The sequence below is a fragment of the Triticum urartu genome, chromosome 4A (assembly GCF_056163025.1).
Source record: "Triticum urartu cultivar PI428250 chromosome 4A, HENAU_Tu73, whole genome shotgun sequence".
Lineage (NCBI taxonomy): Eukaryota > Viridiplantae > Streptophyta > Magnoliopsida > Poales > Poaceae > Triticum > Triticum urartu.
The window spans coordinates 373,358,132-373,430,220 of NC_141876.1; positions in this window are offsets into that span (position 1 = coordinate 373,358,132).

A 72,089-nucleotide genomic window follows, 5' to 3' on the forward strand; every position below is an offset into this window, starting at 1 on the left:
TGACATGTTTAGCGATTTTGCCGAGGATGTTTTTATTGATCCGTGCATGCTATGTTGTTGTTCTTGCCATGTCTAGCTTCTATGCCATGTCTTCTTCATGGGTGTATGCTTAGTTTGTCATTCCATGCTCTGTAGTGAGTGCATCGAGCTCGTAAACATGCCTACTTGTTAATCTGTTTTGCATGCTCCAGTTTTTCACAGTCTGAATCTGTTTGTGTTTTTGTTATGTTCACATGCTTGCAATTGTATTTTATGATCCCTTTTGGCTCAATGTAACTAAGGGACTTTTGTTATATGCTTAGAGTAGCTTCATGCCATGCCTTTCTTTGCCATGATATGTTCCTGTAGCAGGTAGTTTTCATGCTCTAAAGATTGCTTCCTGATGATAAATTCCTGATTTGTTGTTATTTCACTAAGTCTGAAACCTGTCATCATTTGCACTTTTGCCATGCTTGTTTGAACCTGTTATTGAGTGAATTAGCCGTAGCTCAGTGTTCATCTTTTGTCAAGCATCATGAGTGGATCCATGCCATGTATTTTGTTGCTATGTTTGAGTGCTGTAGCATATTTATCTTGATGCATTTAGTTGGTCACTTGTTGTTTATCGCAGACCGGTGCCATATTTGTTTTGCTTACCATTTCCAAACCGTGCATCCGATTCTGGTGATCTTTATATTGATTTCAACCGAAATCAACTCACCTTTCCAGTGGCACTCTTGGATTTCCATGTTGAGGCCAGGTTTAATCATTCCATTGCAAATCTTGCATATGCATCACATATCACATCCCGCATATCATACCATGATTACATCATGTAGTTTGAGCATTGCACGTGGTTGATTGTGTTCCTTTTTTGCTTGTTGTTCTTGCTTTGGTAGAGCCAGGAGACGAGTTCGTGAACGAGGAGCCCGTAGAGTTCACCTACGAGGATCAAGGCAACTCTAAGAATTTTGCAGGCAAGATGACCATACCCTCGAAATCACTTCTATCTTTGATTGCTAAATGCTCGCTCTTTTGCTATGCCTATGCTACGATACCTACCACTTGCTTATCATGCCTCCCACATTGCTATGTCAAACCTCTAACCCACCATGTCCTAGCAAACCGTTGTTTGGCTATGTTACCGCTTTGCTCAGCCCCTCTTATAGTGTTGCTAGTTGCAGGTGAAGATTGGAGATCGTTCCTTGTTGGAACATTGTTTATTGTTGGGATATCACAATATTATATTGTTTATCTTAATGCACCTATATACTTGGTAAAGGGTGGAAGGCTTGGCCTTATGCCTAGTGTTTTGTTCCACTCTTGCCGCCCTAGTTTCCGTCATATCGGTGTTATGTTCCCGGATTTTGCGTTCCTTACACGGTTGGGTTGTAATGCCCAACCTTGGTTTTACCATTTGCCACCTAGCCTATTTTCCCTTGTGTTTCCGGAGCCCAAGGGTCATCTTTATTAAACCCCCCCGGGCCAGTGCTCCTCTGAGTGTTGGTCCAAACTAGAGCCCCTTGCAGCGCAACCTCGGGGAAACTCGAGGGCTGGTTTTAGTTGTACGGATTGCTTATCTGAGTGTACCTTGAGAACGAGATATGTACAGCTCCTATCAGGATTTTTCGGCACATTCGGGCGGTGTTGCTGGACTTGTTTTACCATTGTCGAGGATGTCTTGTAACCGGGATGCCGAGTCTGATCGGATTGTCTTGGGAGAAGGAATATCCTTCGTTGACCGTGAGAGCTTGTGATGGGCTAAGTTGGGACTCCCCTGCAGGGATTTGAACTTTCGAAAGCCGTGCCCGCGGTTATGGGTAGATGGGAATTTGTTAATGTCCGGTTGTAGATAACCTGAAACTTAACTTAATTAAAATGCACCAACCGCGTGTGTAACCGTGATGGTCTCTTCTTGGCGGAGTCTGGGAAGCGAACACGGTGTTGGAGTAATGCTTGACGTAGGTTGTTCTAGGATCACTTCTGGATCATAGTTGTTCGACCGTGCTTTTGCCTTGCGAATATGTTAGCCACCATATATGCTAGTCGCTTGCTGTAGGTCCACATCATACATTTACCTTACCCATAAGCTTAAATAGTCTTGATCGTGAGGGTGTGAGATTGCTGAGTCCCCGTGACTCACAGATTCCTTCCTAAACTAGATGCAGGGACCGATGATACCGTTCCAGATGATATGACCGAGCTCAAGTGGGAGTTCGATGAAGACTCTCGTCATTAGTATGTGTCTTTCCCAGATGATCAGTAGTGGTGCCCAGTTGGGGGCGATCGGGGACTTTGTCGCATTTGGGGGTTGATCTTTATTTTGGTACCGTAGTCGGACCATGAGTGTATTGGATGAATGTAATGACTTATTTATGTATTTGTGTGACATGGCGAGTGTAAGCCAACTATGTACCTTTTCCCCTTTATTTATTTACATGGGTTGTTGTGAAGATTACCTCACTTGCGACATTGCTTTCAATGCGGTTATGCCTCTAAGTCGTGCTTCGACACGTAGGAGATATAGCCGCATCGAGGGCGTTACAATAAGTTTCCGATTTACTATTTTGCAATATTTTACTTGCCGATCTATAAACCAAAAAACACAAAAATATTTACTCTATGTTTGTTTAGTTTTATCTATCTCTATCAGATCTCACTTTTGCATGTCATGGTGAAGGGACTGACAACCCCTTTATCGCGTTCGGTGCAAGTTGTTTGATTGTTATTGTAGGTACTGGTGATTTGTGCGTTGTCTCCTACTGGATTGATACCTTGGGTCTCTAACTGAGGGAAATGCATATCTCTACATTGTTGTATCACACTTTCCTCTTCAAGGGAAAAACCAACGCAAGCTCAAGAAGTAACAGACGTCGACTTCGTGCCGGTGTCCAAGTCCCCCATGGTGCATGCAGACCAGCGGTTCAACCTGGCGATCCTAAAGGAGGACCGGGAGTCAGAGCCTCAACTTGACGTGGAACACGCAAATGCCGCTGCCATCGAGGCCCTTATGCCGGCAGAACTGGATGTCATGGACGTGAACTAAGCGGCGGAGGCTCAACTTGATGCGGAGCGCGCAAATGCCGCTGCCATCATGACCCCCCTCCGGGCGGAACCGCACGTCTCGGACTTGAACCGGGTGGCAAAGGCTCGACTCGACATGGAGCGCATGGATGCCGCTTCCATCGAGGCCCTCCTACAGGCATAACCGCACGTCCTGGACTTGAACCGGGCGGCGAAGGCTCGACTCGACATGGAGCGCGTGGATGCCGCTTCCATCGAGGCCCTCATACAGGAGGAACTGAATGTCATGGACGTGAACTAGGCAGTGCTCACGTCCGTGAAGAGCGCCCACATCCTCCGCGTGAATGAATAGATGGAGGCCGAGGACAACCACGGTGCAGAGACACACGTCGGTAGCTATGGCTTGTTCACGCCGGCAACCAAAGATGACGAGGTCGGCTTGTTCCACGAGGAGTGATAGTTTTTATTTATGTTGTTGTTTTTATGGATCTTTTGCTATGTAAAAACATATATTTATGCAAGTCACCTGACTTTCATCATTTGGGTCAGTCGACCACTTCAGGCGGTTGGATGAATATCCTACGGCTCCCAACCCTTCTTCCTCACATCTTCTTCTTCCCGAACTGACCACAGCACGGGCCGCACAGATCTTCCCCAACATGTGGTTGGATAAACATATTGTATTAACGAAAATTATGTGTCAGTGGTAGGATGGCTGAGTTTGGTTTGATCACATGAGGTAGCACGTGTCACTGAGGGTCTGTTCCCTTGGTTTGGTTTGCGGCGTGCAGGAGCGAATGTGTGAGGGTGCAGTGCGCCCGCGATAGTCGTGCACAAGTGTACCCCCTTCTCATTTTGAAAAACTTTAGGCAAGCTTGGCAAAAAAGAAAGGTGAGGTTTTCCTTCGCAGGATTGATCGATACAATTCCTCGTTTGACGTGTCAATTAATGCGTATTTTTTACTCCAACGCCCAAAGAGCTAACCATCTCACTCCTCATTGCTAGATTAATGCAACACCATGCAAACCAACCTTCTCATTTCCGCATGCATGCAAGGGTATATTAATGTCCTTGGTTGCTAGTACGAGGCAAACCTCATTCATTTTGCCTCGATTAGTGTTAGTGGCCTTTTGCAATTTGTAATTTTGATACTGGCATTGTATACAAAAAATGGAGGTAGTAACTATTTGACTTCCCCATTGCGGTGACGTCGACGGTATCTCGAACATTGTGACTTTGGCGAAGTGCGATCGACGGAGCACACTATTGAGGGAGACCATGGTAAGTCGTTCGCAAGTGTCTCCTACAAGCCGAGACAACCGCCTTCTTTGCATCCAGGAAGTATATTGAACCAAAGGGAGTAAATGTGCTACTACACAATACCGTCATCCGTCCAGCTTAGTGCGGTAAAGGTGGTTTCTCAAACAATATGATGGAGAAGCGGAGTTAGCGAAGAGTGAAATGATGGTTGCTTCGTCCGTGCTTTGTGATTTCACGCCTCACTACTTTGTGATTTCTGATAGAGGGGCTAGGGGAGAAGACTCTATGCTCTATACTGTACATGCGTCCAAGCATGGGAGAAAGAGGAGAGAGGTTGGATTTTTCTATTCCTTCAATCAATCAATTAGGGAGCTCTGATTCCCTCTTTTTGGCTTTGAAATCACCCTCCACAATGGTTCCCATCGATGCCAAAAGCTATTTTCACATTTGGCTACACATTATGGATGCCCTGAACTGTACCACTTGGTTTTGCTCCTATGTGCTATATATACAAATCTCGATTATATTGATCTAAAAAATTATATCAAGATTAATAAAAAGGAGGTTATTTTTCGCGCGGAAGGCGGGGGAGGTTTCTTATTTTTAGAGGACATTGGCATGGTAGTTTGCTAACATGCGGTCGCACGTGTGAGTGATTTACCAAGCCGATCTGCGTCCCACATGAGGCAGAACAACAATAGAAGAAACACATGGTTAACTTTAAGAAGAAGATGAGAAGCGGATTCATCAATGAGTGAAATGAAGGTTGCTTTGTCCCTCCAACTTCTTTTTTTAGCATCACTTTGTCCCTCCGATGTAACTGCAGAAAAGGTGCAGCTCTGTGATTTGACGCCTCATTTCTCATTACTACGTCGGTGCCATGACCGGGGTGCATAACCCCTGCTGCTCTGCACTGTTATTTTCGATATGGCATGTGGACCCAGTTGCTTGATGTCCCACATGTCGGTGAAAGGGACTAGAACATTTATGAAAGTGAGCACCCCATTCTTACGACGAAGGAGTACACAACACGGTGGCCCAGTGAACTGTTACTTGTACTGTAGTACTACTATAGTTTTGGTGTTTCGCACAATCCATCGATACAAACCCGATTAAACATGTGAGGCGGGATTTTTGCCGCGCGGTAGATAGGGTAGTTTCACATAGTCGGTTTGACACAGAGAGCGAGAGAAAGATGTGAAATCCTTGAATACATAATGGGCCCTTGTGTCTGTGTGTGTGTGTGTAGTCTGACCATTCATATCACTAGATGATACTAGTCATACATTTCAAAGGCAATTTTAATGTATGAAAACTGAATAATTAAGTAACAATATGAGATCTACATTACAAAAAAAACAAACTTCTGTGATGATATGTGTTTGTCAAAGTAGGTCACGTTTTGTGTCATGCATGCACATCCATGATAATTTTATGACAAAATCAAGATAGTCATACATGTGTTGTTGTAGATGTGTTCCATGACAATACCAAAATTATCATCACAAAAGTGTTCACTTCCGTGACTATAAATGAAGTGTCATGGAAGTGCTTTCATCAAGGGTAATCGACACGTGGCATCCACCATAATGGCTCGCCGTTAAGCTATTGGGTCTGGTTCTGGATCCGATAACCCGTTAACATCAATGACCAATGGCGATTTTCCACGTGTAAAATTCTCATTGGCCGGAGGAAACACATGTCAGCTCGTCATTTGGTCAGATGGGCGCCTACGATATGTTGACACGTGTGATGACCCAACGCTGTCCCATTTATATTACAAAGGCCAGCCCGTTTGACTTGGTCAAAAGCTAGCGAGTTGGCCCCCATGAAAAGCCTGTTAATGGTATGTTCACATATAACCCATTTTACGGCCCGGTAACTCACAGCCTGTTATGGCGTTCCCAAAATCAGCCCAATAGCATCATGTGGGCCGTCCAGTATAATACCAACCCGTTTCATTTTCGGCCCATGTATGGCCCACGACATCTTTAAGCCCATACGAGGCCTTTCGTATCTTTGGGCCCTTTAGTGGCCACGGTGACTCTGGCCCATAATAAATAGTAAATTTCTTTATGCCTAGTAACGGCCCATGATTCACATGGGCTGCTTCAGCCCATGTAACCTTTCGGTCTAATGATCGCGCATACATTCTTTGGCTCCTTTCTGGCCCTCGATTACTTCTGGCCCGTTACTGGCCCGTTCCCCTAATGGGCCAAATTTGGCCCGTGGTTAGAATCGGCCCATTTGTGAACTATTAACCCGTTGCGCCTTTTCCAGGCCATCCTGTATTCTGGCCCATTAACGACTTGTTATGCCCATGACAGAATTAAGCCTTTGCTGTCTTCCGACCTATTAACGGCCCGTTACCGTGCTGGCCCGATACCAATTATGATCGTTTACAGCCCATGTAGGCCCATTTATCCGACAACCTGAGGCCCATTGATTCTATGGCCCGTTGGAGGCCCATTTATCCGATGGCCTCTAGGAGGCCCATGGACCCTATGGCCCGTTGGAGGCCCATTTATCCGATGGCCTCTAGGAGGCCCACGGATCCTACGGCTGGTATATGGCCCATGGTTGTTGCGGCCGCTGGCAAACCAAGGAGAAAGAAAACTAGAGAAATAAATAATCTAGAAACTAACGCTAGGCTATTAAGGCTATTGCACAGATTACATCCACTGGGCATCAATGTTTGCCACCAGTTCAAATATAGGGAACACCCTACACTATACAAAAATGGCTTTTTGTTTTCTTAGTTGGTCACTTTATGTTAAGAACTAATTTCGTATCACAACAAAACAAATTACAACCATAAAACTAAAGGATGGTTGGCATACAAGTTAACAGTCCGGCAGATAAATGCACCACTAGAAGTTCAGAAGCTCAGGACATTTGACCTGACTGTTACGTTTTCATGATGTACTGTCCGATGGAGCACCATAATCTTCGCCTTCATTTCTCCTAGGCTCCTGAACAACATAGAAAATGTCTGATAGTCCGGTTTCAAAAGCATGCATATCTTGATGACATTGAACAATGGATGTCCTTGTTTGACAAAGGGTCTTTGTTAGGGAATGGACTTGTGTCTGGAGCACAGATATAGCACTGTTTTGAGCTTGCATATCTTGATCAAGAGGTAGTTTGGATGAGATTGCCTTAACAACCAACCCAATATTACACTGGAATGTGCTTTGGGCATTGTTAGTGGATAGGTACTGACCTACTGCAACAAGAGGTGACATTGCGGTTATAGTTGCCTCGTGACCTTCAGAAGGTAGCGGTTCCACCATTTGTTCGATAGACTGCGGAAAAGTTAAGTTTTTACATTAGTAGTACCAGAACAGAAGATATTAAGGAGGCAGCAAAACCAAACAAAATAGCTTTGATCTATATACAAAACTTATTCTGGTGAACCCGTGTAAAATATAAGTTGTATTTTATTGCAAAGTACATAATAAAACCAGGTTCCAAACATATGACCATGTACCATGGCTAATGTATTTTCTATTTCCTCACATTGTATTGATAGCTAAGGATAAAGAGACAAAGTTTATAATACGGTAAGCATAGTATGACATCATTCATATCACAAAACAACTGAGAATAGACAAACATGCAATTGTTACGTTGTGTAGACAAGTCCAGCATGGAACTAGATTATAGATCAAGATCAAAGGAACATCACTCCTCTCTTTTAAACTTTGTAAGGTGCAATGATATGCTAAGACAATTGTGTATAAAATTGAAAATAGTAATAGAGATTGGTTGCAAGCCATGCAGTTCAATGCACAAGTCAGAGTAAGTAGTAGTTAAAAGGCATGAGGATTAGGGACTTACAACAACGGCCTTGACTAGCGCAGTCATGCCCTTCGTCTTGCTGGTGTGATAGTCCTTGAAGATTTCCGCAACATTTGGTTCAGGTACTTTTTGGTCCTTGCGGACTTTCATCTGTATTTGGAACAAGTTAATATAGATCTGATAATATGACACATCGAAAAGAGTGAAACAACAACTAATTACAAGAGTGTCGCAGTGTGCAATATAGCTACGTGATCTTGTCTTCTATTGGAATTTCACTTTCGTATGGTTGGCCTTGTTCTTTGAACATTTCTTCTACAAGAAGATAGATTTGTGAGGCACATGCATAATTAGAAGTTCAACATGTGATCTGATCACATATATATAATGTACTTACAGATAAATGGTCGAGGAAGGTGTTGAGCTGGGTTTCATCTTTGTCATTCCTGTATTGAATCCATGTTGGGAGGATACGTGGATGACACCAAACGACAACCATTGCCTCTGATACTAACGTGGCTGACTCTGTAGCATCACGTGACCTTTTTAAACCTGCCTCAAAATGGAAATCCTTTCTTCCTCCTCTAGACTTAGTTAACCTATCGAGCATTATCCCTGATGTCTGTTTCCTCTTGCGCCTAGGTGCTAGTCCAACAACGAACATAGAAAGTGTTAGTGTACATCAAACTACGAGACTACATATAAAGAAGCATGCAACTGTTACTTGACTCCAGCAACTACCTTCTTGCTATTGAAGCTCACAAGGTTCATCTGATTTTGCCTACTCGTCTTGTGTCAAGAGTGCTTCGAATGTAGTGTTAGGTGGCAAGGGACCTTGGGAATTTTCCGCTAGCTGAGTTGACAAACAAGTAACTCGTGTAGCTATTGGTATTGTGGAAGGTGTTGCAACAACTAGGGCTAGCACTGCTTGTTTGGTGGCAGCTATTAGTTTCTGTTTGGATTGTTTTGCGGCTGGTGTAGCAGGGGATACCGTGTTTCTACAATTTTTCGGTGGACTTTGACCTTCTATTGCACCATCAGTACCAGCAGAATCTGCATAATTCTTCCGCTTCCTTTTCGTGCGTCCTGAGTACTAACACTATCCCTTGTCATTCTATGTTTCTTCCTCTTTCTCTGTGCCATGTCAAGTCAAGCCGACAAGAATAAGGAATAAAATTTTTGTTCTTCACAACAAATTGATGCGTGATACAGATGAACTGAACTTTGATTATAGACAACCGCATGATAAGAGGATGTAATATGTACGAAAAATAGGTCGACATGAGATAATCAGAACTATGAAGTGTAAACTAAGTAGAAGGCATTTCAATAAATTAGAAGCAGTGCAATGGAAGGTATGCACCATATGAAAGATGCTACAAATATCGCGCTGCCAAGTTAATAGTGTCTTGTCATAACTAGCATTTAAACAGATGTGAAGCAGTACAAGAAATAAATCATATGCAACATGTAAACAACATCACACTACCAAGTTAAAGGTCTCATCATTAGTGCCATTACATATTCACAGCATTGCGTATTCACATCTATGATGTGTAAACTAAGAAGAAGGTATTTCAACAAATTAGAAGCAATGAAATCTAGACACTATATGTAATATGCAATGAATATCACTCTACCAAGTTAAAATTGTCTGGTCATTAGTGCCATTTCAACAAATTAGTAGTACAAGCTAGAAAATAATGCGAGATGTAAACTATATCAGACTGCCAAGTTAAAATGTGTCTTGTGAAAATTGATTGTTGCAGGTTACACAACTGTAGTACTTTCATGTAAGAACATGGTGTGATATTCAGATATTGTATGTTCTAGAAACAGGAACACGTGTCTTATTCACAAGTATAATGTGTAAATTAAGCAAATGGAATTCAACAAAAGTAGAAGCAATACAAGCTAGAAATCATACATAACATGCAACCACATATAACAGTGCCATGTCAGAGGGAGCACCTATGATGGTGGACTAGGGGAGAAGTGCTCATCATCAACACAACTATGTTGAGTGTCTATGCATGTGTTGCCTTCCAAATCTTGTTGTGGTGATAGTGGAGTAGAATGTGTAGAGGCCCTCTATTTTAGTTGTTTCTAAGGAGCACCTTCATCCGCTCCCTTGCTAATTTCCTCCCGCTTTATTGATTTTGCATTGTCAAGTAAAACCGACAAGAAAAAGCAATAAAATTCACTTTTCAGAACTCATTCATGCAGGATACTGACAATAACTACTTTGATGTTAGGCAAACACATGATACGAGGATGGAATATGTACGAAAAAACAAGACGACATGGCATATTTACAACTATTTGTGTAAACTAAGCAGAAGCCATTTCAACAAATTAGAAGCAATGCAAGCTAGACACCACATGAAAGATGTAACGAATATGACTCTGCCAAGTTAAAAGCGTCCCATCATAAATGGCGTTTCAAAAAATTAGAAGTAGTGCATTCTATGAATCATATGAAAGATGCAACCAATATCACTCTACATATACTAAAGGTGTCTCGTCATAATTGATTGACGTGGGGTACAAAAAAACAGTAGTTTTATGTAAGGACATGCTTAATAGACAGATGTACTATGTACCAAAAACAAGAAGGCATGTCACATTAACAAGTATAATGTAAAAACTAAACAGAATAGCACATGCAATTTAATAAGATTGGAAGAATTACAATCTAGACACTATATGCAACATGCAACCACATATCACACTGCCAAGTTAGAGCAAGAACCTGCAATGGTGGTGTAGGGGAAATGCTTTCATCAACTATAGAGGTACGTTGACTGTCTTCATCTAGCATTGTTGTTTCTTGAGAATCATGTGGGGAGGCTGTCGCGTGATTTCCGCGGCCACCTATGGGACCGGGTGGCCCCTTGTTGGTTCGGCAGGGGGGCACGGCGCGTTGCACAAGGAGCAGACCGGCGTACGGCAGCGCGTTGGGGAGCACACAAGCGATTTACCCAGGTTCGGGGCGCCGTGGGGCGTAAGACCCTACTCCTGCTTTAGTGGATTGATGGAAGAATGAATGTGGTGGTGCGTTGTACACTTGCCAGGTAAGGGCGCAGCGACTACGCGCGTGTGGTGGCTTGGGGCTGTCAACCTTCCAACCTCTTAACCCCTCCTACGAGTGCCATGGGCCTCCTTTTATAGATTAAGTGGTCACCACAATGGCAAAGTGGTCATTATCCATTGATATGATAGCGAACAGTGCTATCATACCTAATTCTACGGGCTGACAGGGTGCATTAAATACGCTGCTGAGTGTCACATCACTGGCCGCCCGACAAGGTCTATCGGGCTTTCATGCCAGCTCCACACCTGCTCTCTTGACACGTCGTAGGACAGGTCTCATCTGTAGGCTTCTCTGTAGGAAATGGCTGCCATGTGGAGAACCGTTGCCACTTATTCATCTTGTGGCTTGACACCACACTGATTGATGATGTGAGTCGTGTTTGAGAGGTTGATGGGGTAGTTCTGCCCCTGCGAGCACCGACTGGCTCTGTCGGGGAGCCTCGGTTGCTTTCTTTTGGTGGTGGCCTCGCCCCTTGCTGGGCTCGCCTGCCCGGCAAGGGAGGCCCTTCTCTTGGTCCTTCTGAGCTACATGTTGGTTCTTCTGAGCTACATGTTGGTTCTTCAATCTCTTGGTTCTTCAATCTCTGACTTAAGCTGGTGCTTTAATATTCATCTTGTGCGTGTGCACAGTTGGTCAATAGACCCAGGGTTTGTTGCACCGACAGAAGCCCCCGGGCCTGCCCCAAACGCGCCGCTGAGCGTCATAGGGGTAGGGCCTAATAAGTGCACATGCAAAGTTGCTGAAGGGGTTGTCTCCTTAAGTTTTCTGTTGCTGTTTCATCAACCTTGATTCTAGGCCAGTTTCAGGTTTTCCCGCGCATTGTGCGCGATGTCGTGGAAGAACTTGGATCATGTCCCGCGGATTCTCCTCGCACCAAGATCATGGGGGGGAAACCGCTACCCCACTCGCCCCCCATTACGCATGCACCCTGCCACGTGTCTTGCATGCATTGGGCATGGTAGGTGGTGGACATGGAGGGCACGGGGAGAAGTGCCATGGTTGAAAATCAAACATCGATGGTTGCAGTAGAGGGTCGGCCTTGATTCCCAAAGCTGCTGAGGGTGCAGAGAGGGCCGTATTGGATTGTGGGGTGGTCATATTTATCACGAGAGGCCAGCCCCCTGCCTCGTCCCCTCTATAAAAAGAGGGAAAGGTGGTACCCCTCTGCACATACCTCTCCTTCATCTCAGCAATTCTTTTTAGCCATGGTGAGAGGGCGAGGGCGCAGTAGTGTCTTGCCAGCGGGGATGACGGCTTCCACCCGGCGGCGTATCCCTCCTCCTCCAGATCCTGAGGAAGTGGAGCCCGCTGCAAGAGGAGGGAGGAGGGGGCGCGGGTGAGGCCACCGTGGTGCCCGAGAAGGAGGAGGACAAGGGAGTTCCTCGGCCGTGCCCCCGTCGGCGGCTCTTCCTCCGATGGAAGGCCACGTTGGGGATCAACCTCGAGAGTTCATCATCAGGCTGTATAAGCCCTTGCGCGGGAACCTTCGTCTTCCGACCTTCTTTGCACGGGAGATGGAGCTCGAGCAACCATGTGCTCTGAGGCTACACATGAGGGGATGCGGGGATGGAAGCGTGCGGGTTGCCGTCGACTTCCCCGCCCCTCATGTAATGTATCTTTGTCCTGGCTGGATGTAACATGCTGAATACAACTTTCCATATTTGTAACTCCGACTCTTGCCTTTTCCAGAGATGCGATATGATATTCCCTTCGTGGTTTGGTTTTTGTCTTTCGTTTTGCATTTTGTTCATGTCATGCATGTCATATCATGTCATCATGTGCATCACATTTGCATTCGCGTTAGTCTCATGCATCTGAGCATTTTCCCCGTTGTCCATTTCGCAATCCGAGACTCCCACATGCACCCGGTGCACCCCTCTTGTCTCTTTTCGTGAGCGGGAGTTAAACGTTCTCGGAATTGGCTGGGATTTGTCAAGTGGCCTTGGTGTATCACCGGCAGACCGCTAGTCAAATTTCCTTCCATTTCGAGGCCGTTTGATGCCCCAACGGTTAACCGGGTAACCGCAAAAGCCTCTTGTGTGTTGCATCCCAACACCCCTTCAAAACTGCCCAATAACCCATCTAAACCAGCTCCATGGCCTCCGTCGTCGGATCACGATCGTGTGGGCGAAAACCGCACCTCATTTGGACACTCCTACCTCCATCTACCTATAAATAAGTCCCTCCCCCCGAAATTCACGGTCTAAACCTAGTCATTTTCCTCCTCGCGTCGCCGGACATGTCCATCTGCCCTGGACATGTCCGCCGGACACATCGCTCCGCCCAATGGCAGGCCGCCATGTCATCGCGCCGTATCCCGCGCCCAACCATGTGCTGCCATGTGTCACTGCCATCCTCCGCCACCACGCGGCCCACCGCAGCCCATTGCGGACCCGCTGGGCCCACGCTGTCACCTCGCACCCTCCGCTGCCTCGCCACCGCGCCAGGTCTCATCGCCGCTCCGGCCACCGGCCCTCGCCGGAGCACACCGCGCCGCCCGCCGGTGACCATCTCCTCCTCCCTTCCCCGCGCCTCATGCATCGCCGCCGCTCCGGCCGCCGCCTCCACCACAGCTCTGCCGGCCGCCGCCTAGACTCGTCTTCGGCAGCCGCCGCCCCACGCCGCTGCGACCACGCCGGAGCTGCTGGCAGTCATCGCCGCCTGTTCGTCATCGCCGCCCGGCCCCGGTTCCACCGCCCAGCGCCTCCCCGGCCCATATCCAGCGAGGTCCGGCCGAGGGAGCCCCGGATTCGGCTTCCCCGACCTCCTCCGGCCATCTCCGGCGGGGTTCTGGCGAGATCCGCCGTCGTTGACTTTTCCCCCTCGAGGTCTAATTTTCTTCTAAATCCTAAACCTGTCATGTTTTTATGCCTCCTTCTACATGTCATATCTCGGTGACCGTGGTTCCAAATCATGCATATGATATTTCAAAATGTTTGTCTCATTGAGCTCTTCATCTTAGTAGCGCTTGCATGCATGTTACTGTCCATTATGATGTCATTTTCATTGTTGCAGGAGTGCTATAATATGTTAACTACTGGTACTTATCAGATCATGGTGATTTATCATTTTTTTTGCATTTGATATGTGCATCCTTTGAGCATGAGGTCTACATATGTTTTTAACTAAATCATGCCATCTTTACAGGGGTGCAGGTCTTTTTTTTGTGATCTATGTGGTGACTAGAACAAGCATGCAAGCTAGGCTCTGTGATGTTGTTGTTTTCAGGGACTTAGGATTTTGCTAAGTCCTTTTCCTGCTGTTATTTTGATACCATGTAAAGTTGATGCTACCATGAGATCCATGATTATTTTGAGATACTTCAGTAAGGATATTTTGAACATGAAGTTATGCTCTATCCATTCATGTCTCTGGTTGCAATCATGGAGTGATCTAGCATGTCTTTTTCTTGCTCTACTTTTGCTATAAAATGTTCCTGGAAGATTGTTAACATGTTAATCAATATTTCCATTGTTGTTGCTAGTGATCCATGCATACTATTAACTTGATCTTGCCATGCTTAGAATCATGAACATGTCATCTTTCTATTGGTATGCTTATGTTGTCATTTAATGCTTTGTGGTGAGTGGCATGAGCTTGCAAATTGCTATCATAAATCTATTTATGCCATGCTCTGTTTTCCTTCTAAGTCTGAAATTGTTAATAGAACTTGCTATGTTTACATGGGTGCCATCATATCTTCTGTTCCTTTTTGGCTCGTGCTCAGTAAGGGAGTTTTGTTCTATGAATTTAGTAGATTCATGGTATGCCTCTATTTGTCATGAGATGTTCCTGCACCATGTTGTTTGCTTGCTCCAAACAGTGCTTCGGGATGTTGTTTTTTTGACATGTTAGTATTTTCACTAAGTCTATGAAGCTGATATCTTGTGCAATTTTGCCATGCTAGTTTGAACCTATTCTAGTGTGATTTAGCCGTAGCTCAGTGTTCATGTTTTGTCAAGCATCTCTTGTACATCACTGACATATTCTTTGTTGCTATGTTGGAGTGCAGTAGCTCAGTTTCTTGTTGCACTCTAAGTGCTATCATGCTGTTAATCGTAGTTTTGCGCCATTCTTGTTTTTCTTGTCATTTGCAAACCGTGCATCCATTTCTGGCGATCCTTATATCGATTTCGACCGAAATCACCCCTTCTTTCCAGCGGAATACTTGGTTTGCCAAGTTTATGCCTTGATTGTTCTTTTCTTCTGGATCACGCATATGCATTGCATGTCATATCTTGCATATCATGCCATGTTTCATATCATGTTGCTTGTCCATTGCACCGTGTTTGATTGTTGTTCCTTTGCTTGTGTTCTTGCCTTGGTTCAAGCTGGGAGACGAGTACGTGACCGAGGAACCTGTTGAGTATGCTTACGAGGATCAAGCTTTCGACAACTCTGAGTACATTGCAGGGAAGATGACCATACCCTCGAAATCACTTTTATCTTTGCTTGCTAGTTGTTCGCTCTATCGCTATGTCGCGCTACCTATCACTTGTTATATCATGCCTCCCACTTTGCCATGTCAAGCCTCTAACCCACCATCCTAGCAAACTGTTGTTTGGCTATGTTACCTCTTTTGCTCAGCCCCTATTATAGCGTTGCTAGTTGTAGGTGAAGTTGAAGTTTGTTCCATGTTGGAACATGGATATGTTGGGATATCACAATATGTATTATTTTAATTAATGCATCTATATACTTGGTAAATGGTGGAAGGCTCGTCCTTATGCCTGGTGTTTTCTTCCACTCTTGCCGCCCTAGTTTTCGTCATACTGGTGTTATGTTCCTTGATTTTGCGTTCCTTACGCGGTTGGGTGTTATGGAAACCCCTTGACAATTCGCTTTGAATAAAACACCTCCAGCAAGGCCCAACCTTGGTTTTATCATTTGCCTCACCACCACCTATACTTTTCCCTTGGGAGTCGTGCTCCTGAGGGTCATCTTTGTTTTAACCCCCTCGGGCTAGTGCTTCTCTAAGTGTCGGTCCGAACCGCGCAACCTGCGGGGCCACCTCGAGGCAACTTGAGGGCTGGTTTTGCTTGTAGCTTGACCTATCTGGTGTGCCCTAAGAACGAGATATGTGCAGCTCCTATCGGGATTGTCGGCACATCGGGCGGCTTTGCTGGTCTTGTTTTACCATTGTCGAAATGACTTGTAACCAGAATTCCGACACTGATCGGGTCTTTCTGGGAGAAGGAATATCCTTTGTTGCCCGTGACAGCTTGTGATGGGCTAAGTTGGGACACCCCTGCAGGGTATAAACTTTCGAGAGCCATGCACGCGGTTATGTGGCAGATGGGAATTTGTTAATTGTCCGATTGTAGAGAACTTGACACTTGACTTAATTAAAATACATCAACCGTGTGTGTAACCGTGATTGTCTCTTCTCGGCGCAGTCCGGGAAGTGAACATGGTTGTTGTGTTATCGTTGTGCGTAAGTAGTTTCAGGATCACTTCTTGATCACTTCTAGCTTCACGACCATTGTGTTGCTTCTCTTCTCGCTCTTGTATGTTAGCCACCATATACTCTTAGTGCTTTCTGCAGCTCCACCTCATTACCTTACCCTACCCATAAGCTTAAATAGTCTTGATATCGCAGATGTGAGATTGCAGGGTCCTCGTGACTCACAGATACTTCCAAAAAGTTGCAGGTGCCGATGATATCAGTGCAGGTGCGCAACCAAGCTCAAGTGGGAGCTCGATGAATATCTTGATCATTGTTTTGTGTCTTTTCCAGTTGATCAGTAGTGGTGCCCAGTTGGGACGATCGTGGATCTAGCATTTGGGGTTGTCTTCTTTTATTTTGGTTCCGTAGTCGGACCTTGGTTGTACTCTAGATGATGTATGTTCAACTTGTTAATTGTGTGAAGTGGCGATTGTAAGCGAACTCTTTATCCCATTCTTATTTAGTACATGGGATTGTGTGAAGATTACCCTCTTGCGACAAAACCACAATGCGGTTATGCCTCTAAGTCGTTCCTCGACACGTGGGAGATATAGCCGCATTGTGGGTGTTACACTGGAAGACCTTCGCTCATGCGCATAGCTTCTCGGAGGGGCACATTCTCCATTTCAAATTAATGGAGAGTGGCCTCCTCTCCCTCAAGATCTGCTGGCGCTCAGGAGTCCGCTTAGTGTGCTACATGGAGAACTCGACCAATGGCGAAAGCTCCTCCTCGAGCAAAAGCGACGAGGAGGACAGTGATGGTGATGATGACGGTAGCGGGTGGAGGAGCGACGACACTGACTCCGACTGATCGTCGCCCGCACCATCTTCATTAGGCGGTAGCACCACCATCTGCATTTGCGCCACTTCCCAGGCAATGTGATTTGCCGGGGAGTTGGAGGGAGATGTGTGGATGGTGCTGCCAGGCTCCTCTAGGAGTCTTCCAGCTGGACCCTGGCAGGCTTCCTCTTGGGCTGCAGCTCCGTTAGCCCTGCCGAGTCCTGCTGGCCCTGGTGACAGTGGTTTACAGGGTCACCTTCTGCCGTGCTCTTCATTGATGCGTTCCCTCGTGCTTCCGTTCCATCTGGGCTACCTCTCTTGGAGCCCGACGGGAACGGGCTAGACTTCAGCTCTGGTGCTCCATTTGTCCTCCTCGCCTTCGACGGTTGTGCCTAGGAGGATAGGGGCAAGAAAGGGCAATACGGAGCACTTATCTTTTTTCAATCTTAAACTTGTAGGAAATCTCCAAATTTTAATTCAAATAATGTAATCCTTTCATCCATATTTGTGTTTTATAATGCTTGTACTTGTATCTGCATGTCAATGAAAGACATAAGCCTTGCCGGAACCCATGCATGTATTGTCCATGCCGAGGTGGGGTGCCTCTTTACTGTAATTAAATGAGTTTTCCCCGGCACGATAACCTTCCCGCACCCTTTTCGCCTGCCGGAGTACCATGTCTGCGGGGGACAGACTCGGGCGCCAGCCCCCCTCCCACTCTCTTTTCACCAAGGGCCACTGCGACCATCCAGGCCGAAGTAGCATTCGAGCCAAGGATGGGAGCACCCTAGTTTCAAGAGAGCAGCGAGGTTTATCTATGCACAAGTTATATCTTAAAGAACATTAATGGACAAGAGATAAACTTATCTGTTTGGCTAGCCGGGGATCACTGTGCCATGCAATCTTCTCGTCCCTTGTCGGAGCCAACTTCACGGCAGGAACCTGCAACTCCATGTCGATGAGAATGAATGCAGGATGCAATCCTATCTATACGCATATGCAAATGCTAATGAAATGCTTATGCAGTGATATGGGTGTGCTTGTGCATGCATGCGATCTCAATCGGGTGCCCCCCACAATGCTTCTTTATTTTATCATGCACGGGATCATCGCCCCGGCTTTGTACAAGGGGTTACATGCAACTGGGGCAAGGCCTGTACAAAAGGGTGGCTGCCGGGCAGTGCTCGACAGCCTCGGACCTTACGGGTAGTACTTACGGAGATGCTCAATATTCCCTGAGATTTGCAAATGTGTGCCATCCCCGGTCTCCAGACGGGCTGCGCCAGGTCTGGTGACTCCTACCACCCGGTAAGGGCCTTCCCACTTCGGTGATAACTTGTTTGTACCCTGGGCGGACTAAACGCGCCTAAGGACAAGGTCACCTTCCTCAAAACACCGGGCATGGACCCTACGGCTATGATAGCGACGCAAGGCTGGCTGGTACCGTGCAGGATGCGTAGTAGCTCGGAGACGGTTCTCCTGAGGTAGCATGGGGTCGTCACGCCGGTGCTGATCTTGCGCTACTTCATCATAGGCAAGCACTCGAGGGGACCCGTAAATGAGTTCCGTGGGGATAACTGCTTCTGCCCCGTAGACCAGGGAGAAGGGAGTCTGCCCGGTAGCTCGGTTAGGTGTCGTTCTGAGGGACCAGAGAACTACCAGCAGCTCCTCAATCCACCCCCTGTCATGCTTCTGCAACATATCGAAAGTTCTTGTCTTGAGTCCACCAAGCACTTCAGCGTTCGCCCTCTCAGCTTCTCCATTGCTCCAGGGGTGTGCCACAGAACCGAATGAGATTTTGCATCCGAGGGTGCGAACATATTGCATGAAGGCGTGGCTCGTGAACTGGGTGCCATTGTTAGTGATGATCCTTGCTGGAACTCCAAAATGACACACCAACTCTTTCAAGAACTTGATAGCTCACTGAGTAGTCACCTTTCTCACAGAAGTCACTCCCGGCCACTTTGTAAACTTGTCAATGGCAACGAACAAGAATTCAAAGCCCCCGATTGCTCGGGGGAAGAGGCCGAGGATATCGAGCCCCCAGTCCGAAAATGGCAATGATAAAGGGATTGTCTGAAGGGCTTGGCAGGCAAGTGTGTTTTCTTGGAATGGAACTAATAGGCTTCACATTTCGTGACAAGCTCAACTCCATCTTGGAGGGCTGTGGGCCAATAGAATACTTGCTGGAATACTTTCCTAACTAATGCCCTCGATCCAATGTGTGAGTCGCACATTCCTCTGTGAATCTCAGCCAGCAGTTCCTTTCGATCCTCCCGGAAAACACACTTCAATTTCACACCGTTGGGCCTCCTTCTGTATAGAGTGTCATCGACAAACTGATACATACTGGCCCTCCAGGCTACTCTTTCAGCTTAATTCTGATTGCCAAGGAGTTCTCTGATTTGGAGGAAGTGGACAACGTGCCTTGCCCAAGTTGGAGCCTGGGGCTCGGCAACAAGGACTAGCGGCACCTCCTCGGCTACGGGAGCACCAGCCTCGTTTGCGGGGTCCAGAGGTCTGGCTGGAGGGGGTGGTCCGACAGGCTATGAGAAGTTGTTTCCGGCAGGGTCTCTGCTGGGAGCGGATGGCTCTGCTGGGAGAGGCTTACCATAGTCCAACTTTCTCCTTTTCCAGGCCATTGTTGGTGGTGCTATGGAAGGTTGAGAGAGATGGAGAACAAATGTTCCTGGTTCCACAGGAAGCTTCTGCACAGCACACTTTGACAGGTGATCAACTATGTTGTTTTTCGCACGAGGTACGTGCTCTGTTCGCAACCCATCAAAGTGCTCCATCAATCTCCTTACTTCCTCGATGTATGCTTCCATCAATGGGCTTTGGTAATCCTCGTTGACTTGTCTCACCATGATCTGTGAATCTCCTCGAGTAATCAGCCTCTTAATTTCAAATTCTGCTGTAATCCTAAGCCCGACAAGGAGCCCTTCATGCTCTGACGTATTGTTGGTGGCTTCTTCCCGGGCAAAGTGCATTTGGAGGACATACTTCCAGTGCTCCCCGGAGGGGGCAACAAGAAGCACGCCAGCCCCTGCACCTTGTAGGAAAAAGTAGGATCAAAATACATGATACATTGTTGGGGTGATTCCTTGCCGGGGAGAACTGTCTGTGTCCTTTCCTTGCCGGGGAGAACTGTCTGTGGCCTTATCCTTGGTTTTGGCCATGCTATCATCCATATAGGCTTCTATATTTCTGTGCAACTATGGTACGATCTGGATGACATTACAAAAGTGGACCCGACACTTTTTAATCCGAATGGCATGCGGACAAAGCAGTACGTACCACACAGGGTGATGAATGATGTCTTCTCTTCATCTTCCTTGTACATGAAGATGTGATGATACCCAGGGAATGCATCCATGAAGGAGAGCAAATCACATCCCGAAGTGGAATCCACGATCTGGTCGATGCGCGGCAAGGGAAATGGGTCCTTCGGGCAAGCCTTGTTGAGGTCTATGAAATCAATGCGGTGCCTCCACTTCCCATTAGCCTTCCGGACCACTACTGGATTTGCCAACCATGTAGGATGCAGTACTCCTCTGACCAAACCAACTGCCTCTAACTTCTTGATCTCTTCGGCAATGAACTGCTGCCTCTCCAAGGCCTCCTTCCGTACTGTCTGCTTGACGGTTCGGGCATGTGGGCAGACAACAATGTGGTGCTCAATTACCTTCCTGGGAACACTGGGGATATCAGATGGTTGCCAAGAAAACACATAGATATTCGCCCACACGAAAGCAACAAGCATGCTCTCCTATTTGTCATTGAGCGTAGCGCTGATAGTGAAAGTACCATCAATGCCAGCCTGCCCTGCCGAGACCTTCTTCACTTGCGGTGCAGTAATCTTGGATCTCTTGCTGTTGGAACACTCCGGCACGTCGTCAACGGGTGTCGTGCACTCGAAGGGGGCACGCTTCCCGGACTCCTTGCCTGAGGTCCTACAATCCCTCTTCTTTCCTTTGCTTTCCTTGGGGGAAGCTACTGCTGCCGCAGCCTCTGCTGTGACTGCATCCCGATACATCTTGTTCACACAGATAATTGCATCCTTCTCATATGATGGGATAGTGAGGACTCCCAATGGCCCAGGCATTTTCAGGGTGTTCTAAGGATAGTGGGATGCTGCCATGAACTTGGCCAGGGCTGATCATCCAAGAATCCCATTGTACGGTAGGGGGAAATCAACCACATCAAACACAATCTTCTAAGTCCGGAAGTTAAGCTCTCCCCCAAACGTTAATGGTAACGTAATCTTCCCCTTAGGACGAATCTTGCCGGGAATAACACCTCGAAACGTGTTGGTGGCCTTTAGCTCATCTACTCCTATCTGAAGCTTGATAATAACTGCTGGGAAATCAAATTCAACCCGGCCCCGCCGTCCACCAGCATCTTTGTGACCTTGAGGTTGCGAATTGTTGGGGAGACCAACAACGGCAAACACCCCACCGCAGTGGTGCGATCAGTGTGATCCTCTTCGTCAAAGATGATGGGCGTGCGGAACCACTTGAGCGGCTTCCGGGCCTCTGCCGCTGGTTCTGCATCATTGACCTCTCGTGCCAATCGCTTGAGTTGGCGATGAGAGGAGTGCAAAGACGAACCCCCATCAATGCATAGGGTGTCAGTGGCCTTCCGGAATTCCTACTCACTGGTTTCCTCCTCACCCCCTCCATTACTGGCATCATCATAGGTTTCCTTCTCTTGGCCCGTGGCGGGTTTTCCTTGGTTCCGGAAGGGTTTGCCGGGGCGATTCGGTTCACCACGCCAGCCCTTAACGCCAGCAGCATTCTGACCTTTCTCCTTGTCAAGCTTATCATACTCAGCCCTCTGATTCTTGAGAAGCTGCTCAATCTGATAACACCCTTGAAGGTCGTGGCCTTTGGTCCGGCGGATCTTGCAGTACGACCCATCACCTTTGCCAACTTTTTCCGTAGCTGCGGCTTCCCGGCAGGCGGTGCACGCGGCAGTTTCCTTGCCAGGGGCCTCAGCTTTGGCCTTCTTGCCAGTATTAGGTATGATCGAACCTTCTACAGTCATCACTACCTTATCTCTTGGCTTATTATTGCGCTTCTTACCCTTCCTGTGACTGGTTGATTCATCCTCATCCTATGAATCAACATTAATGCAATCTCCTCTTCGGGCAACTTCCTTCCTCCTTCCACCCGGGCACATTTATCCACTAGTGTATATAGTTCTTTCATAGTCTTGGGCAACCGCGCATTCATTTTGGAATGAATGCGGCAGTTGCACACATTGGAATGGAAAGCGACTATAACAGCTACCGGATGGATATTTTGAATATTCCTATGAACCTTACTGAACCTCTGCAGATACTTACGGAGAGTTTCTCCTTGCTTCTGCCGGAGAAGCTACAGGTCGCTGGGCCCGCTGGACTCTTGGTGCCCACCGGTTAAGGCACCGATGAACTCGTAGCACAGGTCCGCCCATGACGAAATGGAGTTCTCCGGTAGGTGCATCAACCAATACCTCACATTGGACTTGAGGGCCAAAGGGAAGTAGTTGGTGAACACCTTCTCATCTCTTCCCCCGACAGCCTCAACAGCGATGGTGTATATGCTTAGAAACTCTGCTAGGTTCAGCCTCCCGTCATACTTCTCAGGTATCTCTAGCTTGAACATGCGAACGGATAGCCAATGGACTTGCCGCAGCTCACATGTAAAGGTAGGGCAGCCGACCTCGAAAGGTAGGCACCCGCCAACACCGAGTGTAGGCTCGTCGATGTTGAGGCGGCCGCACCTGTTGGTCTGGCGGGGGTCGTTGCGGTGCCGTTTGGCGACGATGTGCGCATCTCCCTATAGCTTGTCTTCCGGGGTTTGACATTGGCCTGGATGTGCTCGAGGGTCAGAAGAGGCCATCGAGACATCATCGAGGTCTTGATTCTACCGCGCCCTTGCCGGCAACCGTGGCGGGGACTGAACCGTGGGGACGGCCCCCTTCGTATGGCTATCGACGCGAGCGGTGGCTGTTGCTTGGGGAGTTTGAAGTGGGAAAGTTCGTCGCGAGCCCCCAGCTTCGACGAAACCGAGCAGGCTTTGGATGGTGGCACACCACTCATCCATCTGCTCGGCTGTTGGCGGGAACCTCAACAATAGCTGAGCTCGCGGCATGGCTTCCGTGGCCATGCTTGGCATGGATGTCGATGACGTCGACCGCACCATCGCCTGGCTCCGGTTTATGCCCGCGGCGGCGGTCGCAGCGCCGCACCCATGTTGTTGTGGGATGACCACCGAGGCAGCGGGGTCACGCGGCGGCGGTGCTCGAAGATCAGAGGCTCCGTTGAGACCAGCAGCTTGGTTGGCTTGTCCGGGAGGAGGCACATGCGCCACGGCCTCTCCCATGACGGCGGCGACCGGAGAGCAATGGCTCGCCCGGACCGAGTGTCGTTGTTGCGGCTGTGATCGTCGATAGAGGAGCGGGCACGGGCGGAGTGACCCCCTCGCCCTCACCTCGCAGAGCTTGACCGTCGAGACGCTACTGATGTTGTTCTCCTCCGGTAGCTCCGACCCCTATGTTGGCCGCGAGGTAGGTGGTAACGGTGCCACCTGCGCCAACCACGCCCGCAGCAGCATCCACGTCCTCACGCTATCCCGTGTCCCCTGCAGCGTTAGGGGCCACGGGCGGCGGATCCTTCGAGGTGGATGGATGAGCCGAGGTGCCAGATTTCTTCTTGGGAGCCATGGTCGATGGCGCTGTCGAGGATGAAGATGGCAATGAATATGACGCACGGTGTACACTTTCAGGTTCACGCAAGAGCTCCCCCTACCAGGCGCGCGAAAGATATCGCGGGATTTCTGTAGCCACCTATGGGACTGGGTGGCCACTTTTTGGTTCGGCAGGGGGGGCATCGTGTTTCACCAAGAACAGACCGGCATACGGCAGCGCGTGGGGGAGCACACAAGCGATTTACCCAGGTTCAGTCCGCCGCGAGTCATAAGACCCTTCTCCTGCTTTAGTGGATTGATGGAACAATGAATGTGGTGGTGCGTAGTACACTTGCCCCGCAAGGTTTGCCACGGGGGCGCAACGACTACGTGCGTGTGGTGGCTTGGGGTTGTGAACCTTCCAACATTCTAACCCACTGGGCCTCCTTTTATAGATTAAGGGGTCACCACAATGGAAAATTGGTCATTATCCACTGATATGATAGCGAACAGTGCTATCATACCTAAATACGCTGCTGAGTGTCATGTCATTGGCCGCCCGGCAAGGCCTGCCGGGCTTTCTTGCCAGTTCCGCACCTGCTCTCTTGACACATTGCAGGACGGGTGTCATCTGTAGCTTTCTCTGTAGGAAATGGCGGCCATGTGGCGAACGACTACCACTTATTCATGTTGCGCCTTGACACCACACTGATTGACGACGTGAGTCGTGTTTGAGCGGTTGGTGGGGTGGTTCTGCCCCCGCGAGCCCCGGCAGGCTCTGCTGGGGAGCCTCAGTTCCTTTCTTTTGGTGGTGGCCACGCCCCTTTCCGGGCTCGCGTGACCGCCGAGGGAGGCCCCTCTCTTGCCGATATCTTGCTCCTTAGGCTCAATCTTGGTCCTTCTGAGCTGCATGTTGGTTGTTCGAATCTCTTGGCTCTTCAATCTCTGACTTAAGCTGGTGCTTCAATCATGATCATGTGCCTGTGCCTGTGCAGAGTTGGTCAACAGACCCAGAGTTTGTTGCACCAACAGAGGCTGACATTGCATTCTTCAAAATAGGATCTTTTCTTACAGCAGTCCACGAGCTTGATTGTCTAATCATAAGTGATTGATGAGGGATACACAAGAACATTAATTTGATGTAAGAACATGGTTAATAGACAGATGTTGTAGTATGTACCAAAAATTGGAAGGCTTGTATTGCGGGAAACCACATCCCCATATGGGACCAATGGCCCCTTTTGGTTCGGCGGCGGGAGGTTTTACCCAGGTTCGGGCCACCGCGAGGCATAAAACCCTACTCCTACTTTGGTGGATTGATGGTGGAAAATGGTGGAGAGGCGCAGCGCTCTTGCCCGGCAAGGTTGCCTCGAGGGGGTCCGAATCCTCTCTACGATTGCCATATGCCTCCTTTTATAGTTTAAGGGGTTACCACAGTGGCAAATCAGTGTTTATGTACTGATTAGATAGTAAACAGTGCTATCATACCTAACTCTGTAGGCTGATAGAGCACATTAAATGTGCCGCTCATCGTCACATATGGCTCGCCCGGCAGGTCCTGTCGGGCTGCTTTGCCAGCTTCGCACCTGCTTGCTTGACATGTCTCAGGACGGGTGTCTGTAGGATCGAAAGTATGTCTAGAGGGGGGTGATTAGACTACTTGACCAAATAAAAGCTTAACCGTTTCCCAATTTTAGTTCTTGGCAGATTTTAGCTATTTTGGGACAAGTCGAGCAATCATCACACAATTCAAGCAAGCATGCAAAGAGTATATTGGCAGCGGAAAGTAAAGCATGCAACTTGCAAGAATGTAAAGGGAAGGGTTTGGAGAATTCAAACGCTATTGTAGACACAGATGTTTTTCCCGTGGTTCGGATAGGTGGTGCTATCCTACATCCACGTTGATGGAGACATCAACCCACGAAGGGTAACGGTTGCGCGAGTCCACACAGGGCTCCACCCAAGGGTAACGGTTGCGCGAGTCCACACAGGGCTCCACCCACGAAGGGTCCACGAAGAAGCAACCACCCACAAAGGGTCCACGAAGAAGCAACCTTGTCTATCCCACCATGGCCATCGCCCACACAGGACTTGCCTCACAAGCGGTAGATCTTCACGAAGTAGGCGATCTCCTTGCCCTTACAAACTCCTTGGTTCAACTCCACAATCTTGTCGGAGGCTCCCAAGTGACACCTAGCCAATCTAGGAGACACCACTCTCCAAGAAGTAACAAATGGTGTGTAGGTAATGAACTCCTTGCTCTTGTGCTTCAAATGATAGTCTCCCCAACACTCAACTCTCTCTCATAGGATTTGGATTTGGTGGAAAGAAGGTTTGAGTGGAAAGCAACTTGGGAAGGCTAGAGATCAAGATTCATATGGTAGGAATGGAATATCTTGGTCTCAACACATGAGTAGGTGGTTCTCTCTCAGAACATATGAGTTGGAATGGTGTGTGTGTTCTGATGGCTCTCTCATCGAATGAAGAGGAGGTGGAGGGGTATATATAGCCTCCACACAAAATCCAACCGTTACACAATTTTCCAATCTCGGTGGGACCGAATCAATAAGCTCGGTCGGACCGAAAATGTAAACCTAGTGACCGTTAGTGATTTTCGGTGGGACTGACATGCAACTCGGTAGGACCGATATGGTTAGGGTTTGGGCATAACGTAATCTCGGTGAGACCGATTACACAAACTCGGTGAGACCGAATTTGGTAATTAGCTAACCAGAGAGTTGGTCAGGCAAACTCGGTGGGACTGATTTTCTCTTTCGGTGAGACCGAGTGGAACTCGGTGAGACCGAAAAGTTACAAAGGGGAAACACTGAGTTTACATTGCAATCTCGGTGGGACCGATTCGCTCTTTCGGTGGGACCAAAAAGTTACGAAAGGCAAACAGAGAGTTTGCAACCCCATCTCGGTGAGACCGAGATCCTTATCGGTAGAACCGAATTGCTAGGGGTTGGCAATGGCTTATGACAAATGAAACTCGGTGGCGCCGGATAGGAAGAATCGGTAGGACCGAGTTTGGCTTAGGGTTTAGGTCATATGTGGAAGTGGGAAAGTAGTTGAGGGTTTTGGAGCATATCACTAAGCACATGAAGCAAGAGGCTCATTAAGCAACACCTCATCCCTCCTTGATAGTATTGGCTTTTCCTATGGACTCAATGTGATCTTGGATCACTAAAATATAAAATGAAGAGTCTTGAGCTTTTGAGCTTGAGCCAATCCTTTGTCCTTAGCATTTTGAGGGTTCCACTTTGACATCCATGCCATGCCAATCATTGAGCTTTCCTGAAATAATCATCTTGGAATAGCATTAGCTCAATGAGCTATATGTTGTTATGAATTACCAAAACCACCTAGGGATAGATGCACTTTCAATCTCCCCCTTTTTGGTAATTGATGACAACATATAGATCAAAGCTTCGACAAATGATAATAAGCATGAAATATATCGTCGCTTTGAGAAGTATGTGATAAGTAAGAGCTCCCCCTAAATTTGTGCATATTTAAAATTTGCTTTGGACTGCAAATGCACAAGGAGTTAGAGTCATGGGTTACTCTTCGAAAAACCACCAAATAAAGCAAAAGAGAAAAGCAACACTGTCTCTCTCGAAGCCTATGATCTATACATCTTCTCCCCCTTTGGCAACAAGTTACCAAAAAGTTCCTAGAAAATGCATAGCACTAGATCGACGCTCAGGCTTGATCTTCAGGTGGTGGTGGAGTCCGGATCACTCCAAGGACGAAGGCTTTGGTAGATGCTGAAGTAGACGCCGGAGTTGGAGCTGAAGTAGATGCTGGAGCTGGTGGAACTGAGGCTGTGGCTGGTGCTGAGGTGGTGACTCTTGTGTCAGCAACTGGCACGGCAGACGACCTCGGACCTCTTGGCACTCTGGCAAAGGCATGAGTAGTAGTCCTTCCTATCCTCTCCTGCATGTCCTCCTGGAGCTGCTCCACTGCAGACTGGACTTCCGTTACTTTGACATCCAAGTCATAGAACTTCTGTTCCATGATTCTCTCTAGGCTCTGCTAATTTTGAGTGAGGGTGGCCAGACTTTGCTCAATCCTCAACGTGGTTGCAATCAAGTAACCAAGCTGCTCTTGTTTGGTCTTCAAGAAATACTCAGATTCCTCCTCTTGAGTTGGCATCTTGGCAGCTTTCTCCTTCCTCGCCTTCTCCTTCTTTGCGTATGCTTGGGCAGATGATGGCTCGTTCTCAGTCATCACAACTTCATTGTTCTCAAAATCTGGACGGATGGGCAAATGTTCCTTATCCAATAAATAGATGCCTGTGCCCATCTTGGAGTTGATGAGCTCCTGAATTTGAGGGGCATATCCGCAGCTCCTCTTCTGATCTGCTGCAGTCCTCTTGATTGTCACCTTGAACTTCTGAGGCACATCAAACACATGTAGCAAGTTGATAGCATGGCCTCTGATCATCTTGTGATCTCCAGACTTGGGCAGTAAGGTGTGCCTCAAGATCCAATTGATAGTCAGGAGTCCTGACAGAAGGTAATGTACTGAGCCAAACTTGAAGGTATCAAGTGCTTCATTTGGGATCTCCTTGTACATATTTGACATTGAGTTGTGGTCCATTTTCTTCTTGGCATAGATATCCAAGTCATCATCTTGCTCCTCTGGGGCATTTATGATCTGTGCCCACTCAGCAACTGTGGATTGGTACCTTGTACCCTCAGACATCCATGTGATCCTCCCATCTGGATAAAAGTGAGCTGTGGAGTAGAACTGCATGATGAGTTCCTTGTTCCACTTTGTGAGCTTCTGCCCAACAAAGTCAGCTACTCCACAAGCTATGAAGCTGTCTTGCACTCCAGGATAGTGCTCCTCATTGTCCTTGATGTATGTCCAATCAACCCATCGCATATCACAGACAATGGGCTTCTTATCTAGCAGCACTGTCTCATAAAAATCCTGCTGCTCCTTGGTGTGAAACATGTAGTCCACAGCAGTCCTTCTCCTTGAAGCATATGGGTCTGCTTCTCTCCACTTCCTCAGCCCTGAATCTCTCCTGAGCTTCATGTCCTCAGCCACAGGATGAGCATCGTTGTGGTTTGGGATCTTGGGCTTTAGCTTTCTCAGAATTTGCTGTTCATCCTCTTCTTCAGCAACAGTCTCAGGTACTTGGGCCTTGTTCTTCTCAGCTGCAGGAATGCTCCGTGTGTTCCTCTTGGGCTTTGGCTTTGGAGCTGGCTTGGCCTTGGAAGCAGCTCCCCCTGATTTTATGGCATCTCCCATTAGCTTGGGTGCCTTGGGTGCTGGTGCAGCTACCTCTTCTTCTTCCTCCTCTTCCATGATGGAAGCTTTGCCAAGTACTCTAGCCACAGTCTTCTTCACCCTTTCCTTTCTCTTCTTGCCTTCTGCAGCAACTGGCTCTTGGGGAGTGGGCTTCTCAGTTGAGGCTCTTGCCTTTGACATGGGCTGCCTGCCTGCTGGCCTTTTGATTTTCAGCCCTGGCTTTGTGCCTTGAGCTGGCTCAACTCTCTTGGAAGTGGCCTCTTCCTCTGCCACATAGTCTTCATCTTCGGAATCTGAAGTCCTCTTCTTCCTCCGTCTCATGGCAGCCTTTGGCAAGTTGCTAGGAGTGCTCCTGCTGCCTTCATCAGAAGAGCTGGAGGGACTAGTGCCTTCACTCATCACCACTTGCTGTTCTGACACATTCTGGCTATCACTTTGGTCTGTCATGCTGTAAGCTCTGACTGCTGACCCTGTGAACAGATTATAGATGAGGTAGAAAAGATGAGCATCACAAAATGCAGAGATTTTTGCAAAAAGAATGATCCAAAAACTTAGTTTTAGTTTCCTACTGAAATCATCTCGGATCTACCGATTTTCAAACTCAGTGATACCGAAGCAGTTTTGGAACCTAAACTAGTGAACTCGGTAGGACCGAGTCACAGTTCGGTGGCACCGAGACTGCTAGGGTTTCACAGAGTTCCAAAATCGGTCACACCGATAAGTAATTCTTGGTCAGACCGAGTCTCACTTGTGCAATGGCATAAGCCAAATAGGTGGGACCGAGTTTTTCAACTCGGTGGGTCCGAGATGGTTTCGGCGGAGACCTAAACCTAGAATTTTCGAATCAAACCTAATCTATGAGCATTTTGACTGGATAGAAGTTTATCAAACGTGGCTAGAATCAATATGATCACAATGTGCTAGGAATCAGATTGAGGAATAGCACAAAGATCAAGTCCATACCCTAGTTCGGCGGGGACTCGCTACGGCGGCAACGGCGGGGCAGAATTCCCGTTGACGGCGACGGAGACCAGCGACTGGAGGCTGCTGGCGGCGAGAAGACGATCCGGAGACCACGAGGGCAGAGCAGGCTATCGCGCGGGCGAAGGGGTTCGGAGAAATTTCCAAATTTTGCCCGTGACTATATATAGCCCGACCCTGTCGGTGTGACCGAGTGGAACGACTCGGTGGCACCGAGATTCATAACTGCGTGCAGTTACTGAAACTCGGTGTGACCGAAAGGTTCAAATCGGTTGCACCCAGATCGAAAACCTAGATCAACTTAATGATCTCGGTATGACCGAAAGTGGAGTATCGGTCAGACCGAGAATCATAAAGAGGTTTTGGAAGTTTAAGTCTATGACGAATCGCGGACTCCGAGCGCTCCTCACACAGAGTGGTTCGAATCTGACTTGATCAAATTTTGTGATGCAGCATGAATAGAGTTTGAGACGAGAAAAGCATAGATAGCTAGAGGAGGTTCTTAGGCATTCTTGTCCATCCACTTGGCAAAAGAAGATAAAACCGAACAATCAAAACAACAAGTGGATGTCCTTGAATGAGTAAAATATGCAACCAGCATGCTCACACAATAAGATGGGAAATGAAATATGTGACAAGGCATGCACAACCAATTCTAGCATCTATCAAGCAATTTGCGATGACTAGGTCATCTATATATGAGTATATTGACTTAGGAGCCAAGTGAGAACACTTTATCATAGGTCATACTCATCGTTTAAGCTCAAGTGGGGTTACCACTTTTACATAAAGCATTGTTGTGTTCACATCTTTAGAGTTGCTTTAGCTCAAGTCTTAGAGTAAAGCTCCCCCTAGATGTGATATCCCCCCTAAGAGGGATGAACTAACCTTGGGTTTTGTCGATGATGACTTCATGTAGATATTGAAGATGTGGATGCTCAATGTTGATGTAGATCTCTTGGAGCTATCCATTTGAGTGAATTGCACTTTCAATACCTACATGGGTTAGTCCCACAAGGAACAAACAAGGATATCCATAGACATAGAGTGATGCACACACAAGATGATGTCCATGAAAACTTTTAGGTTACCTTGTCCCTTGTCTTACCAACAAGAGGGTTTGTGACTCCTTGAACTAGTGCACGATGTGGAAGTTGATTGCACTTGTTCTTGCCAGAATGATAAGAGTGAGATATGTTGGCGGAGTCACCCTCAAGAACTCTCTAGTTCTTCTTCTTTTGGATCCACATCATCTTGATGGGAATCCTTGGAGTTGTAGTCGTACTTGATGAAGTGGAACTTGAAGTAGTCTTGGGAATCCACTTGACTAAGGTCTTAGGAGCTTCTTCAAATGCATCAATTTCCTCTTGAAGCTTGTCCTTGCCTTTTTGCTCGTAGTCTTGTGGTGGAAGATCATCTTGAGCTTGTGTCCCCTTGAAAGAAGCATCATACTTCTCTTGTTGAGGGACAAACTTTGTCTTGGGGTATTGATCTTCTTCCCACTCAACTCCATTGGCATTGAACTTTCGTTCAAAACCAACACCTTGAATCTTTCGGTGCATTCCTTGCTTGCGCACAATTTCCACGAATTGCTTACTCCCGGCAAGGCTTTCGTACACTCCTTTCTCTATAATTCCCTTCAATAAACTATTTTCTTGCTCAAGTGTAACTTGGCTAAGAGAATCATTAGTGGAATCAAGAGAACTACTAGAAGCAACAATATTGGATTTAACATGATCATTGTTACTGCTAGAGGAAGAATCTTTCTTGTTCTTGTTACTAGACTTGACTTGAGGCATGTAAGTGGATAAGAGTAAACTTTTCTTGCGGTGATCATCATTGATTGCCTTTAAGAACTCACGCTCTTGCTCAAGATTGAGCTTTTCAAAGCGTAATTTCTCATGAGCTCTTAAAAGCTCTCGATGATCTTCGAAGATAGAGTCATGAGCTAACTTAAGAGTTTTTAGTTCTTTAGTTAGAGCCTCAATCTTCTCCTTATCATTGTCATTCGTTTTATCTTGATTAGCATGATTAATTGGTCTTTCATCATAATATTCATCACTAGAGTTGTCAACAAGCAAATCATCACCTAACAAGTCATCTTCATCACTATTGAAATCAACATACTCGGGGTGTGTTACCTTTGGACGTTTGGCCATGAAGCATCTTCCAATTCCTTCATTTGGTGAGTCAAATATGTCGTAGGAGTTGTTTGACACAAGTGCTAGACCGGCAACACCTTCATCTTGAGTATCTTCGGAGTTGGAGTGATAACTTCTCTCGGAGTGGCTGTCGGAGTCGGAGCCGGATACCCATTCACCAACATGAGCTTGATGTCTTCGTCTTGTATAGCTCCTTGATGATTTTTACTTCCTTTCCGAATCCTTGCTTCTGCGTGAGTATCTTTGTTCATAACGATCATCTCTACTCCTCTCTCTTGGTGGTGATCCTTTGCTTCTTCTTTTTGGAGAATCTTCTCTTCTCTTGTAGGGAGCCGTACACTCATTGGAATAGTGTCCGGGTCTTCCACAATTGTAGCAGTTTCGCTCTCGACTAGAAGATCTTTTGTCATTGTAGGACCTTGACTTGAAGCTTCTATCTTTGCTTCTACTCTTGTAGAACTTGTTGAAGTTCTTCACCATTAAGCTCAATTCTTCATTGAAGTCCTGTTTCTCACTTGATGATGTAGGGGTTTCACATGAGGCTTTATAGGCACCACTTGATTTGTTGTGAAGTTCCTCTTTATCCTTAAGTGACATCTCATGAGCAACAATTCTTCCAATCACCTCCGTTGGCTTGAGATCGTTGTAATTGGGCATCATTTGGATCAATGTGCACACGGTATCATATTTTCATCCAAGGCTCTTAGAATCTTCTTGATGATGAATCTGTCGGTCATCTCTTCACTTCCTAAGCCGGCAATCTCATTTGTGATGAGAGCAAGCCTAGAGTACATTTCAGCGACACCTTCACCATCCTTCATCTTGAACTTGTCAAGTTGGCTTTGAAGCACATCCAACTTGGATTCCCTGACGGAGTCGGTACCTTCGTGCATATCAATCAAAGTGTCCCAAATTTCCTTTGCATTCTCAAGACGGCTGATTTTGTTGAATTCTTCAGGGCACAATCCGTTGAAGAGAATATCACAAGCTTGAGCATTGTATTGCAACATCTTCAACTCATCCGTGGTAGCTTCACGGTTTGGTTCTCTCCCATCAAAGAAGTCACCTTGCAAACCAACACACACAATAGCCCAAACGGCGGGGTTATGTCCAAGAATATGCATTTTCATTTTATGCTTCCAACTAGCAAAATTAGTACCATCAAAGTAAGGACCTCTACGGTGATAATTTCCCTCGCTAGACGCCATACTCTCCTAGGTTGTGAAACCAAGGCTATGACCACCAAAAGCTATGGAGATCAAGCAAATGGAGACCAAAGCTCTGATACCACTTGTAGGATCGAAAGTATGTCTAGAGGGGGGGTGATTAGACTACTTGACCAAATAAAAGCTTAACCTTTTCCCAATTTTAGTTCTTGGCAGATTTTAGCTATTTTGGGACAAGTCAAGAAATCATCACACAATTCAAGCAAGCATGCAAAGAGTATATTGTCAGCGGAAAGTAAAGCATGGAACTTGCAAGAATGTAAAGGGAAGGGTTTGGAGAATTTAAATGCTATTGGAGACACGGATGTTTTTCCCGTGGTTCGGATAAGTGGTGCTATCCTACATCCACGTTGATGGAGACTTCAACCCACGAAGGGTAACGGTTGCGCGAGTCCACACAGGGCTCCACCCAAGGGTAACGGTTGCGCGAGTCCACACAGGGCTCCACCCACGAAGGGTCCACGAAGAAGCAACCACCCACAAAGGGTCCACAAAGAAGCAACCTTGTCTATCCCACCATGGCCATCGCCCACATAGGACTTGCCTCACTAGCGGTAGATCTTCACGAAGTAGGCGATCTCCTTGCCCTTACAAACTCCTTGGTTCAACTCCACAATCTTGTCGGAGGCTCCCAAGTGACACCTAGCCAATCTAGGAGACACCACTCTCCAAGAAGTAACAAATGGTGTGTAGGTAATGAACTCCTTGCTCTTGTACTTCAAATGATAGTCTCCCCAACACTCAACTCTCTCTCATAGGATTTGGATTTGGTGGAAATAAGGTTTGAGTGGAAAGCAACTTGGGAAGGCTAGAGATCAAGATTCATATGGTAGGAATGGAATATCTTGGTCTCAACACATCAGTAGGTGGTTCTCTCTCAGAACATATGAGTTGGAATGGTGTGTGTTCTGATGGCTCTCTCATTGAATGAAGAGGAGGTGGAGGGGTATATATAACGTCCACACAAAATCCAACCGTTACACAGTTTTCCAATCTCGGTGGGACCGAATCAATAAGCTCGGTCGGACCGAAAATGTAAACCTAGTGACCGTTAGTGATTTTCGGTGGGACTGACATGCAACTCGGTAGGACCGATATGGTTAGGGTTTGGGCATAACGTAATCTCGATGAGACCGATTACACAAACTCGGTGAGACTGAATTTGGTAATTAGCTAACCAGAGAGTTGTTCAGGCAAACTCGGTGGGACCGATTTGCTCTTTCGGTGAGACCGAGTGGAACTCGGTGAGACCGAAAAGTTACAAAGGGGAAACACTGAGTTTACATTGCAATCTCGGTGGGACCGATTCGCTCTTTCGGTGGGACCGAAAAGTTACGAAAGGGAAACAGAGAGTTTGCAACCCCATCTCGGTGAGACCGAGATCCTTATCGATTGAACCGAATTGCTAGGGTTTGGCAGTGGCTTATGACAAATGAAACTCGGTGGCGCCGGATAGGAAGAATCGGTAGGACCGAGTTTGGCTTAGGGTTTAGGTCATATGTGGAAGTGGGAAAGTAGTTGAGGGTTTTGGAGCATATCACTAAGCACATGAAGCAAGAGGCTCATTAAGCAACACCTCATCCCTCCTTGATAGTATTGGCTTTTCCTATGGACTCAATGTGATCTTGGATCACTAAAATATAAAATGAAGAGTCTTGAGCTTTTGAGCTTGAGCCAATCCTTTGTCCTTAGCATTTTGAGGGTTCCACTTTCACATCCATGCCATGCCAATCATTGAGCTTTCCTGAAATAATCATCTTGGAATAACATTAGCTCAATGAGCTATATGTTGTTATGAATTACCAAAACTACCTAGGGATAGTTGCACTTTTAGTGTCGCCTGGAGGTATTTTTGTAGAAAGTGGCTTCCATGTGGTGAATAGCAGCCACTTAGTCACCTTGCGGCTTGACACCGCACTGATTGATCACTTGCGTTGCTTGTGAGGTGCATCGGTAAGTGGTTTGCCTCTGTTAGCCCCGGCAGGCCTGCCGGGATGATTTGGGGGCTTGCATGCGGGGGTAATCCCATCCTCACTAGGATCTCCTGCCCGGCAAGGGAGGTCCTTCTCGCAGTTGCATTCTTATCTCTCTGGCTCGTCCTGGTCTTCTTGATCTGCACTTTGATCCATCAAAGGACTGGGCTCTCGTGCTCTGGTCTAATCTTGGTGTTGAAGTCTTATTCTTGCGCATGTGCATAGTGTGGGCAATAGACCCATGGTTTGTTGCACCGACAGGAGCTCCCAGGCCTGGCCCGAATGCACTGTCGGGCGTCGTTGGGGTAGGCCCTAACCAGTGCACAGGCTGGGGCGTAGAAGTGGCTTGCCCCTTGATATCTTCTTTACTTCTTTGTTAATCTTAAGCCCAGGCTAGTTCCCGGTTCATTCACACGTCGTGTAAAGAAAATTTTGGTGGGGCCGCTCTTGTAATGGCCCGTGAATGACTTAAACACACAGGCGAGTAACTACCAATTCAATCTTCCCACCATGCTCTTATCCCTTAGACATGTATGTTGCATGCATCAAGGGGGGTAGGTAACGGAGGTGCGTGGTGCGGCAGAGCATCAAGGCGAGAGCCCGGTCTTCTTGAATTGGTGGAGGAGGGTTGCGGTGACCCGTCGAGGGAGCGGCTCTCCTCCCCAACGTTCCTATAAAAGGAGAGGCGAGGGAGGAGCGAAGGCATTCATCCTTACATCCCTTCTCTTCCATCCCCTACTTTCCGCCGGTAATGTTGAAGGTAAAAACCTGGGGCCAAGGCGCAGGAAATAGCTTGGAGTTGGTGATGTCAAATGCTTGTGCTGATGCTCGGGGAGTGAGTCTGGTCCAGGCCCAGGGGAGGTGCGGTGGCACATTCGTTGGGGTGAGGATCCTCCCTTATCTTCCCGTAGGCCTCAGGATGGTGCGGTGCGGCGGTAGCGCCGGAAGTGGCGACTCTGTGTGTTCATCACTAGGCCGCCCATGGCTTCAATTCTAGTGAGGGGCAATGCAAGCGACACCATGCCGAAATCCGTAACAGACTCAAGGCATGGTAGTCGATCGTGGCCTGATCCCCCTCTCCTCGCGGCGCCGGAGGGACGCTGCAGAACGGGCCCACCATCGATAAAGGTGGACCAGACATCCCTAGACACTGTTCTCTAGGAACATGGGGGAGTTCCTTGTTCCCATACACGCGTCCTAAACGTGTGGTGGATCTTGACCACATGGCCCTCGGGATGACCATGCACTACTAGGGAAAAGCCTAGCAGTAGCGTGGGTATTTGGTGTATCAGTAGCGTGGGTACCCACAATACTGATAAGCCACTACAACTAACATTTAGCAGTAGTGCGTGTTGACACACACTACTGATATACCTACTTAGCAGTACCGCTTTCCATACCAGCGCTACTGCTAAATGCTTTAGTAGTAGTGTTTTCTTGTCCAGTGATAAATAGCGCTACTCCTATATTTTCTCATATCTTTTTTTGCTGCGTATTTGCGAAGTTTTTGTATAGGTTTTATATAGTATTATAATCATATCATAAACATGCAATATGCTTATCATATCATACACATAATAGTCTCATCATATCATCCAGCACAAATCATGTCGTCACCTCATAATCATGAAATAGCTATACAAGTTACATGACATGTCTCATCATACATAATGTAGTACTTCTTGAGGCGTCGGTCCGTTTCCCTCTCTTGCACTAGCTTGAACCTAAACTAACTACTGGCTGTCGCTCAGAAACCGGAAGCTGGTACACCCGGGCCTGACACTCCGGCCACTCGTCGTATACTCCTGGCGTAGCACTTCTTCACCTTCAATCATCTATGCACCTGCATCATCACATGAGTTGATGATATGCAACATATATAGTTGAGCAACAGAAAGAGTTAGACTTGGCAAAAATAGAAGCAACATATCATAATCAAAAATAACAAAGTTGATTGTACCCAAAATGCCCTAACTAGAGTGATATTCTCTAGTTGAGGAGGATGATTTAATTACATCACAAATAAAGTTTTGTCGTGCATAACTCAAAGTTTCGTCATACAGAAAGTATGGACTAAACGGACACATTGTCATATATCGTCAATCACTCCAACATGTCATGCCATCCATCCAAGTCAGGGAGATGGTCCCCGAGCTTAGTTAAAGGCTTCAGGTCGAGACGTTGAGCGGCAACGCGTGTTTGGACGTCTTCCTGCAACATTTGCCATTCCTCATAGAACATCCCTGTTTTATCGAGGACCTCCTTCATGATGATTTGGGCAAGTTCACGCTGGATGTGATAGAACTCAGCTCAAAGTCGATGATCCGGGATATCTCCTACGTTCTTTGCCCATTGCAGAATATGGGCCTCGCTATATGTAGGTGACATGCGAAGGTTCTGCTGATCCCGTCTATACTCCAACATGTGGTGTAGGAGTTAGATTCTATCGCTAAGAGTATCACTTGGTTGCTGGATGCAGCAGAAGCCAGTCTTATGGCCAAAGACGGGCCTGTTGTTCCTTGTTTTCCTAGTCTTGATCTCTCCACCCTGTATGTCATAGAAAAATATAGCACTGTCGAGAGCAGACTTGCTGTGGGTGTAATCCTTTTTGATCATGTTCTTCGACGAGTCCAAGTAAAGAGCTTGGGAGAATCGGGGGTAAAGGAGGATGATGACGACGTGCCCGTGGCTGCACAGAATAAGTACACCTCAAATTAATTAGCCTCCACCGTGCAATTGAATGATTGAAATCGAAGGAAGGATATCCGTGCGGATGACTTACATGGGATGATAAGGCACGATAATCGTCTCCTTGTCCTTATTGGTGACCATGAAATTGACGATATAGTCCCTCGTGTATTCACGGTGCTCTGGGCAGACTACCAAGAAGCCATCATGCATGAAGTATGGGTCAGCGACACAGATATAAGGTATCTGCTCAATCCTGATGATGTAGTTCATGTACAAGGAAAAAATGTGGACAAACGTAAAATCCAGCTTTTTCAAGTGAAACAAGTCGAAGATGTAATCGAATGAATGGAAGAACTTCTCCACGGGGAATGTGTCAACGTAAAACCTTTGTCACGGCACGTTAACCATGTAGAGTGGGTATCCTGGATTTTCCGAGGTGATTAGGCTTTTCTCTCTCTGCAGCACATCGTCATGAAGTCTCCTTAGATCACTGTATATGGCCTCTACCACTGCCTTCCGTAGGATTGGTTCATCGGGGATATGGTATTTCGCCGCACCCTTGACAGGTATATGGTCTTGAACCCGAGGCTGCAGAGGCAGCTGGATCATAGAAGCAGCTTTATTGTTTCCTTTCCTCGCTCTCTTCCTATGCTTCTTTGGTACTGGAAGGTCGTCTATAATATGTTCAGCCTCCAGAGGCGGCAATTCAGGCACCGACTTATGACGCTCAGACCCTGAGTACTCATACTGTTGATCCATCAATCCTCCATCGTCATAGGCGCCAGTATTGAGATACTATAGAGTGTCATTGTCATCCTCATCCTCATCTATGGCATCGATATCATGCATTGCTTCTTCAACGGCGGCGACATCATCAACGACTAATGGAGCCTCCTCACCCCGTCCGCTATCACCCGCACGACAGGTGACACTAATTGGTAGGTGGGGTGTTGATGTTCATACCTTGCTGAGGCTGTGTGGTCATGGGTGTGCTCCCGGCTGCCTCCAGACGAAGCAGACTCTTTGGCCACAACAGGACCAACCTCTTGCAATCTCCAAGCCGCCGTGGGGTCTCGTCGTCATCTCTCCCTAGTAGTACTGGAGGAGCGAAATTCTCATGGCCCGGTTTGTCACTGGCCACGGAAACCTTGAAGACGTCAGGGGGGATCGACCGGCTGTGGAACAATAGTTCCTTCGGCTTCATTATCGTCGCCTTCCCCGCGTCCACCTTCTGGCCGCTGATGGTGTACAATATGGAGCATGGGGTTACGTCGGCCTACAAAGACATGTTTGCGACGTGATTCATCCAAAAGGCAATGCAAACGGGAGATTATACATTTATTGAAGAGGGCCGGCATGACAGCTACCGTGAGGGCTTCGAGCTTAGCCAAAGATGAAGCACCACCGAGCATGTCCGAGATGGAGGACGGGTTGCTATGAGCAGGTGCGAGAGCCGGTGCAGGAGCTAGTGCGGGAGCTGGTGCTGGTGCAACGCTAGTCGAGCTTCTCCCGAAGAAGTTGGCAAGGGGAAAGTCCCATCTCTATTTGGATTTTGCCTGCTCCAATTGACGATAGCCGGAAGCAACACACCATACGTAGCTGCCATTTCCTCTTTTGCGGAAGCTACCGCTGCTTTGACTATCTCGGTTGATTTCTTCTCAATCGCAATCTCAACCTTCTTATCGATGTTTTCTTCATTTAACCTCTGTCTTTCCTGTCTCCCCTCCGTGGTCTCACGGTAGTACTTCTTCCACATGGCGCCGTCTCCGACGAAATGCATGCGTCCATACAATGTTCGGGTGTCCACCGGGTGTCATTTCAATATGTTCAAGGCCCGGTTGAATGGGGTGTCCCACTTGGGCGTCACCAACGCCTCGAACGGTGAGTCGCTTTCGGCTGCAATCCTATGTTGCTCTCTCTGCAAAAGGAACAAGGGTCGTTTACAAATATGACTAAAGATGCAATCGAATTGATCGAAAGCTAAAATTACCACCAGTCCCATGAACTCCATCATGACCGCGACCGTCTCGAAAACCTTCTTCACTACGTCCCAACGGTACCAGGCCCTGAGGACGTCATGCTCCTACCAGATGGTGAACTCCGCCAAGAGGTCTGGGATGCCTAGACTTTCGTGTTCCATGTCCTCCTTGGCCCATATGGACCTATTCCCCACTGTCGGCGGGAACGACACCTATGGGATCACAAGAATCCCTACTACGGTTAGCGGGGCGCAGGGTCGTGAGAAGAGCGGATCTAATAGGTAGCACACGGTTCATTTATCCAGGTTCGGGCCGCGAGGATGCATAAAACCCTACTCCTGCTTTGGTGGATTGTATATCTGTGTTCTTGAGCTAGCTATGGGGCGTGAGGAGCTCCAAAAAGCCGAATCCCTCCTCTGGTCGCCTCGGGCCTCCTTTTATAGAAAAAAGGGTTGCCACAGTGGCACACAGGAGGTGGAAAGGGAACAGTGATGCGAGGTTATCCCTCGCATTACATGACAAGGCGCATTTAATGCGTCTTGCTTAGGTGTCCTTGCTTTATCGGGGACGGGGGAGAGACTTGTCTCGTCCGTCGCCGCTCCTTCTTGTGTTGACACGCGCCCTGGCCAGCGATGCTTGAGATGCCATGTAGGTAGGCAGGCAGCTGAGGTGGCGCAGTGGTGGGTCTTCACGAAGATCTGCATGCCGCCATGCAGGCGCCTGCCCAGCTGGTTGGGTCGGCAGCTGCATGCATGCGGTGGTGGAGGTTTAGTCGGCGTGGGCCTAATGGTGGCCCTGCGGGTGTCCTCGGCAAGGGCCTTGCCGGGGCCCCGGCAAGGGTATTGCCGAGGCGCCTGCTGTCATCCCCGGCAAGGCGCTTGCCAGGGGCCTTGTGGTCTTCCTTGGCTGGGATCCCGCCAAGGGTTGTCGTCTCCTTAGTGCGTATCTGATCTTGAATGTCTTCACGAAGATCTGCATGCCGCCACGGGTATGTCTCCCGAATCCTTGCCCTTTGGGGGCAGTGGACTCAAGGGTGATTTGCTCCGTAGGCGCGGGACGAGTCGCCGAGGCAAGGGTCTTGCCGAGGCTGCTAGAACTGTCTCCCATCAAGGACCTTGCCGGGGGAGTCCGCTTCGTCCCCTTTGCTCTTCGTGGTCTTGGCCTTGGCGTCGTAGTTATCTTGAGCTTCGGTCTTACCTTGGCTCACCTCCCTTGCCTTGCTTGGTGTGGTGGTGCTTGTGGCTCAGACTGCCCGTGCACAGTTATAGGGGTACAAAAAGTGTACCCCTCTTTTTGTACACCGACACCCGCGTAACCACGGCTTCCAAGGTGGTGGCACCCCATGTTCCTCTCTTGAAGCCCCTTCATGTACTTCAACTTTTCTTTGCCAGCTTCGGCATCGCAAGCTGCCTTGCATATTTCAAACTGCTCTTCTGTAATTATAGGATTATCCTTTACAATCTTGAAGTAGGGTTCCTTTTTGTCGATGATCCTTGCTTTCACCCTTACTTTCCAGGTGGCCAACGCGTCGCTAAACTTGCTCATGGTGCATTTGTTTATCTTCTTCATTATCGGTTCTTTATTTGGATCAGTATATTTCTTTTCATCCCGGCCCAGGAACAAGAATACCTGGTGCAGCTTCGTTAGGAGGGAGGGCCTCATATGTTCCATATTCTTTAGTTTCTCATCATTAATGGTGGTGGTTGTCCGTACGAGGAATCCTATTTGATTGTGTAAGTTCATCTAGTGCCCCCCCTAGTTGGTTTTGGAGTATTGGCGACAAACCTGATTACGGGACTAATGTGTTTGTGAGAATTGCAGGATAACACAGGTAGAAGTCCCTCATTGATTCGGTTTTCCTACCAGAGATGACCCCTAAAAATGTATGAAGACATTGAAGTCAAAAGTGGTATGTGCAGACATTCACATTGAAGACTATGACAAGAGAAGACGTCGCATGAAGACTATGGAGCAGGAAGTCTTAGTTGTTTCGTCGTTCTTTTTCTTCTTTGTTGAGTCATAGGAACCATCGTACTGCTAAGTGGGGTCCAAGAGAACCAGTCAGAATGACTGAAGTGATGCTTAACCAAAATCCTATGTCTTCGAGCGAAGACAATGAGAGCAAATCTTATCCAGAGCTGGATAAGTCAGCTTTGCTTGTAGCCCAAGTAAAGTTGTCGTGTGTGTTTGAAATCTGACCGTTGGAACACATGTCAGTTCCTTAGTGACCCAGGGTCATTTCGGACAAATCAGGTTCGGTTGCCTAGTGGCTATAAATAGCCCACCCCCTACAACCATAAACGTTTGGCTGCTCAGAGTTAGTGTACGGCTTTTGTCGTTTGAGAGCAACCCACCTCGAAGCCTTTGATAGAGAATTCCTTGCGAGGATAAAGCCCTAAACACCCAGAGCCAAAGAGTGTTAGGCAACACTTAAGGCTTCCTATCTATGTGATCAGAAGACTTATTACACTTGAGTACTGTGAATCCTCCACCTGGTTAGGCGTCGCGTTCTGAGCATCCTAGAGTCATTGTGGATTGCCGGTGAACAAAGTATGTGAAGGTTTGGAAGTCTGCCTTGAAGACTTACCAGAGTGATTGGGCGAGGACTGGGTGTCCTTAGCTCAAGGGGAATAAGGTGAAGACACAGTCTTTTGAGTTGAATCTCAGCCTCCCTAACCAGACGTACAGTTGTCACAGCAACTGGAACTAGTCCAACAAACCATTGTGTTCAACAAGTCACTGGTTCTATCCTTCCCATCTCTTTATTTACAGTTGGTCCTTGTGAAGTCATTGTCAGTTTGCATTATCTTTTGTCTTCACTGAGTGACTGCTTGTTCTGATTGGCTTCATACTATCTTCCTACCTGATATATACTGCCTAGCTACCATTAGTCGTTGTGCTTTCACTTCATTGAATACTTGACTATGGCTTGATTAGTGTAGTCTACCTTCCGCTGCATGGTAATAGGTTTATTTCTATCGTTTGTCTTCGAAACTCCCATGTTTTGAAGACTTCCTTAAAAATCACCTATTCACCCCCCCCCCCTCTAGTCGATCACTAGCACTTTCAATTGGTATCAGAGCGAGGTACTCCCTTGTTCTGTGTGATTCGGTTTAACCACCTAGAGTTTTAGCTATGTCGACTGCAGGGATAATCAAAGTCTCCGCTCCGTGCCCAGTCTTCGATGGAGCTAAATATCCATACTGGAAGAATAAGATGCGCATGCATCTTGAGGCCATTGATGTCGACCTCTGGTATGTCGTCAAGAATGGCGTCCCCAAGGCTGGTGAAGGTGTCACCGCTGCTGATGTCAAGAAGTTCATTCAACTGGACTCCACGGCCAAGAACATCATTTGTGGTCATCTGACCAAAGGATAGTATGGCCGTGTGAGTGCTCTGGAAACATCTAAGCTAGTCTAGGACTGGCTCTCCAAGGTCAATGAAGGCATCTCAACCCAAAGAGATCAAAGAATCAGTGTTTGATCGACTCACTGACATCACAAATGAACTTCAAGCCCTTGGCGCTACTGAGATCACCAAGCATGAAGTCATCAAGACACTCCTGAGATCACTTGACAGCTTGTTTAACACCCTAGCCCTGATGATTCAAGAATGTCCTAACTTCAAGAAACTCGATCCATCTAACATACTTGAAAGGCTCAACACACATGAGTTTCAGCTTCCTGAGAAAAGAGACATCTACGGTCCCAACTATGGGCGAACTCGTGCCCTGAAGGCAAAAGTTGTCTACTCATCTAAAGAAGAATCTGGCAGCAGTTCTGATGATCCTGAAGACATTGGAAAGGAGCTTGCTATGCTTGTGAAGAAGTTCCAAAAATTCACGAAGAAGAAAGGCTTCAGAAAGTCTTCAAGATCAAACTCAAGGAATGATGAAGCTTCTGCTCATGACTACAAGAAGAGAACATGACACAAGTGCAAGAAACCTGGCCACTACATCTCTGAGTGTCCACAGTGGGACAATGAGAACAATAAGAAGAAGAAGAGCAAGGAGTATGATTCTGACGACAAGAAGAATAAGAAATACTCAAAGTCTTCTTCCAAGTCTTCCTCAAAGCCTTCATCACACAAGAAGAGCTCATCTGGCAAGGCTCGTCCGTTCGTTGGCAAGGAAATGGATTCAGAGGAGGAGTCCGCTTCTGAGGAGGCGGAGGTGGAGTCTGAGGAGGAGTCCGATTCTGGCGTTGCAAGTCTGTGTCAGGACCCTGATTCCAAGTCGCATCGATCTAGCCGGTAACACCTCATATCACTTTGCGGCGTCACGCATGGTATCCCCACGGGTGTCGCCTTACCAAGGCCCGGGACCGTTTGCGCCTTTTGGCTCACATATATGATAGTGTCGCTAGCATCCATACGACAGAGAACCCGGGCCGACAAGGCTAGTCGTGAACCCAAAGCGGCACAGACCTATGGGGACAGGCATACATGAATCACATCGAGCACGTCAGTCAACATCGAGCATGTTCATACAGGTAGGGGTGACATGACCCGACACTCAAGTCATACAATCATACAAGCACATGCGGAAGCAAATATGTCTGAGTACAGACACTAGAAACAAAGAAGGCTTGACGAAGCCTGTCTATCTACATACGGCCCTCCATGGCCAGAATCACCACCTAGGTGGCAAGTTACTCATCGACGTCGAGGTCTACGTAAAACCCATCGGATGGGGCGGTGTTTTCGTCTGCAAACAGTAATTAAAGCAACATGAGTACAAAGGTACTCAGCAAGTCTTACAACAGATCCAACTATACATGCTCATTCTCAAGAAGGTGGTGGAGTTATTGCAGCAAACCAGCTTTGACTCTTGGCTAAGCTATCCTACGAGGCACCATTGTAAAGTAGTTTTCGCACACGAGTCCACTAATCACCAACACAATACTCCACTGGGGATCCTCCCTCGTCATCCTACGAGAGAACCATCCTCGGTACTCACACTTATCTTGAGTCTTTTAGTAGTAACCATTAACTTGTCTATGAACTGTATAGGCAACCAAGTAGTCCTTTACCGCGGATGCGGCTATTCAAATAGATGATGTTAACACTGTAGGGGTGTACTTCTTCATACACGCACTCACCACTTATCGTCGTTTACACGACATGTACTCGGCAACCTTCAAGCAGAAGCCTAACGAGGGTGTCGGCCACGGCCTACCTAAACACTCAAGTCTCTAGTCCAGGTTTATCGCCTATCCAGGTTCCATCCGTAGGGAGTCCCACCGAGGTTTCTACATACGGCCCCGGACGATGTGTACAGGGTCCCGAGACGCCAAACGGGCGCCCGGCATACTCGGCAACGGTGTATCTACCGCATCATAGCCCACCCCTAGGGTCAGTGCTACGCACGGCCGCCAACACATAACCTACAAACCCAGAAACTAGTTGCAACTCCTGGACAGAGTACTAGGGTGATTAAGAAGCCGAGAGGGTCCATTCGTTTCGGGCCCAATGTATGGTAGTAACTGATTCTTGAATCACACATACAGATCTCAGTTCTTAAGGACGGCCTCAATGAAATAACCCACCATGTACTCCTACATGGCCTCTCATCGATACCTTTACCAAATCATGTTCAACACATCCCTTACATTACCGACGTAATCATTTCACTCTAGCCCATCACCCAGATGAACCAGAAGCATAGCAGGCATAGCAAGGTAGGAAACACATACATGGCTCAATCAACTCCTACACATGCTAGTGGGTTTCATCTAGTTACTCTGGCAATGACAGGTCATGAAGAGGATAAGGGTTCAACTACCGCAGCACACAGCAGTTTGAAACATTGTTGTCTTAATGCAGTAAATGAGAGCAGAAGCGAGAACATGGGATTGTATCGATATGATCAATGGGGCTGCTTGCCTGATGGAGTAGTAGTAGGGTACTGCCCTTCAGTTGGATACTCGGAGATATTCTCAGAGGCAGAACCTACCATGAAGGACACCACAGAACACAATCATCACATGGCAATATGCAACAATATGATGCATGCTATGACATGGCAATATGAGGTGTCCTGCCTAATGCAATGTGAAACAAGTTGGTTTGGGTCCATTTGAATCAAAGATTCAAATGGAAGCTTATGTTCTTAAGCATTATAAGTGTATTAGCTTGTTTCACCTAAACAGAAAGGTCAAAGTGTTTTGTCATGCATGAAACCATTATCGATGGAAACATTGAATTTTTCTGATCAAATTTCATATATAAATCTTTGCATTTGGAGTTACAGATTAAAAGTTATGAATCTTTGAAGTTTTAGTTTTTGGAATTTCCTGTATAAGAATAATTCCAGTAATTGAGTTATTGCGTCAGCATTGTGTTAGGGTGACGTCAGCAGGTCAAAGGCGCCAGTCCAGGTCAAACCTGACCAGTGGGCCCCGTCTATCTGTGTAACAACTAACTAACAGAGTTAGTTAGTGTTTCGTTAGCACTAATCTAGGTTAGTTAGGGCCTGGGCCCACATGTTAGTGAGTCAACCCATTAACAAAAGTAATTAGCGTTAACTAATCTAACTCTAAATTAAACAGGGGCATGGCCCACATGTCAGTGACCCTGGGGCGTCAAACTGGGTCAGCGGAGTCAAACTCGTCGGCGTTTAGCTGCCGGCGAGGCCAGACGCGGCGGGGCAGTGCGGGTTTTGCACTGTGACGACCAAATGGACGACGGAGACCTCCTACGCATAGCTGGGAGCGAGTCGTGTCGAGTGGTGGCAATGGTTGGGCTCAGGGTCACCAGAAACGACACTGGCGACGAGCGTTGCGGCTGCCGGAGTTCGGGCGAGGTCAAACTAGCCGCTAGGAGAAATAGCGAGGAGCGTGCGGGGGTGCTACGGGCTCCTGCGAGTGCGGTGAAGATGATGACGTGCTCGGTTGCGAGCCAACGTGGTTGTGGCCACAACGACGACGTGCGGTGGTGGTGGCGGGTGCGGCCGAGCTTGGTGCGGTCGCTGCGGTGCTCGAGAAGGCAAACGGAGAGGATGGGGAGGTGGCTGAGCTCACGGGGGTCACGTCGAGGCAGACGGCGAGGTCGGGGACGAGCTGGTGTTGCGGTGAAGGTGAAGGGGATCTCTGGTCGCCGGAGTTGGGGAAGACGGGGTTGGGGCGACTCCAGAGCAGGTGAGCACTCGGGGCTCGGCCTGCTCGACGTAGTCGACGACGGCAGAGCTCGTGGACACGGTGACGCGGCGCGGGGACGACGACGGACGCGGCTACGTCGACGGTGCGGCGGCAGCGGCGTCGGCCATGGTGGGAGAGGGCGAGGGAGAGAGGCAGAGGAGTGAGCGAGGTGTCTGTGGGGTCGGGGCGGCGACGTGGAGCTCGCCCAAGTGTCCAGGGGCGAGGGCGGCAAGCAGCTAACGCGCTGGCGAGCTCGCGCACGCCAGCGTCACCTCCCTCCCTGCCTGGCGGGGATGAAACAGCTGGCTGGCACAGGCCAGCACAGTGTTGGGTCGCCAGGTGGGCCGGCTGGTGGCTTTGCCAGGGTTGTTTCCTTTCTCTCTCTCTTTTCTGTTTTCTATTTATTATGTTTTGTGTTTTGAAATAGTATAAATACTATTTCATTTAGGAAAACCCTGAAAATATTCAGAGGTACATTTGAAAATATTCTCAACAGCCTAAAATTAGTTTCAGGATTATTTGGGCATTTTAAAATTTTATAGGATTTAAATTGCCCAAATGCAATTAGTAATGAATTAATCCGATGATCTAATGATGTCCTAGAAAAGTGTGCACCATTTTTGTCAAAGGTTTTAACCCAAACAAAAAGGGTGGACTTTTTAGAAGGGCATTTCAGGTTCATTGAAAAAGTTTTTAGTAAACCCTAGTTGTTCGAGGGGGGTGCTGGGGGTTCTGTCATCCCCATTTCAGTTTTCTGGGAAAATAAACATGATGCAACACTCTAATGCATGAACTAGCTAGGGTGTGACAACTCACCCCCACTCAAAAGAATCTCGTCCCGAGATTTAGGATTCGTTGGGAAGAAGGTGGGGTACTCGAGTCGAAGACGATCCTCCCTTTCCCAAGTGGCTTCTTTTTTAGAGTGGGTGACCATCAAACTTTGAGAAACTTGATGTTATGGCGTCGAGTGGTACGCTCGGCTTGATCAAGGATACGAACGGGATATTCCCGATATGTAAGATTACCTTGTAGATCAAGCGTTTCATGGTCCACTTCACGGATAGGATCCGCGGAGCAACGCTTGAGTTGAGAAACGTGGAAGACATCGTGAACTCTGGAAAGATGCGGAGGTAGTTCCAATTGGTAGGCAACTTCTCCTCGTTTGGAAAGAATGCAAAAGGGTCCAATGTAACGAGGAGCCAATTTGCCTTTGATACCGAAACGATGGTTTCCCTTTAACGGAGTAACCCGAAGGTAAGCCTTATTGCCGACTTCATAAGTCATGAGCTTATGTTTATGGTCATATTGGCTCTTTTGACGAGATTGGGCTGTTTTCAATTTCTCATGAATGACGCGAACCTGCTCTTCTGCTTCTTGAATCATATCCGGGCCAAAGAGTTGTCTTTCCCCAGTTTCTGACCAGTTAAGAGGCATTCGACATTTTCATCCATAGAGAACTTCGAAAGGAGCTTTGCCCAAGCTAGCTTGATAACTATTGTTATAAGCGAACTCCGCGAATGAAGGGATTTCTCCCAATCCATTCCGAATGAGATGACAGAAGCTCGGAGCATATCCTCCAGGATTTGATTTACTCGCTCTACTTGACCACTTGATTGGGGGTGGAAAGCGGTGCTAAAAGAGAGACGAGTTCCCATAGCATTTTGGAAGCTTTCCCAAAATCGAGAGGTGAAGAGACTCCCATGTTCTGAGTTAATTTCCAATGGAACACCATGAAGAGACACTATTCGGGAGGTGTACAGGTTAGCTAGCTGGCTAGCGGTGATACTCTCACGAACAAGTAGGAAGTGGGCTACTTTGGAAAGACGATCGATCACGACGAAGATAGCATTATTCCCTCTCTTGGTCCTGGGAAACCCAGTAATGAAATCCATACTGATTTTATCCCATTTCCATTCGGGAATAGCCGAAGGTTGAAGGGTGCCAACAGGCCGTTGATGCTCTGCTTTAACGCAACAACAGACATCGCAACTAGCAATGTATTAAGCAATTTCTCTCTTCATCCTAGTCCACCAAAACCTTTGGCGTAGGTATTGATACATTTTAGTACTATCGGGATGAATGGCGAGAGGGGATTCATGAGCTTCCTTAAGGATCAGCCGCCTCAGGTTTCTTGCATTGGGAACCACTAAGCGATTTCCAAAGTATACGACACCTTGATCATCAACGGAGAAACAATTCGTGACTCCTTTCTTAATGTTTCTCTTAATACGGGAGATTCCCGGATCTACCCTCTATGCCTTGATGATATGATTCGTAAGGGTAGGTTTCGCCACCAGGGTGGATAGGAATCCCTGAGGAACAATGTGAAGGTTAAGCTTACGAAATTTCTCGTGGAGAAGTGGTTGACTTTGTTGCAACATTAGGTTGTTACAATAAGATTTACGACTTAGCGCATCAGCCATGACATTGGGTTTGCCCGGGGTGTAAGTTATTCCTAAGTCGTAATCCGAGATCAATTTGACCCAGTGTCTTTGCCTGAGATTCAAATCCGGTTGGGTGAAGATATATTTTAGACTTTGGTGATCAGTGAAGATCTCGCAACGATTACCGAGAAGGTAATGTTGCCAAGTTTTAAGTGCATGGACTATCGCTGCAAGCTCTAGATCATGTGTGGGATAGTTTTCCTCATAGGGGTGTAATTGCCATGAAGCATAGGCAATTACCTGATGATCTTGCATGAGTATGCAACCTAGTCCTTGTCGCGGGGCGTCGCAATAGATAATAAAGTCCTTGGAGAAATCTGGTGGTACCAGTACGGGAGCAGATGTCAGGCATATTTTCAGTTCCTGAAAGCTGAACTCGCACTGTGGGGTCCACTCGAACTTTTTATCTGTCTTGAGGAGTTCAGTTAGAGGTTTAGCAACCTTGGAGAAATTCTCGACGAAGCGGCGACAATAGCTCGCTAAGCCAAGGAAGTTCCGAACTTGCTTGACCGTCTGAGGTGGAATCCAATCAAGGACAGCTTGAACTCGTTCGGGATTGATAGCAATACCCTTACCAGAGATTACATGGCCTAGATAGGTCACTTCTGGCAACCAAAATTCACACTTGGAGAATTTGGCATAAAGGCGATGCTCTCGAAGTTTCGTCAATACCAGCCTTAGATGTTCGGCATGTTCTTCTTCACTCTTGGAGTAGATGAGTATATCATCGAGGTATACTACAACGAATTTGTCCAAATACTCCATGAAGACCGAGTTCATTAACCGAGAGAAGGTGGCTAGGGCATTGGTTAAACCGAAGGACATAACGGTGTACTCGTATTGGCCATAACGAGTAACAAAGGCCGTTTTGGGAATGTCCCCGTTTTTGATTTTGATTTGATGGTAGCCCAACCTCAAGTCCATCTTGGAAAAGACTGAGGATCCAGCGAGCTGATCAGACAGATCATTGATCCTGGGAAGCGGATACTTGTTCTTGATAGTGACCAAGTTGACAGGTCGGTAATCTACAACCATCCGATCCGTTCCATCCTTCTTCTTGACGAAGAGGACGGGGCAAGCCCAAGGAGAGGAACTAGGATGGATGAAACCCTTTTTCAAGGACTCATCGAGTTGGTTCTTAAGCTCGGCTAGTTCTAAGGGTGCCATCTTATAGGGTCTTCTAGAAATTGGGACGGTTCCTGGAACAAGGTCTATCACAAACTCGAAATCCCTGTCAGGTGGAACACCTGGCAGTTCTTCTGGAAAGACATCCATGAAGTCTCGGACTACCGGAATATCTTCAGGGTCTGGAAAGGGGTTGGCATTTAGGGAGTAAAAGCTGGCGCTTGGCCACTCGAGTTAAGACATTGAATGTCTTGCCCGATGGGTGAGTAAGTTGAACAGTTGTAGTAGAGCAATCAATCTTAGCATAATGGGCTGACATCCAGTCCATACCCAAGATGATGTTTATGTCCGAGGACTTGAGAGCTATTAAAGATGTAAGGAAGACAAGTCTATCGACAAGTATTTCATTCCCATGGCTTACTCTAGAGGTTTGCCATCTAGAGCTAGGGGTTTGAATTTCCATGGTAGTGGGCATGTCACAGAATGTCGTGTTATGCAATTGAGCATAGCTCTCAGATATGAATGAATGAGATGCTCCAGTATTGAAAAGAACAGATGCCGGATGGCAATTAACAAGGAGCGTACCAAGGACGACATTAGGATCATCATGAGCCTCCTCAGCTGAGACATAGTTGACATGGCCACGTGTAGTGGGGGCTGGCTTGGCGTAGAATGTCTTTCCCGCTGGCTTACCACAGCCAATGGACTTTCCAGACTGGTAGAGGTTGTTGTTCTGGGGACACTCTCGACTGTAGTGACCCGGCTCTCCGCACTTGAAACATGTCACAACATTGGGGCGTGGAGCAGCATTAGCAGCGGGGCCACCATAGGACTTAGGCGGTACAAACTGCTGGTTGGGGCGAGGCGCCTCAAAGGATGGCCACGAAATGAATCCACACCCTGCGCTTCTCAGATCCAGAGCCGGATGAAGAACCAAAATCACGAGAGTGCTTGCGTGAAGCGTCATAGTCAGTCTGACCTGTCTCAGCACTAATGGCTTTATTGACCAACTTCTGGAAGGAGGTGCACTCGTGCACATGAAGGTCGCGATGAAGCTCGGGGCTAAGTCCCTTGCGGAACCTTGCCTGCTTCTTAGCATCGGTGGATACCTCTTCAGGAGCATAACGTGCCAGATTCCCAAAATCACGACTATAAGCATCCACTGTCAGTCTGCCTTGGGTGAAATTGCAGAACTCTTCCCTCTTACGATCCATGAGACCTTCCGGGATGTGATACTCACGGAAAGCCTCACTGAATTCAGCCCAAGTAGTGATTTGGCCGGCCGGGTGCATAGCCTCAAAGTTTTCCCACCAAAGGCTAGCATGGGCTTTGAGGTGATAGGCAGCATAGGTAACCTTATCAGCTTCGGCTATGTTGGCAGAACATAGCTTGTGGGTGATGCTGCGAAGCCAGTCATCCGCGTCGAGGGGCTCGACGGAATGATTAAACTTTGGTGGGTACAACTTGATAAAGTCATCGATTGACACCAAGTCGTTTCACTGATGACGTGCAGTGTTCTGCTCAATCTGCTCCAGCAAGCGGTTAGTCTCATGCTTGTTTCTTTCCGCCTCCAGCATAACTTCAGCCAGAGAAGGCGGGTGAGGCACATTCTCACCCCTAGCTGCACTGGCTTCCCCCTGCTCTGGTGCAGCAGGGTTGCTGCGGGTGTTGACCATCCTAGGAAGAACAAGACAATGGTTTATACAAGGATGGCACAATCTTGGCAAGGAAGTGCAGAATGTAATGGATAACATGGAATGCTGAGATGTTCATTGCACGACATGGTAATATAGAAATTGCCATATATATACCATTGGCCATACACACAGTACATAGTTTAGTACAAGCCCAGGCTAGAGTACAACTACGGTGAAAGACATTACATCTCATCAGAGGCATTCCAAGCTCCTATACATTATTTTTCTACACCTCCGGAGCGTGATACACACCAAGTCGTATCCCACATTCACGCAGGACTGAGGAGAGTACAACTATTACAGTACTAGTGAAACTACTACTAGCTCAGACGGCTCCATAGTAATCCTCATAAAAGTCACCACCAAAACCTGGAAGCGGAACATGATCATCTGGGTACAGATGGTCCTGTGGAGCTTGCGAACCATAGGGACTCGGATGTGGCCATGGTCCCACAAACGGTGGTAGACAGGGACCACGAGGAGGGGTGATGCCTCCTACATCACGCCACTCCATATAATCTGGCAATCCAGACCGCACAGGGTACAGGTCCCTCAGGTCCATGTATCATGCCTGCACAGGAGGTGCAAACCGAGTCAAAGTGGCCCAGTGATCAGAACGAGAGTTGAAAAGCCCCATACGCAAGGCCCGATTTTCATGGTCCTTATCCTCGAGCATCTCGGCAGTGGTGCGGAGTAGTTACTCATCATGTGTAGAGTCATAGTACAAAGCCTGATAGTACCCCTGTGCTCCAGGGAGTGAGGCTGGCATGTAGCGGAAATCAGTGATCTGAAGCAAGGCAGTCCTGGCTCGAATGATGGTCATCATTGAGTAAGCTGCATCCTGCACAGACATCTCAATAGTAACCCCAAGCCCATAAGAGCAGTGGAGGGGTTCAGTGGCTCCAGGATAAGAGAGATATATCCTGACGGTACAAAGGTACTGGCTCTGGTTGAAGTCTCGGAACTGCTCCTCGACGGTATATTCCGGATACCATCGATAGCCTGTCTCGACCATCACTCGAACCAACATGGTCGTGTGATCAGGTACATCGAGGCACCGGGTCAGACGAACCACTTGGTTCTGGGAACGGGTGGCCATCTGAAAGCACAGAATAATGCAAAGGCATTAGAATTTCTAGGATAAATCGGACAGCATAATGGCTGTAAATGCTCAGAAGAAGATTTGAGACATTCACAACAGTTTGCAAAACCACTCAACGACATCATATCAAGGTTCCGGTTCAACTGACAACATACTAAAAGTAGTAGAAACTGTACTGAGGCTTGTAACAACAATCCTATAAGCTACTACGGATTAGTAACACGTGAACCTGATAGAGAGAAGAGAGCCTAGTCCTTAACCCACGTCGAATGAGAAGAGAATGACTCAGATTAGAGGGCATAAGGTAAAGAAGTAAAAAGAGCCATAAGTTCCCTTCCACAATCAATTCCCCTACATATAACTAAAGCATTTCTAGACTCGACATCGACCAGTTTGGCTCAACGAACCTACAGGCAGTCCGGCTCTGATGCCAACGCTGTCAGGACCCCGATTCCAAGTCCCATCGATCTAGCCGGTAACACCTCATATCACTTTGCGGCCCCACGCACGGTATCCCCACGGGTGTCGCCTTACCAAGGCCCGGGACCGTTTGCGCCTTTTGGCTCACGTATATGATAGTGTCGCTAGCATCCATACGACAGAGAACCTGGGCCGACATGGCTAGTGGTGAACCCAAAGCGGCCCAGACCTATGGGGACGGGCATACATGAATCACATCGAGCATGTCGGTCAACAGCATGTGAATCCGGGCTATAGCACTGGGCTAACAGGACTCCGGGGAACCCGGGCTGTAGCATGCTAGGCAGGACTCAGGATGTCACCGCGTGACATTTCCCCGACGGGACAGACATAGGAACGAAGTGAAACACATGCCGGCCAGTCAAGTGTCCTGAGCAGTAGTGCTGGGCTAGCAGGACTCCGGTGAACCGGGCTGTAGCGGACTACTATGGCTCAAGGAGCACTAGACTACATTTCCCCATAAGAGAGGCTGCTAAGGATAAACAACTAGATTGTCGGATCTCACACATACCAAGCATTTGAATCATACACACAATATGCTCGATATGTGTAAATACAACATGGCATCACAACAAAACTCTACAACTCAAGTACTTTATTTAAAGGCTCCGGAGAGCCATACATGACATGTTCATATAGGTAGGGGTCACAAGACCCGACACTGAAGTCATACAATCATACAAGAACATGCGGAAGCAAATAAGTTTGAGTACAGACACTAGAAAGAAAGAAGGCTTGACGAAGCCTGTCTATCTACATAGGGCCCTCCATGGCCAGAATCACCACCTGGGTGGCAAGTTACTCATCGACGTCGAGGTCTACATAAAACCCATCGGATGGGCGGTGTTGTCGTCTGAAAACAGTAATTAAAGCAACATGAGTACAAACGGTACTCAGCAAGTCTTACAACAGATCCTATTATACATGCTCATTCTCAAGAAGGTGGTGGAGTTATTGCAGCAAGCCAGCTTTGACTCTTGGCTAAGCTATCCTACGAGACACCACTGTAAAGTAGTTTTCGCACACGAGTCCACTAATCACCAACACAATACTCCACCGGGGATCCTCCCTCTTCATCCTACGAGAGGGCCATCCTCGGTACTCACACTTATCTTGAGTCTTTTACTACTAACCATTAACTTGTCTATGAACTGTATAGGCAACCAAGCAGTCCTTTACCGCGGATGCGGCTATTCGAATAGATGATGTTAACACTGTAGGGGTGTACTTCTTCATACACGCTCTCACCACTTATCGTCGTTTACACGACATGTACTCGGCAACCTTCATGCGGAAGCCCAACGAGGGTGTTGGCCACGGCCTACCTAAACACTCAAGTCTCTAGTCCAGGTTTAGCGCATATCCGGGTTCCATCCGTAGGGAGTCCAGCTGAGGTTTCCACATACAGCCCCGAACGATGTGTACAGGGTACCGAGACACCAAACGGGCGCCCGGCATACCCGGCCACAGTGTATCTACCGCATCATATCCCACCCCTAGTGTCAGTGCTACGCACGGCCGCCAACACATAACCTACAATCACCAGAAACTAGTTGCAACTCCCGGACAGAGTACTAGGGTGATTAAGAAGCCGAGAGGGTCCATTGGTTTTAGGCCCAATGTATGGTAGTAACTGATTCTTGAATCACACATACAGATCTCAGTTCTTAAGGACGGCCTCAATGAAACAACCCACCATGTACTCCTACATGGCCTCTCATCGATACCTTTACCAAATCATGTTCAACACATCCCTTACATTACCGACGTAATCATTTCACTCTAGCCCATCACCAAAATGAACCAGACCTGAAACAACTCTAAGCATAGCAGGCATAGCAAGGTAGGAAACACATACATGGCTCAATCAACTCCTACACATGCTAGTGGGTTTCATCTAGTTACTCTGGCAATGACAGGTCATGAAGAGGATAAGGGTTCAACTACCGCAGCACACAGTAGTTTGAAACGTTGTTGTCTTAATGCAGTAAATGAGAGTAGAAGCGAGAACATGGGATTGTATCGATATGATCAATGGGGCTGCTTGCCTAATGGAGTAGTAGTAAGGTACTGCCCTTCAGTTGGATACTCGGAGATATCCTCGGAGGCAGAAACTACCACGAAAGACAACACAGAACACAATCATCACATGGCAATATGCAACAATATGATGCATGCTATGACATGGCAATATGAGGTGTCCTGCCTAATGCAATGTGAAACAAGTTGGTTTGGGTCCATTTGAATCAAAGATTCAAATGGAAGCTTATGTTCTTATGCATTATAAGTGTATTAGCATGTTTCACCTAAACAGAAAGGTTAAAGTGTTTTGTCATGCATGAAACCATTACAGATGGAAAGATTGAATTTTTTTTGATCAAATTTCATATATAAATCTTTGCATTTGGAGTTACAGATTAAAAGTTATGAATTTTTGAAGTTTGTAATAGTTTCTTGAATTTCCTTTATAAGAATAATTCCAATAATTGAGTTATTGTGTCAGCATTGCGTCAGGGTGACGTCAGCAGGTCAAAGGCGCCAGCCCAGGTCAAACCTGACCAGTGGGCCCCGTCTGTCACTGTAACAACTAACTAACAGAGTTAGTTAGTGTTTCGTTAGCACTAATCTAGGTTAGTTAGGGCCTGGGCCCACATGTCAGTGAGTCAACCCATTAACTAAAGTAATTAGCGTTAACTAATCTAACTCTAAATTAAACAGGGGCATGGCCCACATGTCAGTGACCCTGGGGGGTCAAATTAGGTCAGCAGAGTCAAACTCGCCGGCGTTTAGCCACCGGTGAGGCCAGACGCGGCGCGGCAGTGCGGGTTTTGCACTCCGACGACCAAATGGACGGCGGAGACCTCCTACACGTAGCTGGGAGCGATCCGCGTCGAGTGGTGGCAATGGTTGGGCTCAGGGTCACCGGAAACGACGCCGGCGACGAGCGTTGCGGCTGCCGGAGTTCGGGCGATGTCGAACTAGCCGCTAGGAGGCACGGCGAGGAGTGTGCGGGGGTGCTACGGGCTCCTGCGAGTGCAGTGAAGATGATAACATGCTCGGTTGCGAGCCAACGTGGCTGTGGCCATGACGGCGATGTGCGGTGGTGGAGGCGGGTGCGGCCGAGCTTGGTGCGGTCGCTGCGTTGCTCGAGAAGGAAAACGGAGAGGATGGGGAGGTGGCTGAGCTCATGGGGGTCACGTCGAGGCAGACGGCGAGGTCGGGGACGAGCTGGTGCTGCGGTGAAGGCGAAGGGGATCTCTGGTGGCCGGAGTTGGGGAAGACGGGTGTTGGGGCGACTCCAGAGCGGGCGAGCGCTCGGGGCTCGGCCTGCTTGACGTAGTCGACGATGGCGGAGCTCGTGGACACGGTGACGCGGTGCGGGGACGACGACGGACGCGGCTACCTCGACGGTGCGGCGGCAGGGGCGTTGGCCATGGTGGGAGAGGGTGAGGGAGAGAGGCAGAAGAGTTAGCGAGGTGTGTGCGGGGTCGGGGCGGCGACGTGGAGCTCGCCCAGGTGTCCAGGGGCGAGGGCGGCAAGCAGCTGACGCGCTGGCGAGCTCACGCACGCCGGCGTCACCTCCCTGCCTGCCTGGCGGGGACGAAGCAGCTGGCTGGCACGGGCCAGCATAGTGCTGGGCCGCCATTTGAAAATATTCTCAACAGCCTAAAATTACTTTCAGGATTATTTGGGCATTTTAAAATATTTATAGGATTTAAATTGCCCAAATGCAATTAGTAATGAATTAATCCAATGATCGTATGATGTCCTAGAAAAGTGGGCATTTCAGGTTCATTGAAAAAGTTTTTAGTAAACCCTAGTTGTTCCAGGGGGGTGCTGGGGGTTCTGTCATCCCCATTTCAGTTTTCTGGGAAAATAAACATGATGCGACACTCTAATGCATGAACTAGCTAGGGTGTGACAGTCTGGCTATAGCATACGTTGCCAAGTCCATCTTCAACACTGAAGACAATGGCTTCATCACCGACGCCGATGCAAATGACAAGGACTACTCCGCTCCCACCTAATGCTCCATGGCACGCGGTGCCAAGGTAAACACACGCACTACTCACTATCAAACATCCAGTGAAGATGACTCTGATTGTGGTTCCAAACCCAGCTACAAAACACTTGCTAAAATTGCAACTGAACAACAGAAAGCTATGGAACATATTCAAAAACTGTTAGACAAAAGCGATGGCCTGTTAGACGCTGAAATGACTCGATCTCAGTGCTTAATTGAAGACATAAAAAATCTTCATGTTAAGTATGAGGAACCTGAAAGTCGTCATGAAACGCTCTCAACAACTCATGAAAAGCTTTCCTATGATTATCTTCAAAGGAAGCAAGATCTTGAGAAATTGAGAGCGGCTCATGAAGATCTTCAAAAGGAAAATGAGTCACTTCGTGCCAAACAGACCAGTTCTGCTCAGGAAGAATTTGAACCACCATGTCTTAAATGCATTGAGCGTGACAATGCTACTTCTGTTGCTGGATGTTCTACTGCTGCTACTAGTGCGATATCTTCAACTTTTGATGTGGTAACTAACCCCTCTGCTGAGGATACCACTGCTATTGCTGATGAAAATGCTAGGTTGAAGACATTGCTTGAAACAGGGATGTACAAAAGTCCCAAAGGGCATCAGACACTATGTGATGTTCTCAAAAGGCAGATCCTGAACCAAAACCCTAGGAAAGAGGGTCTTGGGTTCGAAAGGAAAATGAATGCTGATGGCTCTTACTGGAAACCTGAGCAGTACCCCAAAACCACATGGGTTGCTGCAAAGGAACCTTCAGTGGATCCATCCACCCTGTCTGGCTTCACTTGTGCTAATCCCATTGTTATTGATGAATCCTTTGATGCAAACTATAAACTTTTTAAGAATCAGAATGGTGAAGTGTTTGCCAGGTATATTGGTACTAACTGCAGGAATGGGCCACCTATGAAGAAAGTCTGGGTGCCTAAAAAGTGGTTGGAGAATCTTCCTGTGAATGTCGTCATGACACCACAAGTGAAGAAGACAAACCCCAGACCACAGGATTCATATGGTCCAAAGGCTTCATACATACAAAGGACTCACTTGAGTCGCACTAACGCAAATGTTTTGCAGGGAAACCATACTCAGTCCTATCAATATGAGCGTGTTTCATCAAACCGCCATGTTCATAAGACCAAGAACTACTCTGCTTATTCTTATGAGTACTATTGTCCACCTGCAAGACTATTTGCTAGGGCTCCAAAGCCAAAGTTCTCAAATGTTGCACTTAGACTCATTGCTTCGAAGCCACCCTTGAAGATATGGGTGGCTAAGAAAGCTTAACTCTCTTTTGCAGTGAAGGGTCTCCAGCCAAAAATCAAATTCATCTGAAGCTATTGCTGGGGACCTTAAACATCTTGTAGGGCGCAAGATCAAATGCCCAAATGGTCTTATTATGTATTTTGTTCCTGAATCGCTTGCTACTTGCCCTATCAGTCCTAACCTCGATCTAAGCTTTCATAATCTACTTGCTCGTCAAATTTTTATGCTTCACAATTCTCTTCGTGAAGCCTATCCCCCTAACTGCACTGTAGGGTATGACACCAGCTGCTTCAGAATGGATTATTGATAGTGGGTGTACTAATCACATGACTGGCAAGTGAAGTCTTCTCATGGACTCAACTTTACGTCCATCTGACAAGAGTCACATCACATTTGCTGATACTGGTAAAAGCAAGGTATTGGGTCTAGGTAGAGTTGCAATCTCAAGGGATCAACACATGGATAAAGTGATGCTTGTTGAATCTCTTGGTTTCAACTTAATGTCTATATCAATGCTTTGCGATTTAAACATGATTGTGATATTTGGAAAATATCATTACCTTGTTCTAATGGAATCTGACAAGTCTCTAGTCTCTGAAGGGTATCAGAAAGATGATTTGTACGTGGTAGATTTCTCAGCAGGACCACAGCTTGCCGTATGTATTCTAGCAAAAGCTTCAGAATGCTAGCTCTGGCATCGGAGGCTAGGGCATGCTGGCATGAGGAACTTACACACTCTTGCAAAGAAGAAACATGTCATAGGCATCGAGGATGTCAAGTTCAAGAAGGATCACTTATGCGGTGCCTGTGAAGCAGGAAAGATGACGAGGGCCAAGCATCCCTCGAAGACAATCATGACAACGACTCAACCCTTCGAACTGCTCCACATGGACCTCTTCGGTCCCACTCACTACTCAACTCTTACTACTACTGATTGTCTCTATGGCTTTGTCATTGTTGATGATTATTCAAGATATACTTGGGTGCATATAATCCTCTACAAGACTGAAGTGCAGGATGTCTTCAGACGCTTCGCAAATCGAGCCATGAACAACTATGGCGTCAAGATCAAGCACATCAGAAGTGACAATGGCACTGAATTCAAGAACACTGGCCTCGACACTTATCTTGATACTTTGGGAAGCACTCATGAATTCTTAGCTCTGTACACGCCGCAGTAGAATGGCGTCGTGGAACGCAAGAACAGAACACTTATTGAGATGGCCCAGACGATGCTCGATGAATACAAGACTCCAAGAAAGTTCTGGCCTGAAGCCATTGATACTACATGCCATATCACCAACCGTGTTTATCTTCACAAGCTTCTGAACAAAACATCCTATGAGCTCCTCACTGGTAAGAAACCAAATGTCAGTTACTTCAGAGTATTTGGTGCCAGGTGCTGGATCAAGGATCCACATCACACTTCAAAATTTTCACCGAAAGCACATGAAGGTTTTATGCTTGGATACGGAAAGGACTCGCACTCCTACAGAGTCTTCAACCTCTTTCACTATTAAGTGGTTGAAACTATGGATGTGCGGTTCGATGAGACTAACGGCTCACAAAGAGAGCACCTGCCAAATGTGCTAGATGAAGTTCCATCTAGTGAAACCATCAAGCTCATGAGAACTGGAGAAATCATACTGTCTGAAGCTCAGCCTGAAGAGGAAGTCATCATCTCTGCACCTGATCAACCTGAAGACAATGCTCAGCCTGAAGACAATCCTTCTAACGATGACAATGATCAGCAAGAGCAAAATCTTCGTCCTGTTCATCCTCGTGTTGCAAATGAAGTACAGATTGAGAGAATAATTGATAGCATCAATGCACCAGGTCCACTAACTCGTTCAAGGGTAACACAGCTAGCAAATTTCTGTGGGCACTTTGCATTCGTCTCAATATCTGAACCCAAAATTTTTTATGAAGCCTTCATGGAACCTGAATGGATTCAAGCTATGCAAGAAGAGCTTCAACAGTTTGAGTTGAATAATGTATGGGAATTGGTCAATCGTCCTGATCCTCGTAAGCATAATATCATAGGCACTAAATGGATATATCGCAGCAAGCAAGATGAGCATGGTCAAGTTGTCGGAAACAAAGCTCGTCTCGTTGCTCAAGGATACACTTAAATTGAAGGAATTGACTTCGATGAAACATTTGCTCATATGGCTAGGCTTGAAGCTAAACGCATACTGCTGGCCTATGCAAATCATCATAACATTCTTCTTTATCAAATGGATGTGAAGAGCGCCTTTCTCAATGGCAAGATTGAAGAAGAAGTGTATGTTGCACAACCGCCTGGCTTTGAAGATCCAAAACATCCTGACATGGTTTACAAGCTCAACAAGGCACTGTATGGCCTTAAACAAGCCCCTCGAGCTTGGTATGACACACTCAAAGACTTCCTGAAGAGCAAAGGCTTCAAACCTGGTTCACTGGATCCCACTCTCTTCACTAAGACATATGATGGTGAACTGTTTGTGTGCCAAATATATGTGGATGACATTATCTTCGGGTGCACTAACCAGAAATACAGTGAAGAGTTTGGATATATGATGCAAGAGCAATATTAGATGTCCATGATGGGTGAGCTAAAGTTCTTCCTTGGTCTTCAAATATGACAGCAACGCAACGACATCTTCATATCTCAAGAGAAATACCTCAAAGATTGTCTGAAGAAGTTTGGAATGCAAGACTGCAAAGGCTACACGACACCAATACCAGCTAAACACCATCTGGGTCCCGACAACAATGGTAAAGAGTTCGATCGAAAGGTATACCGCTCCATGATTGGTTCTTTGCTTTATTTATGTGCATCTAGGCCGGATATCATGCTTAGTGTTTGCATGTGTGCCCGGTTCCAAGCGGCACCAAAGGAATCGCATCACTTAGCTGTGAAGCGAATTCTTCGATATTTGGCTCACACCCCAACACTAGGATTATGGTATCCAAAGGGCTCAGAGTTTGATCAAGTTGGATTCTCGGATGTTGATTATGCTGGTGACAAAGTGGATCGCAAGTCTACATCAGCCACATGTCACTTTCTGGGACGATCACTTGTATGTTGGTCTTCAAAGAAGTAGAACTGTGTATCTCTCTCCACTGCTGAATCTGAATACATTGATGCTGGATCTTGCTGCACTCAGCTTCTATGGATGAAGCAAACACTCAAGGACTATGGCATTCATCCGAAGCAAGTGACACTCTACTGCGACAATGAAAGCGCCATCAAGATTGCTAACAACCCAGTTCAGCACTCGAAGACAAAGCACATTGAAATTCGTCATCAGTTTCTCAGAGATCATGTCATGAAGGAAGATATTGATATCATACACGTCAACACGAAGAGCAACTGGCAGATATCTTCACAAAGCCCTTGTATGAGAAAAGGTTTTGCAAGTTACGGTGTGAGCTAAATATCTTGGAATCCTCAAATGTCCTGTGATCAAGCACACTTCCTAACACTTGTGCATGTTGATGACTTAGATGTGCAACACACGAAGTAATGTATGTCTTCATTCAATGAAGACTTGCATTCTGAGTGTGAATACATTAACGTGGAATTTGACTTCAGAGCGCCATGATAATTATGCGCCGTGTCTGGGTCTAAGACTTCCTATACGGTGCGTAACGCCACCACCAAATTCTTCCTTAAGAAGTGTTTCTCACATGGCATTACATTTGCAAAGTCTTCACTTTCTGTTTGTCTTCAGTGTTAACAAGGCTTCATGTTTATCTTCAATGTACTGATTTGGTTTCTGTCCTCTATAGCATTCACTTATCGCTATGGCTTCTTGCTGAATCTTTTGAACTAAGTGAATGTGATCGGACCCTAACCCCTCTATGCTTCTTTCCTAAGTCTATCTATCCAAATCATATGTATTCTATTGACACTGTCAAAAATGTCTTCTCTGCGTCCTTGTCAGCAGAAGACACAGAGAAAAACATTAATCCGTTTTCAATGCTAAATCCTTCCACTTGAAACCCGAAGAAGTGGGAACAACCACCCGACAATCCAGGCGTGTGTGGGAACATGGAACAACCTCCAATGTGTTGCATGATAGCCACGTGTCCTTCAGATGTGAACCGCCAGGGGCACCTGTGTAATAACACTGTGTCGTCCCTGTCCCTATAAATACACGCCTCACCCCAGTCATTATCTCTTCTTCCACTCTCGCACAAACCCTAGTGCCACCGCTAGCCCTCAACGACGCCAGCGACGAAGCTCTTAGCTGCCGTGACCTCACAGACGTCGTCCTCACGCCGGCCGCGGACATTGTCTTTCCCGCCGTCGTCGTAGATCTCCTCCATTGCCAAGTTAGGGCATGGACGATCGAATTGCTCGGCCTCCTCTCCCACTCCGTCTAGCAGTTCCTCATGTGGTAAATAAAACCTCCTTTTACAGTCCTTTTGATCCGATAGATTCATCCTTTTCAACCACAAGTAGTTTCTGTTCACACAAGTTGGATCTATCTCCTACTGCATCTCATAACATGCCTAGTATATTCACTTATGCTTCACAAAGTAGTTAGATTCCTCACTTGTACTTATTCGTGGATTCGTACAAATCTAGAACCAACTCTCTACCTATGAGTGAATGTCTTCGCACTATGAGGTTAATGTCTTCTAAACTGATTTATCTTCAAAAATCTTCTGAGAATGCATATGACCTCTTCCCCTTCCCTCGCACCTTTAATGCTGTCACATGTACATGTCCGTGGGAGAATCCCTTGGTTCTCATAGTCTGCATTCATTTGCAGAGTTCTTACAGCATCATATAAATTCTCCTGAAGCCAGTTCTTGTCTGACTAGTAGACGAAAGACTTTGACAGTTTTGAAGCCTTTCAGTCTAAACTTCATGGCCACAGAGAAATCTGCAAGGAAGTGTGGCAGACAGCATCGTGGCAACACCTCAAGAGATTTGCCTCCTGACCTCTATGAGCTATACAAGACAGATCCAGAGGAGGACTACAATTAGCGGAAAACCTGAATCCAATGGATTCGAAGATATTGGGCAGAACAATGGTTCATGTATAGGTTCGTGACCCAGGAGTATGCTGAGAAAAACGCCATCAAGCGACCGTGGGGAGACATCTTGTACAGAAATCTTCAACCTAGATCCAGAGCTGAAGCCATTAAACAAGGCTTCTATCCTTGCATGGTCCGTGGACCATAGCCTACCGATGCAGACCCATCTTCGCTGCTATGGTGCCGTGACGACAATCTATTCAAGCGCAACTTCTAGTTTTCCAAGAATTCGGCCAAAGAAAACAAGAAGACATGGGGACTAGACTTCAATCCAGGCCCCTCTGCTCCTCGTGCTGACGGCAGACGCGAAGCTGAACCCAATCTGGTTGGGCCCTTCTATAACTTGGAAGGACTCATTACTCGCATACATGTTCAAGGGGCAGTCGTGGATCAACCTGCAGACGATGCTGAATCTGACGAAGCGCCTGCACCACCGAAGCCAAAGAAGCTGAAGAAACCTAAGGCTTCGAAGCCTGCCCCTGCACCAAAGGTTTCACGAGCGAAGCCTCTGGCCACTGCACCTCTTGAACAGAGTGTGCAGTCTGAAGATCTGTCACGCATCTCCAAGCCCTCCAAAGTGAAGATGCCCATGCAACCCACCAGCCAAGCACTGACCATTGCTGTTGTTCTGCACAACCAGAATGACACCATTGATCTGTCCAGCGATGATGACCTTGGCGATGACGCTCTTGAGCAGTTGATCAAGAGCAAGCAAGAGGCAGAAATCTTCAATGACCTTCCTCTCTTTGATGTTGAAATCATCAACAAGTTCATTGATGAGTGGTTTGATAGCCCAAATGTTAGCTTTGATGATCTTCAGCTTCCCATTGGCCTCAGCGTCGCCTTCCACTGAGCCATTGCTGCTGAGCTGGCTCTAGCTCAGAAAATTGTTGAGCTGAAGCATAAGATAGATTATGAAAAGGCTCAGTTCAAGAAGCATATGGCCAAGCTCAATGTTGAAGACATTCAGAACTTCCAGGTCATGATGCATAAGCTCAAGGAAGCATTCCGAACCAAACGCGAAGAAGCCAAAGGTTCTCATGAGCGCATGAAGGATCTTGCTACTAAATGTGTTCAGGGATACAATGAAGCTGAAAAGCGCAAGGCTTTGGGGCGACTAGGCATCGACCCCAGAATGGAGGCCAAGAAGAAGATGAAGCCAGCTGTGGCTGAACCTGAAGCACCAAGGCACGAAGTACATCCAATTGTCTTCCCAGCTAGTATGACAGGCTCGAAGCCTAAGGTCCCCACAGTGGCTTCAGAACTGAAGAAAACAAGGGCAGCTGAAGCCAGAAAGCGCAAAACCAAGGCCACCACTGATGATGCTCCTCCAACTAAGAAATGCAAAACCAAGAAGAGAGATCGGGCTGCTCCCACAGAGCCCCTTGAGGCCGAGCCAATCTCAGTGGCTTGTCCTGCGTCTGGATCTCAAGAACGCCAAGTGGTAGTTCATGAGCCTGCTTCCACAGAGGCTCATGAAGCTGAAGATAATCCAGTTGTTGACCCCACCACAGCTGAAGACATTGGTCCTCACGACAATGTTGAAGATGATGAAGTCCTTCCTCAGATCGAGCACTAGTTGGTATCATCGCCCGTGCTCACACACATCGAACACATCAGCATTGGTCGTCCTCTGACGCCAACTGCTCAGGATGCATCGTGGGCTGATCACCCACAACGACAAGACACCCCAAGTTCTCCCCAACTACAAGTCACCTCACCCGTACAAGATGACGATGACTTTTAGGCCCAGCAAAATCCATCTCCGCAACCGTAGCCAGCATTACGCAGGCTTCGCAAAGGACCGAGGCCCCAAGTCACTCCCACTATGCACGTGTCAGAGTCTGAAGCCAAAACCGCTGAAGACATTCTGGCTGCATCAGCCGATGAAAGAGAAGAACCAAGAGTTGAAGTAGAAAGAGTTGCTACACCCCCATCGCACCAAGATGTTATTCTCGAGGAGAATGTGTCCGACCCTCCAGCTTCTGAAGTGGAGGTTAACAATCCTGAGGCGGCCACCAACATCAACACTGAAGCCAATGACGTTGTCATGGCTGAAGCTAATGTGGCGCCTGAAGCTACTGCGGTGCCAGAAGTATAATCACCTGAAGCCACTGCAGCGCCCAAAGCCAATACTGAAGCACCTGAAGCCAATGTGGCCCCTGAAGCCCAGATCAACAACAATGTCAATGCTCCTGTACCCCCTCCAAGACCTCATACAATTGAGCTGGCAATTGATCGTGGTCAGCCTGTTATGGTCCGATGGCCCATTCTGGTTCCTCCACCTGTTGCGGGTCCACAATTTGACTATCATGTCGAGCACAGACCTCCCGTCCAAAAGCCCAAGCCAAGACTTCCACGATTCCCAGGCACTGCAACTTCACCTGGGGTCTTCAATGTGAATGGCTTCGTGGCACACAACACCTTCTTCAACAGCGCCAAGAGCCCTTACACTAAACCTCACATTTCATCAGATCGGTTCTGGAGCTATTAGCAGTGCAGCTACTATTCCTGCATCTTATACAATCAAGGGCGCATATTTCCCCATATGCATCTCGACACTGAAGCTATAGCTGGCCTGCCCTGCCTTGAAGAAGCGTTGGATTGCTTCAGAGACGTTGGACTACTGCAGTTTGTCACAGATAAGGAACACTGGAATGAAGAGCTTCTGCTACCGTTCTATGCAACTCTTCACATTCGAGGCTACAACAGGGATCCAAAGACATGGGTCCTTGAGTGGATGACAGGCAATGTCCGTCATGAAGCCAAAGCTCTTGATATCCTTGAGCTCACAGGCCTGCCCACTCCTAGTGAATACTATGAACCAGGTTGTCAACAACACCAGAATGCTTTGGAGAGCATCTTTTAGAAGCCAGAACCTAACATGAGCCAAATGTTGAGCATGATGAAGCCTTTGCCTCACGACGCTGACTACCCATCTGATTCTTTGTTGAAGACCTCGAGTATCTGCCTTGCACCATTTATCATATCATCAGAAAAACTCTATGGCCCGTCAAAGGACATTCATCTACAGTGAAGCTTGAAGGAGCAATGAAGACTTTGATCTTCTATATCTTCAATGGCATCAGCTTCAATGCTCAAGACTTCTTCATCAGGCAGTTGGCTGCATCAGGCTCCGACATTTTTGGTCTGAAGTTCTATGCTCCATGGGTAATGCGACTTATCAAGCTTCACTCTACCATTAACTATCAGCCGTCCGCGTGCAATCATCTTGTCTTCTTTCCAGAGGTTGATCTGTCTGTTGAAGCTATTTACCCAGAGCCTGCTAAGGATCCCATTTATCTTCACAATGTTGATCACCAAAGCTTCACCCAGCCCATTGAAGGAGTTCAGGAAGTCTCGTGCATTTATCCCTTGGCTGGCAACACACGTGCCCCTCACGCTCAAACTGATGCCACTAGTAGCACCATTGCGCAAAGGCCTCGAAGGCGATCTCGTGTTCTAAATGACCGAGAGCTTCTCGTCGCACTACACCAGAAACAAGACAAACATCACGATTGGCTTAAGAGTCAGATGCAAAGCCTCTTGGTGGATGTCAACCGCATTCGCCATCTTGCCACCAAGAATGCCTTTGTCACTCATGAAACCTGTCGGAGGTCGTGGAAGAGTTTGACATTGCTTAGTGCTGAAGCTGATCTGCAAGACGATGGCTTCACCGAACGATTCAATTTTGACTCAACTCCTCCCAGGAATGCTCACTTGCGTTGGACTCCCTCACTTGAAGACTCTGACTATTCGTCCTCAGCTGAGACAGTGAATGCCAGAGTCATTGATGACCAAGATGATGCAAATTCACCTCTTCCAACTTCAGCGCGTGTCGACACTGCACCAAGTTCTTCTGCACCACCGGACCTCAACGACGCCCCTGCTGCCTCGCCTGCACCTCATGGGAACGAGTAGGCTCTCTATGTCTTCAAACCTTTTTGGTCCTTACTGACAAAACGGGGAGAAGAATATGAGTTTATAGTCTTCAAGCGGGTCCATATGGGTGGTTTCTTTACCTTTTGCTACTTTTTCGAAGTGCTTACAACTCTTGCTTTTCGATACATTTGGTTCTTCAAGTTGTAACGCTTAAACTCGATGGTCGTCTGCTACTTATTTGCTATTTTGTGATGCGATGATAAATTCCACATGTGCGATGATAAATTCCACACTTAGGTCATTTTGCAGACGTCCATTTTTCCTTATGCATGTCATTATCTTCGTTACATCCAATCATGCATGATGAATTGTCATCATAAGTTGAAGAGGATCTCCACAAGTACAACCTGTCATGTGCATTTGCATTCCAAGAGCAAATTACTTATATGCACAACTTCAAGGGGAGCCTTTGCCACTTATGAAGACAATACCCTATCCTTTACAATTTCACATATTTTATTCCCCATTGAAAACTTCAACCAGTCTGTCATCAATCACCAAAAAGGGGGAGATTGTAAGTGCATCTAGTGCCACCCCTAGTTGGTTTTGGAGTATTGACGACAAACCTGATTGAGGGACTAATGTGTTTGTGACAATTGTAGGATAACACATGTAGAAGTCCCTCATTGATTCGGTTTCTTACCAGAGATGACCCCTAAAAATGTATGAAGACATTAAAGTCAAAGGTGGTATGTGAAGACATTCACATTGAAGACTATGACAAGAGAAGACATCGCGTGAAGACTATGGAGCGCGAAGACTTAGTTGTTTCGTCATTCTTTTTCTTCTTTGTTGAGTCATAGGAACCATCGTACTGCTAAGTGGGGTCCAAGAGAACCAGTCAGAATGACTGAAGTGATGCTTAACCAAAATCCTATGTCTTCGAGCGAAGACAATGAGAGCAAATCTTATCCAGAGCTGGATAAGTCAGCTTTGCTTGTAGCCCAAGTAAAGTTGTCGTGTGTGTTTGAAATCTGACCGTTGGAACACATGTCAGTTCCTTAGTGACCCAGGGTCATTTCGGACAAATCAGGTTCGGTTGCCTAGTGGCTATAAATAGCCCACCCCCTACAACCATAAACGTTTGGCTGCTCAGAGTTAGTGTACGGCTTTTGTCGTTTGAGAGCAACCCACCTCGAAGCCTTTGATAGAGAATTCCTTGCGAGGATAAAGCCCTAAACACCCAGAGCCAAAGAGTGTTAGGCAACACTTAAGGCTTCCTATCTATGTGATCAGAAGACTTATTACACTTGAGTACTGTGAATCCTCCACCTGGTTAGGCGTCGCGTTCTGAGCATCCTAGAGTCATTGTGGATTGCCGGTGAACAAAGTATGTGAAGGTTTGGAAGTCTGCCTTGAAGACTTACCAGAGTGATTGGGCGAGGACTGGGTGTCCTTAGCTCAAGGGGAATAAGGTGAAGACACAGTCTTTTGAGTTGAATCTCAGCCTCCCTAACCAGACGTACAGTTGTCACAGCAACTGGAACTAGTCCAACAAACCATTGTGTTCAACAAGTCACTGGTTCTATCCTTCCCATCTCTTTATTTACAGTTGGTCCTTGTGAAGTCATTGTCAGTTTGCATTATCTTTTGTCTTCACTGAGTGACTGCTTGTTCTGATTGGCTTCATACTATCTTCCTACCTGATATATACTGCCTAGCTACCATTAGTCGTTGTGCTTTCACTTCATTGAATACTTGACTATGGCTTGCTTAGTGTAGTCTACCTTCCGCTGCATTGTAATAGGTTTATTTCTATCGTTTGTCTTCGAAACTCCCATGTTTTGCAGACTTTCTTAAAAATCCCCTATTCACCCCACTCTAGTCGATCACTAACACTTTCAGATTGCCGTAGCACGCTCGTGCTTCCGCAGGCTCTTTTGGCTCAAAATTGCCATCGTCCACCTCCGTGACCACCACTCTTGTAGTGATGAGCTGGTTTGGGCGTCGATGTCTCCTCTTCGCTTTCGGTTCTATACCGGCTTCGCTAGTCTTGGTGCCGGTATGGGTCTCAACGCCAGTCTCGGCGCCGGTCTCAATGTCAGTCTTAGATGTGACAGGTCGCCCCAGCAACTACAACCGTTGATCATCGACAAGGTTCGGAAATTCGTCTGCCACCAGGTAGACGTCATCGCAATCACCAGAAACTTGTCCTTCATTGTTGCTAGCCATGTTTCCTATGATTAAATCTAGTAAATTAATTCTAGACCTAATATAATGAATAATGACATAAAAAAGGCATGTGTTTTGCAAGAACGTTAATTCCTTCCTAGTGCGGCAAATCCCGGGCACTCCATATGTCCTAGTTTGTAGCACAAGTCATGCCGAAATTCACGAAAATGAAACAACATTCCGGCAAAAGGACACTCAGATTCATTCCCTGGAAACAACAGAAGGACACTTGGGCAGAATCGACCACTTCAATGTGGCATATAACATGACGGCATAAGAACATGTACATGAGCAACTACAACAGTAGATAAACATGAGCAAACACAATTGACAAATTTTCATATATCATCACCACTTCAATGTTTAACACTTCAAGAAAATCTACACAAATTTGAAATAATGAACCCTAGAGCTCAATTCAAATTATGTCCTAAATTTCCGTCATAATAAAAAAATCATTAAAAATTAGGAACCTAGTACAATTGCAGCATTGATAGAAATTTTATATCTTTATGCTGAATTTTTACTCTAAAATAAACCCTACTACCCTAATTAACATCAAGTTAAACCCTACTGCTCTAGTACTTAAGCATCTACAAGTACTAACTAATTAGATGAACCCTAGCTAGCCACTTAAGCATCTACAAGTACTTAAGCACCCATTGATGAACCCTAGGAATTATACAACTACTTAAGCATACATTGGGTGCAAAATAACTATATAAGTACTTAAGCAACTATATATATGACCCTATAATATATTTAGTTAACTACTTAAGCAAATACAAGTTTATCCTAAAAATAATATTTAGTTAAGTACTTAAGCATATACAAATTTGTCCTAAAAATTAGTTAACTACTAATTTCATTCATTTAGGTCATTTATTTAACTTCACCTAATTAACCTAGCAAAACCCTACTTCCCTAACTAAAAACATCTAATTAACATCTACTAATACCACAACTGTCCTAACCTAATTAACATAAGTTAATTTCTAGGGTCATGTTATATGCTGCTACTCTACTGCCCCCTAACCTAATTAACCTAGGTTAATCTAATTAACATATACTAGTACCACTACTTCTAATTCCTAGGGTTCATAACTAAATTCACCTAAGTTAATTAACCTAGAGAGGAGGGGTGGGGCTTGCAGAGAGGAGGGCATTGAGGGTGGCTCGGGGGAACGGTTGCGGGGAGGCAGGGGCGGCGAGGAGCGGACGAGGGTGGCTCCGGGGGCAAGCGGCTCTGGTGACGGCGATGGCGCGCGGCTCCGGTGACGGCGCCGGAGGCAGGGCGATGAGGGAGCAGGGGTGGCGAGGAGTAGACT